Source organism: Ambystoma mexicanum, chromosome 1q (genome assembly GCF_040938575.1).
Source record: "Ambystoma mexicanum isolate Mex_15411 chromosome 1q, UKY_AmexF1_1, whole genome shotgun sequence".
NCBI lineage: Eukaryota > Metazoa > Chordata > Amphibia > Caudata > Ambystomatidae > Ambystoma > Ambystoma mexicanum.
This window is the reverse complement of record NC_090922.1, coordinates 1,047,743,346-1,047,815,434: the sequence shown is the minus strand read 5'-3', so window position 1 is coordinate 1,047,815,434 and position 72,089 is coordinate 1,047,743,346.

Here is a 72,089-nt window from a genome sequence, read left to right as displayed (position 1 = left end):
GGCACAGATTTCCTCCCATGGCTGCAATTTTATAGGGGACTCCGATCCTCCCCCAGTTGCCATTGCCAGGTTCATGTTGGCTGATAGTATGCTCCTGACTCTGAGCCGGAGATCGTCCCACCGCTTGCGGCACTGTTTGACATTGCGGGGTGTTGTTCCCACGGCACTGACCCGCTGAGCTACCAGTGCCCATATGGCCTTCTTCTTGGATATGGCCGGTCTTGTCAGTTGGTTGGAGAATACCACTGCAGCGTTCTCCTGGAGGGTCTCCGCTAGAATGGTAAGCTCCTCTCTGGAGAAGCGGTCTTGCCGCTGGCGGTCACAGGCTTTTTTCAAAACTTTAGGCATCTTCCTGCAGGTAGAAGGTTGAAGACGGTATTGGCGGGGTCTCAGGCTCGGATGTCCAGTGGTTTCGGAGGATGGCAATGGATTGTGTTTTTAAAGATGGCCGCCGTGCTCTTTCCCGTTCCGCCGCGGTGACGCTACTTCCGGTTCCGCTTATCTACGGTCACCGCTAATTGCGGTGACCGCTAACTACGGTCACCGCTATGTACGGCGGTGGCGGTGGTGCACCTTGCGCCGCATACGATGCCGGTAGGTGCCGTTTTGGGGGCATTACCGCCATGGCGCTGTTTACATTACCGCCATGGCGTAATGCTCGTGCGCGATGGGTCCTAATGTGGCGCACTTTACGCCATCGTCCCACGGCGTTAACGTTCATTACGCCATGGCGGTAATGACGGCGGATTACCGCAAGGGTCGTAATGAGGCCCAATGGCAGTAGGCACTACACGAATATCAAATAACATAACATGACATAAAATATGGACAGCCTAGTGCTCCTATTAGCTTAGAGGTTTCATAGGAAGCTAGAAGGAAGAGAACTAGCTTCACATGTCCATGTAGTCTGTCGTGCAAGATGTTAAGTGAAACCTCAAGCCCTATCGTTGTGAATGCTGCAAAATGTCTGAAATAACAAAGAGACACAAACACACTGTCTAGTAGGGGTTGGCAAACTTAATCTGGAAAAACTCAAATCCCTCTAATTTTAGGCCTGGAAGGTCCCTGCATGGCATTGGGGCATGTGAAACCTTGTTTTATATTTCCAGTACTCTTATGTTGCAAATGGAACAGAAAGTTGAACTACTATTGATGTACGTCGGGGGTGCCATAGGGGCCATTGAGCCAGCTGAGGGATGCACAATGTGCATTAAGGAGATATTGTGGGACTGATATAGCACATGTGACCCACTAAACTTTGCAGGAAATTTGACTTTGACTACTCTGTGCACTGTAAACGTTTAAGGAACAAATATGGGGGAGTTTGCACATGCTTAGTGCACAACAGAAAAAAACACAATCCATTTCTAGGAGTCTAGCTGTCTCAGTGCTGCGATCAAATAAGGCACTGGGCCTCATTACGAATGTGGCGGTAAGGCAACAATGGTGGCGGTAGTGCTATTGGTGCCGTTGTTACCATACGGCCACATTACGAGTACTGCTTGCGGGTACCGCTCTGCACGCCTGGTCAGACCAGGTTAGTTATGTTGATGTAAAACTATATAGAGGATGGTAGGTGATGTGACATACTGGATTTGGAGACTGTCAACCATGGACCCCTTGTCTGAAATGCTGGCTTCTCCACTTAAAAATTATGTCCGATGCTGGGCAGATCATGTTTCTTCATAGTTAATTTTTCCCTCAACTGCTCAAATTGAGATCCCCTGAAAGTGATTCAGTTCAGTTTGCCAGCGATCAGATTTAACCCATCATAACAGCCAAACTCTGTACAGCCAAACCCCACCTCCCTCAACTGTCCATCATCATGACCATCTTGCCCCTTTTTGACATTGTTGACTATGGTAGCCTTTTTCTTAAATCTGCCACAGAAGGCAGTGCTGGGAAAATGCAACTACATTTGTCATATGATGGAAACACCTGGACATGAGAGGCTGTACCTCACGCATGCTGAGTATTCCTCACATATAAAGCTTTTCCTAACATAAAATTGTGGCTGCAGTTGGTATATGATAACATCACTTGATATTGTGCGGCTCTACCTTGCATATGGTGACTCTAAATGATATATGATCGATATAATGCAGCACCATTGGGCAGTGATGGGACACATGAATCTACATTTAGTACATTATAACTCTGGCACATGAGCTTTGGACTGGCATGAGGTGTCCGTTATAGGCCACATGAGACTACACTGGCATAATAAGGAAGTGATATTGTCCTATAGTGGTTCTACTGATTGTGTCCCTGCCCTTGCATCAAAAGTTAATATATGGTGTGAAACTAATATAGCCTTTTGTCCACTTTAGTAGTATTGCTTTTTTTTTCACTCTTACGCGTATTACCAGTTTGCACAATTGCCATGTCACTAAGGCCTGAAGTCATATGATATATCTTGCTGTGATACAAGGGTCAAAGGTCAAGTGATTACATTTTACTGTGATGTCCTGCTACACCTGGCATTTTGCTGAATTGCTGTCACTGGTTGGTGGTTGGGTATCATTGGGGTAGCCCAGATAAAACAGTAATACAGTAATAATCACACAAGTAAAACTGCTACATACTGCGTGTATGTCAAGAATTAGTGACCATCAAGAAATAAGCAAGTCTACAACAAAAAATGGCATTAACATTATGGGACATACTGTATTAGGTGTGTGGGACAACATAGAACTGAGGCCGCCCTCATCGATCTAAAAACCCAAGTCAACGAGCTTAGAGACAGTGGCAAATCAGCTCTACTGTTACTCCTGTACCTCTCAGCTGCTTTCGATTTGGTAGATCCTACAATCCTATGCAACCATCTCGACATAGCAGCACACTTCTCCAAAGATGCCATAACCTGGTTTAGATCTTTCCTAAGCGGCAGAACAATGAGGGACTTCTCGCCCTCAGCAGTGGCAAATCCCTTTCCTTTCACCTGCGTGCTGCCACAGGGGTCCTGCGTCTCGCCAACACTGTACAATATCTTTACCAAGCCCCTCTTTGATGATCTGGACCATCTTGGTATCAACCACACTAACTATGCAGATGATACTCAGATCCTCCTCCCACTTACAGGGGATTACGACAAGGATTTGGCCTTGGTAACTAGAGTGTACATCATCATCCAGACATGGATGGCCATGCATGGTCTATGCCTGAATGATGATAAAACAGAACTCATCAACTTCGGTACCCCCACTAACCTAAAAAAATTAGGACCCGACTACACCTCCTTCTTAATTGACGGTAACCTCATTAAGGTAGCACAAGAGGTAAAAACATTAGGTTTTTACCTCGACTCCACCTTATCCTTCTCTAAACAGGTCAACACGCTAGCGTCCTCCACGGCGTACACGTGCAAACTCATTAGAACCAGCAAGTCATTTCTCTCGAATAATAGCTGTACCATCCGGGCCAGAGCCCTCATCCTAACAATAATCCAAATCCTACAAAACAATGTCCTTAGAGCAGCCTTAGGTATCTCCAGAAGAGAGCACATCTTAGAGAGCAGACAACAGAACAACTGGCTCCAGACCAATGACAAAATCATATTAAAAGCAGCGTCGCTCACTCACAAATCCCTTAACAACGCTGCACCCATCTACCTCTCTGAGAGATTCCACAAACCGATATCCTCAAGATCAACTAGATCAATAAACCTGGACTGCTTGTCCATCCCCAAATTCAAATGATCAAAGATTGGTGGCAACAGCTTCCCTGTTAAAGCGGCTAAACTATGGAACTCCATGCCCCCCTCCCTATGAGTAGACCAGCCTTATCAGAATTTCAGAAGCAACACCATCTTATGGCTAAAAATCCACTGACACTAACCGCACGACTGTGTAACCGAAATGCAACTCACAACACCTGCCTGATAATCCGTTGGCGCTAACCTCACTTCTATGTACAATACATGTAATATTCTGTAAATATCTGTATATCCTGGAGAAAGTGTGGCTTTTTAGTACAGCTGGTCTACTCGGCGACTCTTAAGGCATCAGTTGGACTTAATGGCCCTCATTACAACACTGACAGTAACCCATGGCGCTATTAGCACCATGGTTGCTGCCGGTGTTGTAACGAGTCTGACAATGTTCAATGGAGAATCACCACCCCATTCCAAGGTTGGCGGGGCGGTAATTCCCCATTGAACATTGGCCCTTCCCCATTCCCATATTTGCCCCATAGGGCTCTATGGGACTGGGGAAGGCGGTAATTATGGTACCGCAAATTGCGGTACCGTAATTACCTCGAAGGTCCCTTTGCGGGTCCCTACTTTAACGGCTGGTGCAGACCAGCCGTTCAGGTCGGGTCCCGCAAAGGGACTTCGTAATTAGGCGCTAAGGGGTTAACGGCGCCGTAGCCTTTTACGGCGCCGTTAACCCCTTAGCGCCAGGGTCGTAATGACCCCCAATGACTGTTATGTTCCCGTTATGAGGAAAGAACTTGAATACAATTGTTGTGCATCCAAATACAAGCTATCGTCGTAGTTCTCTGGAGGGACGGTATAAAGCCTAACCCGTTAATTCGAAGTGAAAAGAGAAAATATAACTCCAGGAATTTGTGCCAATTAATAACATACAAAGGAATTTTGACTGCTTTATTCCATCAAGGTGCCCTTTAAGTGATAACACTTGTTCTCGGCAGAGCCTTTCTCAAATCTGGGCTAATAATCACGATCAATAATACCAATTTCAAGTTACATTTTTTCATTTCCATAATAGTATTCTTAATCCCTGGGATTGATCCCACAATACATCCTGCTTGTATAATAATGTATAGTAATGTATTGCTTTGTATGACTGCCTGTAACCTTGTAACTCACCGTAACTAAGCTTTGCATATAATCTTGTATCTGGTGTGCCCTGATACCCTTGTGTCTGGTGCGCATTACAAATAATAAAACAAACAAACATTATTTCAGCATGTTTGATAAAGACTTTGGAATACTGTGTTAGTCAAAGAAGCAGTGAAGGTTGTGGTTTTGAGGAAAATGGTAAAACACAAACCTGTCTGTAACCCTCAATATCCCTAATTGTCTATCCTTCTAATTCCATCCATATTATTGTATTCCATTATCTTACTGTATCTCTTCATTGTATAGCATGCCATGCTCCTGAGCTAGGATTTTACGCTTTAAACCCCAATACTTACAAGCATATAAATACTTTGGGAGAAAACCCATACAGAATAAAACATGTGCGTGTTGTTGTTGTTATTGTTGTTGCTGTTGTTGTTGTTGTTGTTGTTGTCGTTGTTTTTCTTCTTCTTCTTCTTCTTCTTCTTCTTCTTCTTCTTCTTCTTCTTCTTCTTCTTCTCCTTCTTCTCCTTCTTCTTCCTCTGCAAAAGGGATGGACACGGGTGATGTGATGCACTGCCAGTTGCAGATGCGATGGTGTGACTAAAGAGCAGGACTACAATTACCTGAATTTTGGGTGATTTGTCAAGAAAGAACCTGGTCAAACATATGAAAATGTTTGTAGGAAATTCAGCTGTAGGATTTAAAGCGGGACACATAGCTGGGGCTTGCATTCAGTCGCAGGCACCTTTCACAGAAGCTGCTGGTTGTTGTTGGTGTAAGGCTTATGAAACTTAGGGATATTTAGAGTGGTTTTAGGAGGAAGGGTACAGGGAAGTAGTGAGTGATTGAGGCATAGTTTGAGATTTAGGGTTCTGTTGCTTGTGCATTACTCTGTGCATGTTTCAGTGATTTTAAATGGGTGAGCAACACAGGTACCATTACCAGAGATGTAGGGGTTGGGTGTGACACACCATTCAGTGTCCGTCTCTTGGAGTGAGTGAATGAGGCAAATATCATCATGTAACACCTGGGAGGAGTAGACTATAATTTCTGATGGAAGCTTGTGGGAAGGCATGCTCACCTGATTTTCCTGGAGGGTACAGTACAGATTTGAGAAGGTGGCAGGTGGCACACCTGTCAGTCCTAATCTCTTGAAGCAAATGGGCGAGACATGTGCAAATGTGTGACATTCAGAAGGAATGAGAGGAACCAGGAATTCCTAATGCTTGTGGGAGAGGCATGCTTGTCTGACGTTGCTCTGGGAGTGCCGCTGAGCTAACAGGGAGTGAATAGCTCACCAGTCACTGTCCCTCTCATGAAGTGAGTGGATGAGACAAATGAATAGGATGACACCTGGAAGGAGCCATGGATAGATATGGGAATCCATGTAGGCAGCTTGTGAGAGAGCTACACTCACCTGATATTTCTGGAGAGAGCAGCAGAGCAGAGATTAGGGGAAGTGGCAGGTAACAAACCAGTCAGTGTCCGTATCTTGAAGTAATTGTGCAAGACATCGGATCCCATCTAGTCTCATTGGGTCACAACTGGGAGGTGAAGTGGGATGAGCTAGGAATTCCTGAGGGCTGCTTGTGGAGGCACGTTCATTTGAATTTTCTGGGAGGGAGTTGCTAACATTTTGGGAGGCATGTGACAAACAAGTGCCAGTCTCTAGAAGCTATTGGACAAGACATCGGCCATTTGATGACAACTATGAGAATAATCAGGAGGACATGGGAATCCCTGAGGACAGCTCATGGGAGAGGTATGCTTGCCTGATTTTGCAGGCAGCGAGCAGTAGCAATGCAGGGATGTGGCAGGTCGCACCAGTTAGTGTCTGTCTCTTGAAGTGAGTCAATGAGACATGCTGCATCAGGTGAAATCTGGGTGGAGGAGCAGGGAACCCCTGAGGGTAGCTTGTGGGAGAGGCATGCTCACCTAAGCTTGCTGGGAGGATACACCACAAATTGGGGAGCGAGGTGGGGGACACACATTTGGGCAGATTTGGAGCAAGATGTCAGCACCCTAACTAGCTATAGGCACAGGAGACGTGCTGATCATGGTCGATTTACTCCTACAGCTGTACTGTGCTGTGTACACTTTGAAGGCAAGAAGTGCACATGGCCAATTTAAGGACATCAGACAACTCATGCTAAACACTCCTGTCACAAGTTACTCAGGGTTACATGTGCCAGCAAAACAACATGTGCAGGTATTGCACATGGAATGCACATCCAGCAAGACCAACAAAGCGGCTTGCATGGTTAGTTCATCTTTGAATCTCAAGAGAGGAAGTGATGTGTGCAGATCTTATATAATAAAGATTTGAAGACAAGACAGAGACCTTGCACAGAGAGCAGAGACTGAAAATCTGAGGTCACTACATATTCCACCCGTATTCACTGGGTCGGACAGGAATGAAGATGAGATGGGAGATATTCAAAACAAATATTATGCTCCATCCGACTCCAGATGGGAACACGCACTGCTGTTGCAAAGAAATGATACTGAGTTGGAAGATGACATAACAACACAGATGTAGATGCTAAAGTATTAATAGAAGATCACCCTCCAACTTTATACAATATCTTTGAGAAACAGACCTCCCATCATAGATAAGAAAGCACATCACATGATTATGTTGCTTTCAGAAACCCACCTGCACCTCCAGCAATATAATGGTCAAAATAACACAGTCATTCTGCTGCTAGCTCACTAGCACAAAAGTAAAAAACTGTGTGGCAGTAATTCACAGAGAATAAACAGCAACCAAATGTTGTCACTTCCACACTTTGCTTGAAAAAGGTTTGTCAAGGGAAGGCAGGGATCAACCTCAGTACCACATCAATGCAGCCCCATATACAGTGGCACCATGCATAGACGGCAACAGATCATACGATCTTAAGTGCATCCCTTCCCCTACCATTAGACAAGCATCATACCTCCTCAAATCTGCAAATTCACCTCTGAATATATTTCAGATGTGTCACTGCTTTGGAATAAGAGTAGGATACCAAGCGATGCCCCCATACCCCCGCATTGCATAGACTTGACGGAGGTATAGCTGTGTGCTGTCGGCATATTGGTGTATGCCCCCACACCCCCGCATTGCATAGACTTGACGGAGGTATAGCTGTGTGCTGTCGGCATATTGGTGTATGTAGATGTAGATGTTGTGTGTGGCTAGGAGGGCTCCCAGTGCTTCCATGTATAGGTTTAAGATCACTGGATAGACGATGGAGCCCTGCGGGACTCCACAGGTGACGGGTAGCTTTGGTGATCTAGAGGAGTTCATCTGCACAAACTGATTGCGGTTGGTGAGGTAGGACTTAAATCAGCATAGGACAAGGTCACTGATCCCCATGCACCAATGTAGGGTGCCTGTGAACACCTGGTGGTCTACTGTGTCAAAAGCAGCTGAGAGGTTGAGTGAACCCAGGAGGCATGGGTGGCATTATCAAGGATTTTGAGGGCTTTGTCGATCACCTGTATGGTTGCCGTCTCTGTGCTGCATCTGGGCCTAAACCCAGATTGGTAGGTTTGGAGGAGATTGCTAGTGTTGATGTGCTGCTACAGTTGTGCGACTACCACTTTCTCCGTGATCATACCTAGGAAGAGATGATGAGTGATGGGGTGATAGTTACCTACATTGTCGAGATCCAGAGTGGTTTCTTTAGTAGAGGGAGGATTTGTCCAGTCTTAAGGTTCAATGGTGAGTTAGGGAGATGTTGACAATCTCCAGGTAGGAAAGGAGAGCTTCTGCAGGGAGTGTCCTGAAGATGGATGATGGGAGGATTTTGTCTGTATACAATGTGGCTTTGAGGGCTGCCAGGGTTTCAACCATGTCCTCTGTAGGGAGTTTGCAACAGGGCCCTGATGCCTCTGGGTTTAGGAGCTTTACAAATGATACAAATATAATAAAGAAATAAATGTTGTCCAGGGTGTGAAGATTTCATGGGAAGGAACATGAGGTAAGCTTGTGGATGCATAGCTGGTGTCTATGTGCTGGTGATTCTTGCTGATGTTTTCAATGAAGAAAGTGTTGATGGCAGTGGATTTTTGATGGAGTGTGGTATGGCAGGGTTGTGTAGTGGGTTGATGCAGGTCTTCACTGCTTTAAAGAGGGCTATGTTTTTGTTGTCTGCTTCTGCTATGGTGTTCTGATAGTAGGAGGCCTTGTCTTTGCTGATTATTTGATGCCGGGTTGCTCAGAGTTCCTTGAGGAGCGCCAGGTTGGATGTGGTCCTGGAGGGTGCCAGGTTTTCTCTTGTTTCCTGATGACTCTTTTGCTGAGGTGGATTTGTTATGTTTACCCAGGTGCTGATGGTTTTGGTTTGCAGGTGTATTGTTTCCGAGGAGGGTGTCAGTTGATGGAGGCTGAGAGGGTGGTGTTGAGTGCTTCCAATAGAGATTCGTAGTTCGGTTGGGGGTATACGGTCCATGTGAGGTGGAGGTTGGTTAGGTCTTCCGTGAGGGCTTCCACTGGGAAGTTCTTGAATGAACTGAAGATTTTTCTGATGGGTTTCTGCTGGGAGTGCTTGACTGGGGTGGACGTGCAGGATGTTTCACGGCATGGCAAGACCAGTCAAGTGGGAGAGGAAGGAGCGCTGTAGTCGATTGAAGGCAGTGTAATGATGATTAGGTCGAGAATGTTACAATTCTCATGCATTCAGTCTTTGATGTGCTGTGTGAGGCTGAGGTTGTCGAGAAGGCCAAGGAGAGCTTGTTGACGTGCGTGAGGGTCATGGTGGTGACCAGTTGGCTGAAGGCTCTGATGAAGATGGTGTTTGGTTTGGGTGGTCTGTTGATGAGATGTAAGGTGACAGTGTCCAACGGGGAGAGTGGGAAGTGGCCAGAGAGGACTTGAAAGGAGCCAATGCTCTCAACGTCAAGTCTGGTGCAGGGACATGAGGTCTTGGGGATGGCTGCGAGGCCTCTGCCTTTCTTGTTCTGCCGGTCTCTCTGGTTGATGCTGTAGCTATCGGAGACAAGGACGTCTAGGATATGGGTGTAGGTGGGTGTAAACTAGGTTTCAGTGGTGAAGATCGTGTCAAGGTTGTGTGCACTGATGGAGGTTGGTGATGTCTGCTGCACAGGTGATAGCTGAGCAGACTTTGGCAAGCACCAACCTCTGTGTTGTGGATGGTGAAGGGGTGTTAATGGACTTGGGTTGGATTGGGTGAAGTTGCTGCATTGCAGAGCCCATGCCTTAGAGGTGGGGCAATGTCGTTGATGTTGGCGGTTCCTGGGGATGGTGGGGGATGGACTGTGCGCCTGGTGGGAGAAAACACATGTTAACCCATGCTTACCTGTTGTCTAGGCAGGGGTTTCTGGTCCTGGGTCCTCTAATAACCAAGAGGACTTGCAGAACAATTCATGGGTTGCGGGTTTATGCAATTCAGCACCGAGAAATGTTGTGCATGAAAGGGCTTCAAGGCAGAAACCTTAACATCACGCTCAAAGTCTTTACTATTAACAAGCATACGCTTTGTGGGGGTAAGCTTCAACCAAATCTGATGAAACGCAGTGATACGTGTTTGCAGCCATATCCTTAGCCCACTATTCTTTCTACATTCATATCTTGACAACGCAGCCTGAACAGGCTGATCTGTTTATTTTCGTAAATCGGTTGCTTGTCGGCCTCCATTGTGCTCCATGAGGCAAGAAACTGCTTAAGATGGCCGCCGAATGAATGTGTTGAGGCACCACCCTCTATCTGGGCCCCACTCTCCCGCCCCTGGCACCGGATTGGTGTTCTCCTGCAACATCACCCCCAATCATAAGCCAGCAGACGTGAGCCGGCTCATCGAACGAAGGTGCAGGACAAAGTTGCCTGTCTCAAGCCAGCCAGGAGCCCCATATGACTCAGAGAGCCGGAGCGCTCTGGCACACTGCAGGAGCCCTGCCTGCCTGAAGAGCACAGCGTGCCCCGGTAAGCCTATGGGACTCGCATACGCTTTGTGGGGGTAAGCTTCAACCAAATCTGATGCAATATGCTGATACGTGTTTACAGCCATATCCTTAGCCCACTATTCTTTCTACATTCATATCTTGACAACGCAGCCTGAACAGGCTGATCTGTTTATTTTTCGTAAATCGTTTGCTTGTCGGCCTCCATTGTTGTCCATGAGGCAAGAAACTGCTTAAGATGGCTGCCGCATTAATGTGCTGAGGCACCACCCTCTAACTGGGCCCCACTCCCCCGCCCCAGGCACCGGATTGGTGTCATCCTGCAACATCACCCCCAATCACAAGCCGGCAGGCGTGAGCCGGCGCATCGAACAATGGCGCAGGACAAAGGTGCTTGTCTCAAGACAGCCAGGAGCCCCAGATGAAGCAGAGAGCCGCAGCTCTCTTGCACACTACCGGAACAGTGCCTGCCTCAAGCGCACATCGTGCCCCGGTAAGCCTATGGGGCTCGCATACGCTTCGTGGGGGTAAGTTTCAACCAAATCTGATGAAACACAGCGATACACGTTTGCAGCCGTATCCTTAGCCCACTATTCTTTCTACATTCATATCTTGACAGTGCAGCCTGAACAGGCTGGTCTGTTAATTTTCATAAATCTTTTGCTTGTCGGCCTCTATTGTGCTCCATGAGGCAAAAAAAATTGCTTAAGATGGCCACCGCATTAATGTGCAGAGGCACCACCCTTTATCTGGACCCCACTCTCCCGCCCCTGCACCGGATTGGTGTCCTCCTGCAACATCACCCCCAATCACAAAATAGCAGGCGTGAGACGGCGCATCGAACGAAGGCGCAGGACAAAGGCACCTGCCTCAAGCCTGTCTAGAGCTGGGCTGGAGAGGCGAGCACACTACGTCCCAGAAACTATGATCTACACCCAATCTGCTACCGTCTATGTGTAAGTACGCTGTGCTCTGTACCCGAAAGTCAAAAAACTATATCATCACTGCAACTACCCACCTAAACTACACAGACATATCCTGTTAGGTGCACCCTACCGATCTAACCATTGAATGAGCCACCTCTTCTTACGACACCTGTTATATTGGCATAATTATTTTGTCACCGCCCCAATATTGCCACGGCACTATATGCCTCCTCACTACAAATGTCAACTGAGACTTTCGCCCATTGCCATAGGGCGCCAAACATTTTCGATCAAGCGAATGCTTAGCATCTATGACCTATTGTTCAACGAGCTGTGATGCAATTAAACACTAACTTGGCAAACATGTGCAGCTCCCAATTGTGACCCTCATTATCTTAATCGAATAACTATGCTTACTGCGACGTGGATCGGCACTCTCCCAGACGTGAAATGCGATTTCTTGCCACAAAATTAGGAGTGGAATGTGATTTATTGCCACTGCACTATGAGTGAAATGTGATTTCTTGCCACAGTATTAGGAGTGGAATCAGATTTATTGCCACCGTACTATGATTGAAATGTGATTTCTCGCCACAGTATTAGGAGTGGAATGTGATTCATTGTTATAGTGTTAGGCTCGGAATTCAACTTATTGACATAGTATTATGACTTCAAACGCGATTTATTGACATGCCGGCCAACATGATTTTAGCCCTAGTAGCTATGTTATCTCTACAGCTAATGCTCAGATGTGTTAGCTATATTACTATCCTTTGCACTCAACCTGATTGCACACCTGTTACATGTTACTCTCTCAATATACTCATGGATTCTGACTTGTGTCACAGAGGTTCCACCACAGGCCTCACTATGACTTTGACTCTTCCTCTTTCAAATGACATTAGACCCACTCTATTCTTGCCACCATGGTGCAGCATTGGTCACCCCCACCCGCAAAAATTACCACTATTGACTCCCATCACTGAGAGTATCAATTATTATTCTGAGTTAATCTGCTCAAAAGCAGTAGCATCCACAACATTACCTCTATGTCACCTACGAATCGCACATACCACTCAGACTATCCTCAGGGATCTAGCTTCCCTGCAATGAGCACTTTAGCATGCCCATTAGCCATGACAAATTACAAATTGAGTTCAAGATCCACAGACACACATCCCTTAGAAGGTATTACTATTATCTATCCATGCTCCATCACAAACTCTAGACTGGGATCTAGATTTTCCTGCAGTTACTTATTTCAACTACGTAACAAAACTATGCCTACAACGGGCACCAAACCTAACTCTAGGGCAAACAAATGACGAGCTAAGAACCAGAAGCTAAAAACACCTATACCTATCACAACCACCATTAAAGCTGGATTTATTAATGCTAGGTCACTCCAAGAACATGGATAGGACATAGCAGACATTATAACACTGCATGATTTAGACTTCATTGCCATCATAGAAACTTGGCTCAATACAGCCTCAGGTCCCACACTATCCCTAGCCATTCCAGATAATTACTCCATCATTTGTTCAGATAGGGAAGGCAACACCTCTAAAGGAGGAGGAACTGCCATCATTCACAAAACTGCACTTGATATAAGGATGGTTAATAAATGCAACTTAGCTTCCGTGGGACTACTATCTATGAAGCTAGCCACATCCACCACATCAACTATCACCTTACACCAAATCTACCGGCCCCCAGGACCCACCTCCACATTTGAAAATGGCATATCACACCGACTTTCTAAAAATACAAAAAGCATCTCCCAAGTCATCATCTTAGGGGACTTCAATCTAGGCCTTCACGACCCGAAAGATACCAAAGCCACCTCCCTTAAAGACAACATATCTGCGCTAGGTTTCTTACATTGTATAAATGATCCTACACACAACAAAGACGGAGTACTAGATTGGCTAGCAGACCACAACTGCAACATCAACATACTCTTTAACTCTCTGACCATCACCTAATCACTTTTATTATGAACAAATCAGCACCGTCTTCACTTCAATCACAAGCGCCTGCTACGCTGGCAAGAAGTAAACACAACCTCACATTAGAGAACCTACTGCCGTTGCTTAAAACTATCACCCATCTTGATAGACAGCAGTCTGACCCATCTATCCTAGTGGACATCCACAATGACACCATACTTAATGCCATCAATGCCCTAGCGCCTCTTAAATTCCAGAAATCTAAACCACGAGCGCATATTAATAAATGGTATACCCCTCAACTCAAGTCCCTAAGGAAAGAACAGCAGAATCCTCCTGGAGAATTCACCCAACTATCTGGAACAAGGCTAACTTTATAGCCACCTCACTCACCTACAAAACAGCTATCGTCCAGGCCAAAAAAGATAACATCAATACTTGCATAGCTAAAGCCACATTGAGCGCTAAAAAGTTATTTAATATCCTCAAAAAACTTGAAACTCCATCCCCTGAACAGGACACCTGCACCAAAGATACTTCTTGGTGTACGAGCATCCAGACGGCGCTCCAAGACAAAATTAGCTGACTCTTAAATAAAATCCAATTAAAGAAAGTCAAATTGATACTGACACCTACCAAATCACACCTCAACCGGTATTGAACACACCACAATTTAACTTCAAGCCTTTATCCATCAAAGAAGTTGAATCTATTATACTGAAACTTAAACCGTCGAACTGTCAGGGTGACATCTGCCCTGCCCCGCTCATCAAAGAAGCAGTCACGGAACTTGCACCCTTCATTACTTCGTTCATTAATGTGTCCTTTAACACAAAAACTGTACCAAACAATTTTAAAGATGCCTGGGTACTCCCCTTACTAAAAAAACCTCCCTTGACCCAAATAACCCATCCAACTACAGACCTATTATCACAGTCCCCTTCCTGCTGAAAATTCTAGACCTAGCAGTATATCTCCAGATACAACATCTGGAATCAAACTATCTGCTAGGTCTAAGACAATCAGGCTTCAGACCTGGGACTGAGATAGCACTTATTGATTTGAAATCCCAAATTCAGATCCTAAAAGACAAAGGTAAATCTGCCCTACTTCTACTACACAACCTTTCTGCAGCGTTTGATCTGGTGAACCACAATATCTTGTGTAAACACCTGTCAACTGCTGCACACTTCTAGGACCAAAGTAATGCATGGATTGAATCCTTCCTTAGTAATAGGTCAATGAGACTCTTCTCTCCTGCCACCGCCTCACCAACTTCTCTGGTAACCTGTGCAGTAGCACAGGGATCCTGTGTCTCCCCTACTCTCAACAATGTGTTCACCAAACCCCTATTTGATATACTGGACCATCTGATAATCATCTACACTAATTATGCGGATTATACCCAAATACTCATACCTATCACTGGCAACCACATTGTAGACAGTAAGACACTCAATGACATCTACAGCACTATTCAAATCTGGATGGCTAAGCACAGTCTGTGCTTAAACGACGAAAAGACTGAGCTACTTCTCCTAGGTTCTTCCACTAAACTAAACAAATTAGGGCCTGTGTTCTCATCATTTAGTATTGATGGAAACATCATAAAAGTAGCAAAGGTCGTAAAAACATTAGGAATTTACATTGACTCTACCTCACCTTTACAAGACAAACTAATGCCTTAGCTTCATTCACAGCTCTGACTTGCAACTCATCACAGCCTGCTGACATTACATGTCGCAGACAACTGCACCTCAATAGCAAGAGCATTAGTCTTATCTAAACTCGACTATTGCAATGCACTGTATCTGGGCACATCTCAACAGAATATTAACACAATGCAAATAATGCAAAATAATACTATCAGAGCAGCCTGTAACATTCCCAGAAAGCATCACATTACACCTACTACACAAGCCATAAAGTGGCTCAACATCAAACAAAGGATAGATCTGAAGTCCCTATCACTTACACATAAATGCCTCCACAACCAGGCCCCTACCTACCTAGTGGACACCTTTTCACGACACAACCCCATGCGTCCCACTAGAACAGCCCAAGCACTTTGTGTCACTATTCCACGCTTCAAACAACAACGGGCAGGCGGATTCAGTTTCCCAGTCCTTGCGGCTAAGAAATGGAACAATCTACCTATCCACATTAGAGAAGAACCTTCATTCGCACAATTTCGCCTAAAGATAAAAAAATTGGTTCAATCTTCAGGACAACACCCGTCTAACTAATCTACCTATTTCACCCTTAGCCCACCACTCTTCTAACCATCATGTATATATGATGCCCCCTCTCTAAATCTATTCCTCCTATACACTGTCCATACTACTCTCATCTACAATTAACAATTTCCAATGCACTGATTGCTGATCACATATTTTATTTATGTACATCTATCCTAATCGCTAAGACATTGAGGTTACCTGCAATCACTACCTTTGTAGAATGAACAGCTGTGTATATATGTTAGACCTGTTACTTGTATCTTGTAACTCGTTTATGTCAGTTGTATAACCTATCCATATGTATAACCTATCTGTGTGTATCTTGTAAGATTAGTGCCCAGTTGCCTCTGAGCTTGGCTGTGCTTTATAAATAAATAAATACAAATATAAATACAAATAGAAGGGTGAGCCTGTGAAAGAAATGGTTGGTGTGGCTCAAAAGATCAGCTCCATTTTCAGCCAGGCTTATCATGCTGAAAATATACTCTGACAAATGAAAGTGTACACATGGTTTTAACCCTGCACAACCTGAAGACCACAGTGGCCACCCATTGGAAATCTAATGTTCACATGCTATACATTCATGATGGAAAATGTGTGGGTGCACTATATGGAAGCCACACGCTAGTTCAATCCAAGTCAGCTCAGCTTGGTTACTTGGAAGTTACAAAGCTGTTGAGGTGTATCTTTTTTATGAAAGCAGTCGAAGATGCAAAGGGTATATAAAAGCATTGAATATGAGGGGGAAAATAAAATATCAGTGTTTGCCAAATTATACTATGAATGATATGTATCTATATGCAATCCATTATTTACTCACTCTATCTATGTTTCTCAATGTTTGTTGAAAACATTGAGAAACATAATTGAACGGTGGGAAGTTGATGAAGCACCTGAGAAATTGGCAATTCAGATTGGGCCAGGTGTAGATAGCATTTGATCAGCATTCTAAAAACACTGCAGATCTATTCTTTACCTCTACTGATCATACTGCATAATTTCCTATTCAATTTCGCAGAAAGGTGATTAAAACAAAATGTATTCTATTCGTAGTTTAATAGTAAGAATGTAATCCATTCTATTCCAGAGTGGCAAAAACCCAGAGGAATTTTCCTCCTATGCGCCAATAGTACTTTAGAACTGTGAAGCAGAGATCTTTTCTAAGGTTTTGACCTTTAGGACATAACTAAACTTGCTGTATTTGATGGACCCTGACCAGTCGCTTTCATATGCAATAGGCAAATCAGGGATAAATATCAGACTGGTGAAAAATGCAGTGGAGAATAATTTGCATAGTTCCTGCTGCCACTGGATGAAGTTAAAGAATGTGAGGATGCACAAAGGTTCGACTTAAACACACAATGTAAATCCAACTAAAAAGTTCCAAGTGGTTAATATGCACAGTTGCAGGGAATGGCTGCCTTCCTTTGCCAATATGAAAAGTTAAAACAAATAATAACCAAGCTCTTTAGAATCCCAAGAGGATAGTTCCTTCTCTTGGCGCATTCACAGTACTTGGGGAAATAGCTCCTTTCCTTAAGGTTCTCTTTACCACTATGAAAAGTTCAAACAAAGAATAACCAGGTTCTTTAGAACCCCAAGAGGATAGCTCCCTTTCTTGGCATATTCAGAGTTCCTAGGGAAAGAGCTACTTTCCCCAGGTTTCTCTTCCCATTTCAAATAATTCTGAATCTTAAGAGAATGGAACTCCCTTGGGATTCTCCTTCTTTTTTTTGTCTTCACTTTTATCACAATGTCAAGGGCATGGGTCTTCCTTGAGATACTTCTGCTCCTGTAACTTATTACACACTCTTGACTTTGCCGGGTGTACTCTCATGTCAGGACTTCTTTACAGCCTTTCAAGTACTTATCTTGAACTGGTATACTCTCATGCCAGTACTTTCATACAGTTTTTAAACACTTATCTTCACCTGGTACTCCCCTACTAGGACTTTCACACAACTAATTTTATGACACCTCCTTCAAATACTCTTTCTTCTGCAACTTGAATTAACACACTTAATTTTGCCTGGTATACTCTCCTCCAAGGGCTTTCACACAATTTGTTTTCCTTTTATCCATAAAACAATATGTGCCCACTGTTCCTTGTTTAACAAAGTTCATGCCAGTAATACATCTTTCTTTCATATAATGTGTATCTGCCCCTTTTCCAAGTGCTTTCACAATTACTTGACTATCTTTTACAATTGCTTTTCTTTCTCTTTTTAAAGTGCGGGTTCAACAACCCCTTTGTGACAGAGCTTACAGGTATGTTAGCTTCTTTACATATTTTACTTTGCTTGATTGTTGCTTTTATGAAGTGGTGTATCCGGTAACCCTCCTGCTTTCCCTGGGTTAACCTGGTGCTTGTAGTGTTCCTTGTGCTTCTCTGCTTGGGTTCCCTTTGGGTTGCTGGCTCGGCATGCGTTCCGTTAGCCAATGCTCCCACGCTGGGTCGGTGTATGGTTCCTGCTGCCTTACGCTCATGGTTAGTGAGCCGTCTGCTCTCGGGTTTCCTCTTCTGCTGTCTGGATCAGCCATGACACTGTTTCTCATGGTGTTATCTCCCTCAGCATACTGGTCGGTCTCTGTGCAGGCCGCTATGCTGCTCCCCGTCTGCAGCTCTCTCCCATTGCAATCCGCTGCACTGGTTTTAAATTTCCTGGCATTATTGAATAGTCTCCAATGTGGCTTACTGGAATTAGTAATCTCCATTGTTCTATCCCTCTTCCTCATCTCTTCCTCATCTCAGTTGTTATCACATTGTTCTTTATGTGATGTTGAGAAGACTGGTATGGGAACTTTTTTGGAGTGATCATTACTGTTCCCCACCTCTTCCTCCTCTCAGTGGTTGATTTATTGTTCTTTGTGCCATGTTGGGGATTACTTAGAGTAGATCTGGTACATGGTTGGGGGAGTGTGTTGCAATATGACATTAAGGCATGAGGCATGGAGGGGATTGCCACCCCATGTGGTCTACCCTTCTATAGCTGCCCCCAGGGTCAGAATCAGGTAGTGGCTGCAGTCCCCTGGCCACATACGGAGAGGTTACCCCAGGGAAATAAATGATGATGTTATCAGATTCATCACGCATGTAACACATTATTTAAGGACGTGCCTGTTTGATATAATGTACATTTATAAGTAAGAATGATTGGTGGGACGGGGGTGCTGTTGAGCAGCCTTAGAAATGGTTGACTAGCTGATCAGCTCTGCACCATGCCGACAACAACTCAATAAAGGTGGCGGTGTTAAAGATCCTCTGACTTCAGAAATATAGCTACGAAAGGACTAAAGGTGGGGTGCACCACCGGTCCACATCCAGAGGGGATTGAGCACCCCAAAGTGAAGATCTGACCTCTTACGTCCTGAAGAGAAGAGCGCTGCGTCGCCTCGCCCCACGTGCCTGCAGCGGTGATACACGACTGCTTTAGAAATCACTAGAACTTCCGGAGCGGGGCTGGTTTACACGCCCGGCTGCCCACTCTGTCAAGGAGCAGACCAGCAGCCCGAGGAATACTTATCAGCTTATACTTCCCCTGCCGAGGGGTCCGGATTGGAAACCGCTGCGAGCTACGCTATGGTTGGAGAGCCTGCTGGGTAGGTGAGAGGCTGCTGCCTTGCTGAACCGGTGCTGACGGCCCGCTTGTCTCTCCCACCAATAGGCCTTCACACAGCACTGGGAGGCATGAACCTCGCCATCCGCCCTGCCCCCCTGAGGCACCACCGGCAAGATCCACACATCGGACTCCAGAGGCCCCAGCAACTGACATACGCGCCTGGTGGCGGGGGGAGCTGACAGCAGCTGCTCCTCTGCTCTGACCCTGCAAGCGGGCGCTACCTGGAGCTCCCAAACATAACGGGAGGAGCGCTGACATCCTGGCTTGGTGAGGGACTGCAGTCTCTTGCCCTGTGACATGAGGGGGAAGGCGTGCCTGCTGACGGTCCGGCCCTAGGCACCCGGACTGGAGACAGCTGCGGCCCGTTGGCTGCCCCCTCTTAAATACCTCTAAGCCCTCCTGGACCAAAGAGGCACAGCTAAGTACAGACCTGTGGGTCACCGTGCATCGCAGGTGGCGTGGCCTGTACCCAGGGCCGCCCCTTACATCACCGCTGCGTGTGTGGGTGGATGGTGCGGTCGGACTCCTTCCCACTGCCTGATGCTCTGAATCAAATCCCAAATCTACATGGTGGATTCACTGCTGATTCTACACCTGCAGTTTGATTCACCCATACCAAGTAAGTGTGCTGAAGGTGGGGCACCAGCCCGGGACACCCTAGGGTTCAACTTGAGAACTGGGGGTATACCCTTGCACACTGCCATAACCCCTCTTGGGCCATTATCTACTTCTCCCCCATCGGCTTTTGGAACCACACCCATCCCGTAACACACCTTGCAACTGTCACACGCCACTAGCGAACCAATGCCTGAGACCTCGCTGCCCAGATCAGATCACTCCACTGCGGCCGGGGGCCTGGGCATGCTAGACCACTGCCAGGGGTGGACTGGCCTTTAGGGAACTCTGGAGATTTCCCGGTGGGCCTCTGCACCCTGGGCCTCTTTTCTGTGGTATTTCCAAATTTTCTCATAGGAAAAGCATTGGGTTTTCTGAAAATGTGTCATATAGGGCCACTTTGAACTTTATTTCCAGGGCCTCTTTTGGTCCCCAGTAATTATTTCCAGGGCCTCTTTTAGTTCCCAGTCCAGCCCTGACCACTGCCCTGACCACCTCAATGGGACTGGCCGCTGTTGTATAAAAAGAGTAGCGAAACCCAACTACCGTTTCGACCGGCCCGCCGCTTCCCATCACCCTCTGGGCCTCAAACTGACATAGACTCCATCATCCAACTACGGCTCCCTGGGGAATTCTACGAACCTGGCCTCATCTGCGGCACACTTAGAGGACCCCTGGCACACTTGGAGATTACCCGAAGAGACCGTCCTGCCCTCTTGCCCTATAGTCCTCACATTGCCTGACTTGAACCATCTTTCAGGCCCACTGCATGACATTGACTCCCTACCTGATTGCGGAATATAGAATTAGACCCTACACTGTGGGGCAGAGGAGACGGTTATCTGCCTAAAACGACCAGGGGGGCCCCGGGGAGCTAAAAAAAATGGTGCCATTGACAAATTCACAAGGGCGGTGCCCAGAAGCGAGCACCGGCAATCCACATCTAGCCAGGACGACGCCTCTGTGCCTAGATCTGCACCTGCCCCTGACCTCACCAGCATGATGGAGTCCATGGGCAAAAACTTCACGTCCTTTCATGAAAAGTTAGACGATATCAATGCAAATGTTGCATCACTCAATTCACAATTGGTTCACGAAGGTGCCAGAATCACCTAGGCTGGGACCAGAATCGGACTACATGCACTTCAGGATACAGTAGCTTCCCTTACCCGTGATATGAAATTTGTCAAAACTAAGTGTGATGATCTCGAATCTCGGTCACGCAGAAATAACATGAAAATAGTCAGGGTGCCCAAGGACACACTCACTGGAAAGATGGAGCTAGTCACTGAAAACGTGCTTAAGGACCTCCTGGGTAATCCCGATCTATCACCTTTCTATACCGTTGAGCAAGCTCATCATGCACTGGCCTCATGCCCCAAATCGGGGGACTTCCCTAGGCCCATAATTGCAAAAATTCTAAGCTACCGAGACATAGATCATATACTTTGCCTGGCACTGGAAAACAAAGAACTAAGGCTGGGCTCCCATATCATCAGAATTTTACCTGACTTCTCCCCTGATCTACAACGTGAGAGACGCCAATTCCTTGAGGTGAAGAAAATGCTTAGGGAACGGAACATTCAATACGCCATTCTATTCCCAGCACACCTCAAATTTATATTTAAGGATAAACTCTACTTTTTTTCTGTCCCGCATGAGGCGGTAAAATTTATCAAGGCACAAATACCACTGAACAACCCCAACGATGATATGAGGGAAAATGACTGAGCGGATAAGAACGACCTATGCAAAATGTTTTCTTAGAGGTTCCTATAATCCTTCTGGTCATGAGCTGATAGTGGCACATGCTAATTGCAACCACCCACTGCATGTTGCAATATTCAGTGCTACACACCAGATCCTAAGTTGTTGGTTGTGTGGCAACAGCATGCCCCTTTGCAGCTGCAATACTTGTTTTGAAGGTTCTGACATGTACTGGTCCCTGTTGGGCCTCATGTGAGGGTGGGCCAAGTTGGGGTAGACCTACAAGAAACAGAACCACAGGGGGAGGAATTTACACTGCTTGGCGGGAAGGGGCAGTGAGGGAGGGCCCTCACTGCCCTCCCGCACTGCTTACTTTGTAATGACAAAAATGGCAGCGGTAGCATGGCAATGCACACATTAGAAAAGCAACATGAGTATACGATAGGCAAGATATCCTGTGAAAAGATGGCAACTAAATTAATGTCATGGAATGTACGTGGGATTAGTAATTTTACAAAAGCGCGCAGAATCATCACATATGCACAAAGACATGGTGTGAAGATACTCCTTATACAGGAAACCCATGCTATGAAACACAAAACATAGCGACTGGCCTAGCACCTTCCTTGGATCGAATCGATTTTACAATACTTTTTTGACACATGCAAGGGGAGCATTGAAACTAATACACAAGTCGATTAAATTCACACTGAAAAAGAGTTATATAGACCCCGAAGTCAGATATATCATCCTGCACTTTATGATTTCTAGTGGGGAATGCCTGCTGGTGAACACCTACGGGCCCAATATTGATACCCAAGAGTTCTTTGACAAAGTGGTCTCTATTCTTATGGGATACATAGGGGTTCAGATCATTTGGGGAGGGGATATGAATTTAATATTAGATACTGACCTAGATAGAATGGGATCTGCACCAAGAGCCCTATCACGGACATCTAGAAGATTTCCCCTGCACATGGTATCACTGGGCTTACATGACACCTGGAGAATTGTACATGCCCAAGAGAGGCGATACTCATATTATTCATCAGTACACGATAGTTTGTCCTGAATTGATTGGTTTTTCTCATCAGGTGATCTACTAGGCAAAGTTGACAATGCTGACACACTCACTCGCATATTATCAGAGCATGCCCCAGTGACACTGTCTGTAGTACTAGGAACATAACCACCTACCCACATTGCCTGGCGCTTTAAATCGGAGGCACTAATGGATATAGTATTCAAAGCTGAGATCTGATCTGATATTGAGAATTGTTTGAAGGCAACACCCGATAGGACACAACAGTGGGTGTGCGATGGGAGGCCTTCAAGCTGTACACACAGGGCATGTCTATATCTAGGGAGGCGGGCATATTAAAAGTGATTAAAAATGATCTCAACTGCTCTGAAGCAAAACTAAAGGAACTGGAACAGGAATGCACGACAGCGGCTATCCCAGCTAAACTAGCACAGATATGGGGGGAAATGGAAATATTTGAGTCACATGCCCTGTGTGGAAAAAACCATTTTTCACGTCCACAGGCAGCAAAGGAATATGGTGAAGGTGAAAGGCCTGGTAGAATGCTGGCTAGGCTGATAAGAATGGGTGGAGGATGGTCCCAGATAGTATGTATCACTGACAAACAAGGCACCCTGCAATGGGCAGATCAGCAAATATTGGAGGTTTTCTTCAAGTTCTATAGTGATTTGTACACATCAGACCAACCAGACGAGGTACATGATATATGGGCTCTACTCAACCTTATACCTATGACCTCCATTAGCTCTGCACCTAGAGACAGCCTCGATAGCCCAATCAGTCTAGATGAAATAATGAAGGCCATAACTGAGCTTACAAAAGGCAAGGCCTCCGGCCAGCACAGCTCACCACAGAATTTTACCAATTACATGCAGCACTTCTCGTACCGCAGCTGCTGGAAGTATGGACCAAATCTCTCCGTGAGTCCATACTCTCTCCTTCCCTACATGAAGCAACCATAACCGTCCTCTTGAAACCTGGCAAACCTAGTACCGAATGTGTTTCATATAGACCTCTATCACTCATAGACATAGATACAAAAATATTTGCAAAAACAATAGCGAACAGGTTTCTTCCATTCATGCCCCACCTAATACACAAGGACAAGGGAGGATTTGTCCCTGGAAGGTCGACGTCTCTTAATATTAGAAGACTCTTCAATGTACTGTCCAGAATTGACCAAACTACAGAAGCAGAGGCTGTCACACTAGATGCTCAAAAGACCTTAAACATGGTATCCTGGCAATTCATGTGGGAAGTCCTGCAAAAGGTGGGTGTGGGAGTAGCCATGATTAAATACATTAAATTACTATACAGTTGCCCCACAGCGAAAGTACTGGTCAATTCACAGACCTCATCACCCTTCGCACTCAGTAGTGGCACCCGGCATCGAACCAATGGCAGACTACATCAGAGCACAGCATGCCCGTAGGGGAATACGACTACAAGATAGCCCTGAGAAAATATCCCTGTACACGGACAACGTATTGTTATATGTTAGGAACCCGTCCACAAATTTAGATCCTATATTGAGGGACGTGATCAGATAGGCACCTTTTCTGGGTTTACAATCAACTACGGCAAGTCTGAGATATTCCTGCTCACTATGGCAACCCAACGACCCACATGTGAATATCCTCTCCAATGGTCAATAGAGGACATTTGGTATCTTGGGGTCCAAGTGTCTAGATCTGAATCAACACTACTGAAAGATAACTATACTGCTGCACAACTGTATGTTGAGTCCAACATAGCCAGATGGCGCTCCTTCCGCTTACACTGGCAGGGAAGCTATCACTAGTGAAAATGATCCTGGTCCCAAAGCTCCTGTACATTTTTGCTAATGTCCCTGTTTGGCCTGGAAAACAATATTTTGATAAACTACACACTGCATGCGCTCAGTTTCTATGGCACGCAAGGGCGGTTTGCAAAAAATGGGTACATATGACCCTACCCTACGTGAAAGGTGGTTTCATCGCCCCCAACCTAACACTTTATTGGACAGCAGCGCAAGCCCAATATGCTACGTACTGGTATTCAGACCCTGCTGGCTCCCCTCAAATTAAACTTGAAAGGCTGGCGGCGGGTGAAATTATTCTTAAGACACAAATAATGCATCGAACCTACAAGGATGACTCACAACTAGATCCCACTGCTGCCACACTACTAGCATGGGAACGTATAATACATTCACTATCAGAATCACCCCCTTTCTATAAATGGCTCCCTATCTGGAGGTATCCCGGGCTCGAACCCACACATGATATAATGCTATCCCAACACTGGCAGACTCTGGGATACCTAGCGATGAACAACCTCTTCCAAGAGGGGAAATGTATTACCCCGCAAACATGGCGGGCTGGTCATTCGGGGTCGGCACTGGAAATGCTACAATATTACAGACTCCGAGCCTCTGTGCGTGCTATGTGGTCATGCTACCCAGATGAACCCCCTGACACACCTGAATTACATTACATTGTCAATTCTGGGGGCGCTTGAAGTGTGGTCTCTTCACTATACAAGTTTTTATTAGCAAAAACCTAGCAAAAACCCGGACCAACCCCTTAAAGTGCGACACACGTGGGCGAACGAACTAGACCTCGAAATCTCAGATGACATGTGGATAAAAATGTGCTCCCACACACTTAAAGTCTCCCTTAACTTCAGGTTCCGCTGCATGCAGCATAAACCCCTAAATAGATTATACTGCCCCCCCATAGACTTAACAAGCTGGACCAGCACACAATACACACTTGCCCGAGGTGCCACTCCGAGGTGGCCAACCACACACATATGTTTTAGACATGCAGAAAGCTCCACGACTTCTGGGGTGGGATCCTTCTGAGATCGTGGGTGCCACTGTTGGTCCAGACCTGACCGGCGTGCTGTTTGGCATATGGGGTACTGTCAGTGTTAAGAAAATGGCTACATTTTTTAATGTAAACTGTATGGTGGCAAAGAAATGTATTCTCCGGTGCTGGAAACATCCTTCGCCTCCAACTTTTGCAATGTGGCTAAACGCACTTACCTGTACTGAAACATGCAAGGAGGAATATATCACCTGCCTATCTGCACATGCTCGTCCAAAAAATATATGGACTGAATTCTACACATACCTGCTCAATCAGACCGAAAGTAACACAGGATTGCTTGCACCCGACACTAATGTAACGCCGAACCAATCTACACTGTAAACATTGAAACCTATATCATAAGGCTATAAATCATTGTACTTTCTGCCAATGTAAAATGTGAAATGTGTCTAAGTCGTAAAGCAATGCTTGCCTAAGTGTGCATGCTGAAACTTCTGCCAATAATAAAGGTTTTAACAAAGAAAGAATGATTGGTGGGAACATTAATTTGCAATTATGATAAAGGTAAACAAAATGCAGCGAAAGCAAAGCTTATCTATTCAAATTCATTTTAGCCAATAGACACTCTAGTTTGCTAAGTAGCATGTTTTTCAAAAGTGAAAAAAGGTTTCTGCGCCCATCTATTACTACGCAACAGTGAAGTTCAGGTATCAACCAAAACCAGTTTTTCTTAATTCATCTTATATTTATTGATAGCCCATAAAGATGAAACGTGTTTCGGCACCCTAAGTGTGCCATTTTCAAATCTGGGCATTAAGGTTTGCTTGATATATTATATACAAGATAGCAGAATTTAAATAAAATTAAAATTAAAAGGCAATTTTTGTGATGTATAGATAAAACAGATGTACATTTTCCTGCATATCAGAACAAGGAGGAACTGTTATGATCAAAGGAGTTTCAAGAAGGAATGTGAAACTTTGTCTACAAGATTTGAAGCCAGAGGCTACTCCAGAACAAGCAGGAAACCAGATTGTTAAGGTAAGCGCTGAAGGGCAGCGGAAGCTCACCCAAATAGCCTCCCAATCACAAACAGGTCCGCAATTAAACAGGTGGGTTTACACATGCCGCTTTGTTTTGTGGACGATACGATTTGCATGCGCACGGAACACTCTTTAAAAGTCCTGGTGTTCATTTACTTCACGAACGCTCATCCATCTGAATGAGGAATACAGGACATGCATGCTTTTCGAATATACGTTTCATTTAATGACCAAGTTTAATCTTTATGCTGGAGTTTCTGCTCCTATTAGAAACCTGGAGAAAATGTAACCTAGTTAAGATTTAAATGCAACATCTCCAAGTCGGGTGCTTTAGTATGAATAATTAATTAATCATTTTATAATAAACAGTTAGATTGTCAGATACCCGAATCCTGATAGAAATAAAACTCTAACACAAAAATAAAACTTCGACATGGTATCAAGCAGGGGAAATTAACATATTCTCCCACTGTGCTCTTTTTTCTTGTTGAAGTGCTCGCAGTGCTTATGAGTCTGATGGGACTCTCTCTGACAACATGAGATCAGTGCACGCATTCCGACGATAGGTAAGCCCTATCTGGAGACAGATCTATTTTAAATTTAACTAGCAAGTGAAATATAAACTAATCTCTAGTTCTTTTCTGTTATATTTTTCCTGCTCTACCAATGATGTTTCCCTCCCTCCTCTTCCTCTCCCATGGTAATCGCTCATGCCACAACTTTTTCTCATGTCCCGTCACCACATTTGGGCGCCATGATGGTATGTTCTATGTTTTTATGTTTTGATGGATTTACACATGTTTTCTTGGAATCATAATGGTGTGGAAACAAACTGGTGATATATTTTGTTTTGTGTTTTTAACAAAAATGCTGATCTGTTAGGGTCATATACTGGATAATATGATTGATATGCATTTTGTTTTTTGGGAACCCCTGGGAATCTGTTTCTTCTATACATCACAAAAATTGGCTTTTAATTTTAATTTTATTTAAATTCTGCTATCTTGTATATGACTCAAAAAAAGTGGTTGCTGAAATAATAAACCTTCATGGTTTGAGTCACAGTAACAATTAAAGGTCTAAGAATAACTGATTTCAGAGGAGACCACCATATAGAGGATACCAAGCTTGATTCAAATCTTTACTTTCTGACTTGGCCTCAGAAAAAAGATATTTCAGAAGAAATCTGGCAAAATAAATGGGCAAAGACAGCATCTTTATCAACCTTCATCAAATCAAAGAAACATGTCTGCAATATTCAATATAACGGTAGTGCAAACTGGTTATGTTAGAGGAGACGTACCTGGGAATGGACAGAAGAATTTGCAGGGAGGGCATTTTCACAAGATGGGGAAATGTTCCACGTTTGTTGTTCATGTGGTAAAGTCAATGTATTCGAGAAAGCTACCCTAACAATTATTAAAGTTATGATAACAGTCCAAATGTCTTTAAATCCATCATTTAAGCATGACAATAAGGACTAAGCATATCCTAATAGATGACATACACAGGAATTGATAAAACATTAATTGGTGAGAGTGAGGATAACCATGGATTTCTTAAAAAATAAATGTTCTTGCTCAATATAAAGTGGAACACAATGTAGACATTACTGATAATGGGAGAAGAAATGGCATCAACTAAAAGTATGATACAGAAATGTACTAAAGATTTTTCCACCTTTATTGAACAGGTACATAATGTTGAGAGTCATTTTAATTACCCTTTGAGGTTGGCAGATTTTCACTCTTGTGAGTGCATAAAGAAAGAAAGTAATTACTACCATTCTGGTGTCCTCGGGGGACATGGAATGCTCGAAAGCAAATATGGAAATAATCGAAATAGGGGGATGTTGTTTTCATTTCTGATAGTTCCATGTTCAGCATTTGGGTGGCTTCACCTTAATGAGTGGAAGTACATAGATGCAGTTCAATGCCCAGTCAAGGTTGCCATTTTAATTAGGGATTTATTTTAGCCTTTTTTCAAAATCATTTCCAGTGAGAAAATCAAGCAAATATTTCTTTCAAATATAGTGAAAGAAGTGATTTTGCTTAAACAATTGCACACTGATCTCCTTAAATTCACTTCACCTGCAGATGCATGTCACATATAAACTAGAAAAATAGTGACTACATAGCTACAGATAAGCAATACATATTGTTATACTACACAGAGATCTCAAGCATTTATTTTTCCTCTGAAGGGCCTCAAATAAGGCAAGTGAGATTGTTGATTTACCATGGAGAATTTTAAACTTTGTGAGCTTTTGTAGGCCACCAGGTTGTGTCTAGATCAAAACTATCAAGGATGTTGCTACATAAGATGAAGAAAATAAATGCATTCAAAGATCTAAATCGTTACCCTAATGTCAACCTGGAACTTAGAATGTGAGCTATCAGGAAAGGTAAAGATATATAACATAAATCCATGCAATTAACAAATGTTGGACATGTTTATCTTGCTTTTTCTAAATATTTTTTTTACAGCAATGTAAATCTGTTTTAGTTTTATAGTCCCAAGTGACCAGATATTGGGAAGCAAAACAGTTTCTAAAAGGCTTATGTATACAATATGGTCCAGTATAATTAACTTTAATTCTTGCATGTGCTGTGAATAGTTCAGTAAAGGTGGCTGTGGACTACTGCTGAATGACATATGACTCCATTGCCTGTTTTTTTCTCAGGCCTTTCCATGTTATACAATTGACTCCTTGCCAAAACACATAGAAAATGACATTTGAATTCCAGGCAGTATTTAGGTATCTTGCTTGTAGAATGGGGTACAGCATCTTCTGTAGGCAAGCTATTTAGAAATGGTATAAAGGATTTGTGGACAATTCATTTGTGGGGTGGAAAGCTATAAAAGACGCTGGTGATAGATTTTGCAGAAAGATATCCAAGAGAGATTGGCAGAAGCAATGAGAAAACCCTTGGAAGAGACATGCCAGAGGAACTTCAAATTAGACCTTGCTCTAAAAGAGAACATGGCAAGAGAAAAAAAGGGAGACAGGATTGTACCAAGGGCAGAAAGATTTAGCCCAAGATTCTCTTCTGTCAAGTTTGAACAAATGATCAGGAAATAACTTGAAGAGATTTTTTTCCATTAAGATGCAACGTGACAAAAAATTAAACATAATGTCCTATTGTGCAGAATGTAGTACAGAAATGAGAAACACTTGTCAAATTCTCCTTTTTTGCATTAAATAGAAAAATATTATTTAACATCACTGAAAAGAAGACATTTGAACATCATAATTTTAATATGACAATTAACTAATATTAAATGATGCAAACATAGAACACCAAAAATTCCATTTTGGTTACAGTATCCGCATTGAACAAAATGATGGGCAATTACCAATGATTTGTATGCAAGGTAATTATGGTTGGTGTATTTCATTTTACTAAAATATATGGAGTGTTTCTTGTAAAAAAAGAGCACTGTTAAAAAATATGCAACTATGGTAGTTGAGATGTTTTTTTTTTTAAAACATGTTTCTGAAATGGTACAGGAACAATTGGTCTTTTTTAAGCACATTAGCTTAGAAGGTCTCTCCATTTTTCCATTTGTCTTATCCAAATCCAAGCCAAGATGACATGGCAGATTTACATGGTTAAATGTGTTATATGTTTGCTTTAACTTATTATTGGGAAAGGGTCAACAATGGTCAACAATGTGCCACTTTACCAAATTAAGTATAGATTTATGTAGTTATTGAGTTTATATTCTATGGAAATGTTTGCATTGGAACATTAATTGTGACCAAAGTAGGGTTGTTTGATATTGCACATACATTGCAAAGATACAAAATATGTTTTTCCTTGTCTTGATTCTGGTGTTTTATTTGAAAAAGTCACATTCAGTGCAAGCCAAATTGCTCACTTGCAATTTGCTCGATTGACCTCCTTTCTCTCCAATAGGTCATAAATAGTGCACATGCCATCGTACACCTCCAATCCTGCAGTCGTCTATAAGCCTCCAGGGGCCTCACTCTGCCCTGTGCTCTTTAAAATCGACCTCATCCTTCTCCCCATCATAATATGTTCCTCAGCGCTCTGCAGTTATAACTATGTCGATGTCACTCTGATCATCCTCAACATCTCTAAACACCCTTCCTCCATCATGCCTCATACCACAACCTGCATGTCAAAGATTGACTATTGTTTGACAACCAACTCTCCTTCCTGATCATGCTAAAAGAGAGATCATTGTATGTGAAAACACATCTATTTTATGGATACCAAACTGTCCCTTTCCCCCAATGTCAACTCCATGGATAAAAGCTCTGTTTATCATGTTTGTATGTTTGCTCACATATTCATTTCCTTAACTTTTCTGTACAGATTACAACAAGTATTTCAATTATCTTCTCATGTCTAGATTGCACTAACATGTTTTACCTCAGGACTGTGATTTACATTTGTGAAAACGTGCAATGAGTTCAAACCTCAGCAGCAAGACTCCTCTTTAAATTGGGACTGAAAGAACACATTTCCCCAACCTTAGAGGTTCTTCACTGCCATTCAGGCATTACACACATTCAGAGCAGGGTGCATTAACTCACCAAACCCTAAACAAAACTGCATGTTTCCAGTAGCTATTCTCATGCTACAAACCAAAGCGAAACCTCAGATCTGTCTCTGCACACCTACTTGAAATGACTGTGACCAGAACTTCTCACATTGGTAGCTCCACATTCTCAGTGCAATCCCCTAAAATCTGGAACACCATTCCCCTCAAAATCATTTTCTTTTCGGATTGGCTCTTCCTGGCTCAAGTGTTTGCTTAAACACTTTCCCAAACTCTACCATATATCCATAATGATAAAACCTTTCATGTAAGGATCACTCCAACTAATCCACTAAATAATTGATTCACAGCTGACTACTAAATACATCAATCAATGTACCAATTGGCTGAAGCATGTGTTTGGGGAGGGGTTGTGTTTGGGTGCACTGATATTATCATTGCAGGAAGACTGGAAGAGAACCCATGGCAGATGAGATCAGATGCTGTGGTTCTGCTCTTTCCTTAGAAGACCATGGGATGAGTGGACAATGATAAAGAATGGAGAGCAGTAGTGAAGAGTCTAAGAAAAAGGAGCAGGAGCACCTCACCTTTGACAAGGATGGGTAGGATTTTTAGGTACTTCAAGTGGTCCATGTTCTCCCTTTCTACATTGAACCAAAATTCAGTCTCAAATTCATCTCAATACAGGTAGACAACAATTTAGATACCCTTTGCCGAATAAGTTGTTTAACCCTTGAAATTATGAGGCTCTGACTGCTAAATAGATTGCATAATATTTCTCCATAGCCTCACATGCAGCCGAGGCACTCAATTTATGGACATAGTTAATAACCTTATTGTATAAAGTTCTATGTACCTACCCCGGAAATGCATCATTTATATTTAATCTAATTGTCATGAAACAGTGGAGCTACTAATGTTACCTTGGTCAGGGAGTTTACTCTGATAGTCACTAAGCTTTGAGTGCATGCTGGGAAGGGTGTGTGGAGCTGCAAACCTTTTATTGTGGAAGATTCACAAAAAGGTTGTCATCCCCAGTTGGGCGGTATGGTGTCCCCACGTGAGTGGGGGGGCAACATGCCGAAACCCAGTGAGGAATTTATAGGCCAGTCTAATCTCCCTTGCTACCCTTTTTACAAAGATATTCTTTCATTTTTCTCTTTGGCAATAAAGGCCAGCTTTTGCTTTTAATCACTGTTCGCCATAGATGCTGCTGGCTATGTAATGACAAATGAAGCACAATGTTCCCTCCCTGAGTCAACTCTTTTCCCTCGTTTCCTTGCACAGTGTCAGGGGTGGGAGCTACCTGACCAAGTCATGCTCAGCAAATTCCATGTGAGAGTCCATAAAATGGGGCTTTGCATTAAGTGAACTAACTTTTTTGAATATGCACATAGGCTATCATTCCATTTCTCACGTGCAGTTGATGCGTGTGCTGGTGCAAAGTGTTATACGTTTCTAGGACCTATAAATCTCCTAGGAACAACCGCAAGTTTAGACTTAGGTAGGTTTCCATTGTCAGCCATGTTAATTACTTACTGTTACTGTTCCTGGTGGTCAACAAAGGCTGCTGCAGGTAAGCATTGCACTTGCCAAGTATGCGGATGCGGGAAGCTAACATTTATGTATGCTGTGGTTGTTCTGCACACCAGTGTTATGGTGTTAACTGTGCCTAATGTGCCGCAAATGTTGTGTAATTGTGCCAACTGGTCATAATGTGCTGGAGATGTTGCTGGAGGGACATCATTTGGGGTCGCCAGGGGTCGCAGCTGCCATCCCTGCTGTTTCAGCTGCGACCCCTGGTGGCTGCCTTGCTACCGCTGACCAAAAATCATCTTTTTTTTTTAACTTGCTGCATGCCACTTTGCTCGTTCCACCTATTATCACAGTTGTCTCGTAATAGTTGGCAAAATTCTACATCCTAATTATGACCATGGTGCCAGCAATTAATTATTTACTGACACGGTCAAACTAAACATATGAAACACATGAAAACTGTTAAATATAATTTTACAGTGCTTGTTATTTTTGTAAAATCAAATATTACTTGTAATATAATATACAGTGTGTTGTACTTTGGTTCTGGACAAAATCCACTCGGGTTAGGGAGAACTTTGCCCAGGCTATATTGTTGCACACTTTTTCTCTTACTCACAGTTCATATGTTGGGTTACAGTTCATATGTTGGGTTAACAAATCTCATACAAAGGTACTTCCCTGTACAAGATACTGGGCAGATGAGGGACTCCAGTAAATAATTTTCCTGTAGGTGCAGACCAGAAAGTCCACTTATCTTGTAGGTCCTTGGTTCTAAGGGACTATTCACTCATGGTTTCAATCCTTATCCACTGCAAGCAAGCTCAGATCTCAGGACAGACATCTCTAAACAAGGGAAGGTATCTACATGGCCAGAGACCACTTGACTTGGTCCACAATTGTATTCTGTGTTCGAGGGCATCCCAGATTTTAGGTAGGCGCTACTACGTGCGGGCCCAAACAGCAGACAAGACAGCATGCAAGTCAAGTCAAGCAAAGAAAACATCTTACTGGTCTTGGTGGCAGAAAGTGGTCGATGCCAGTGGCAAATGAAGAGCAAGGTATTCTCTGGTTTCTTGGTAGTGTGGGCATAGGTACCTTACAAGATACCATAATGTCTTAGTGGTACCAGCTTGGGAATTTCATGGAGAAAATCAATATTCTGATGATGAGAATTTGAAGCCTAAAATGCACCAACCTAAATGTTTTTTTAGCTGGTCTACAACTCTTTTACTACAGTGTGCCATCACTAAAAGTTGAGATCTTTGGTTTGGCTCAGCCTATAAACAGAACTATACTTCTCTCAATTTCAAGATAGGAAAAGAGCTCTTTCTTGGGTGGATCCACATGCTTGCTTAGTTGCATCTAACTTAGACCCCATCTGGACATAGGCTGCATGCTAGGCCTAATTAATACCCAGATGGCACTCCAGCCTTGGCCGTTTTCTGCAATCATTCTTTGGCCCCTGGTGCATTCCCCTCTCTCCTCAAGCACTCCCATGTGCACCCCATCCTTAAAAAGCCTTCTGCTGATCCTACAGCTGCTGTTCGAACATTGCAACCTGCAATAACGAGAAAAGGAAAAACAATATTAGAACGCATGCTTCCAAAACATCAAATTCCATCAGTCTTACCTGAATTCCATCGCGCTACACCACATTTCCATCCGGAGCACCACAGCAACATCTGCAAAGGAAAATATTCAGGTTTGCTTTCAATATTAAACAACCGCACAGCGCTGTACTTGCCTTAACGGATTCCGGGGGTCTGTTTTTCCTCGTGCTCTCATACACTCGCAGCACCACAGCGGCCTGCGAGGAAACGAAGAAGAAAACACAGGTTAGCTTTAAAAGCCAATAAAGGCACTGCGCTTCACACTTTCTCTTACCTAGAAAACGTGCCTCGCCATCCGGCACGCCAGCATCAACACCTTTGCACCTGAAAAGAAGGCGATAAAGACATTAACGAATTCCCACCATAAACAGAACAAAGACTTACAATTAACAAACCTACCTGCCTACCAGAAGAATCGGGGTCACAGCAGGCCGAGGCCCAAGGACGGCATACTGCACCAGTGAAGCAACTCGGGCAGCTCACCAACAAACATCAAGCACCCCTGCACAAGAAACGCAGGACGGATAGCTCACCCTACAAATAACTAAGATTCATTATTCAGCACTTGGCAACTACGCATCCACGGTTCCAGATCTCAGAGCCTCCCAGACGCCCCCGGGGATATCAGGTGAGCGTAACACTCCTTTCCTGGTTAAACCTCTGAAAACTCTGGCCATCTCCCAGCTTACCAACCACACTGAAACTGTTAGCTGTCTCCACGATCACCAGTCTGGCTTCAGAGCAGCCAGAGGCACGGAAACTGCTCTCCTGAAGAACCTGTTAATATCTACTCTCCCATCTCGACACTAGCACCCCTTCTGTCCTCATCCTCCTTGACCTTTCCTCTGCTTTCGACACAGTCATTCACACCATTCTGATCAACCAACTCCGTGCGAACCTGGGCATCACAGATCAGGCCCTGGAGTGGCTGACCTCTTCCCTCCTGGACCGACCCTCCCAGGTCCCACTTGGGTGCTTCCCCTCCACCACCTCTCTCTCCACGCGTGATGTTCCCTGGGGCCCTAACCTCTCACCCTGGCTCTTCAATCTCTATGTGGCTCTCTGGGCCCACCTAATCTCCAATTTCTCCTCTAACTTTCAATGTTATGCAGATGACACGCAGCTCTCTTACCAGCTCCCTACAGCCTCCTCTCCTCCCTTGCACATTCCAGATTGTCTCTCCACGATTCAGGATTGGTGCACTTCCAATTATCTTTACCTTAATGCCAGTAAGAGAGAGATCCTTCTCATCGGGACCCCTGCTCCCGCTTTCCCTCTCTCACTCTGGCCGCCCTCCATGTGCCTTCTTCCTTCGCCTTCCTGTGAGGTAAAAAACCTTGGTGTCATCTTCGACTTCACTCTCTCCTTCTCTCCTCACATCATGGACTTTTCCAAGAAGGCCCATTACCAGCTGCACCGCCTCAGAGGTACTCTTCCTTTTCTCACTTTCCCCCAGAAATTCATTTTCTCCACAGCCCTGGTTCTCTCTAGGTTGGATTACTGTAACAAGCAGGTTCCCACCAGAACCCTGAGAGCCTTAAAACCACTGCAAAAGGGCTCCTGAAGCCAGTCCAGGAGCCTTTGGCACCAGGCTCATGTGTAGGAAGGAAGGGCTGTTAAAACTAGGTCCAAGCTAGATATTCCAAGAAGTGGACCCAAGGAAGCACAATGGCACAAACAAGACACCATTCAGTTCAGCCCCAGAAGCAGTATTTAACCAAGATGGCTGAATATAAAAAATGTCTGCAAAAGTATTATTTAGCAACGCAATCTCACCAGACTAATTTCACATTGAGAATTGTATAACAAACTACAATTTGCTTCAAATTATGGGTCTGTCACCAGGGAGTACAGGGGGGGAAATGAGCATGTCTTCCTATTTGTGCTTTTAAATGTAGCACAGTGCTTGTGCAGCCTGCATGTGCAAAAACGTGATCTTCTTTTATAAAAAATGATATTGCTATGTGAAAAACAAGAGGCCAACCTACAGCCAGGCCCCACTCATGCTACCAATGGAGCTACACCACAGTGGGTGAATAGTCTGGACTTTGTGACAGAAATGTATTGGGACGAAGCAAGTACTGGCCTTAGTTGGCACTGAAGCTGTACATGCAGTGTTGAGAAAGCAAAATGGTAGCTATCCTCACAGATAGGAAGACAGGCAAATGTACAGATAACAACGTCAAACAACGATACAGATAAACACAGAGACAGCTTGAAAACTGAGTTATAGACAGGTATGGAGATCTGAAACAGGATGGCCTAAAAGACAGAGTGCAGCCTACAGATGTAGATAAATAGACAAACAACTAAATGCATGGCACAGCAGAGTGAGATAGGACTACAAATCTGGACGGACACATACATACACACACAAACACACCAACAGACAGATAGACAAATAGACAGCTAAATGCATGGATTGGCAGAGATAAATAGTGACATAAAGATGGAGGCTTGGGAACAAGAGGATGCAGTGCAGCATGGGTTTGTTTCCTGTTCCAGTGCTTGGATGCTAGGGTAGGCTGGCATTAAGCAACATTTAAAGGGCCAAAGAAAATAATGTATTGGGCCTTTTCTAGGGGTGATGTCATGGAGCTGCTGATGCTGTTTACATTTTAAAATTTCAAAAAACCTACAATTACTGTGATCTGCAACACATCCTTCCCCTCTATCTCACATCTACCAAAATGAAACTGTGGGGTACTTGCCAAATAAACAAAACAGAAAGGTGGTGGCAGGAAGGTTTCAAATCCTTCATAACCACTGGCAGATCTGTGGGTTTGTGGTGTGTGCTTGAGCTCCATGTTAAGGGGGCTGGTACTGGAGACTTAAGAAGTTGTTCTAGTGAATTACAGATGTTGGCAGAGAGTGTTTGAGATGAAATGTGTTGTAAGAGATTTGAAATGCATTGAATGCAGATATAAGATGTATGAGGAGGGTAATTTAGACTCATGCTGTTGGAGTGTTGAAGGAAGGTACTGGAGACTTAATGTTGATGGTGTTGGAGAATGCTGGAGACAAGTTGCTTGAGGGTGGCACTGTGTTAACTTGAAGGTGTTGGAGCAAGGCATTGGAGGTGTAAGGTGTTGGAGGAGAGGAGTGGGTGCCAGACATTCAAAGCTGTAGATGGAGGGCCCTTAACAACTTTCAGTGGATGGTGGGGTGCCCGTGGTGAAAATGGCTGGGGGATGTTCAGGCTCTGGGTGCCTGGTGGGAGTGGGTATATAATTTGGAAATGCCAAGCCCACTGTCAAAAGAGAGGGAGCCAAGGCTGCATAAAAAGGGGAATGTGTGGAACGACAATGGGAGAAATGGTTTGGTGAAGCAGGATATTAGAAATCCCCCTACAAAAACTGTACATACGCAGCTGTACTCTTTCAACTATGTGATGCTCTCTCTCCCACATGATACCTCACCTGTACTCCAATGTAATCACTCCACAGACTCTTCAATTGTCTGCTCCACCTTCTACTATCCTTCTGGTCACTTGGGCCTCCTCTGCACCTCCTGACCTCACTTGAACGCCGACACATTCTTTAGCCCTCACAGGTTTTTTATACCTGTGGGATCCTGTGGTTTTGTTTGGTCCCCTTTCCCTCTAAAACCCCCAACCAACCGAATCGGCTATGCTGCCCATCTGACTCTGGCGTGCAATGTGTGGCTGTTCGATTCCACTGAGTTTCATCAGTGCATTGTAGTGGTACAAAAGCCCCTGGTCCTGGCCCCCTTTGGTCCATGGCACACTTAACAGCCTTTTGTGTGTTCCCTGCTGGATGGTGGGTTGGTGTTCTGCTTGTTTCATACTGCAGCCAGTACTGTTTTGTTTCCTTCACAGGTCCCCGGTTGTTAGACTACTTGGAAGTTGTAATTTCTTCTGCAGCTCACTGGACTTACTCAATCTGGCAGTGAAGTGTGGTCCTGGTAGACCTCAAGTCAGAAAGTGACCTGTGTTTGACCTCATGGTCACAGGTTCAAATCCCAGCAGGTTACTTAGCCCTTCATCCTTCTGAAGTCGATATAATGAGTACCATAAAGTTGGGTAACAGCAAATAGCTGTTATTAGCACCAAGATGCCTTTTATGTTACATGTGTCATTTGCATGCTGTATCGTAGAATAAAATACCAATGAAGACTGCATGAATCTTAAGTCATCAGGTGCAGGAATAATGCCTCACTTGATTCAGAACTTGTGTTTCTCATCAACTACCATGGAAAGGGTGCACCTGTGGGCTGCAAGCAGTTACCTGCTCACCTGAGGGATATCCCCGACAAATGGTCTGGATTTTCCACACACTATGAACATTCCTTTGAACTAAATTAAGCAAAAATATATTTACAAATACCAATGACTGGATTTGATTCGACTTCTTATTACACTAGAAAAAAAGAATATGCATAACAGAACATCAACACTTTAATTACGAAAATAGATATGTGAGAAGGTTGAAAAGAACCGAAGAAAACTAAGTTGCCAATATTGAAGGAGACGACAAATGTAACTGCAAATGTAACTGCAGTGAAAACACTCTTGTCATTTTAATGGCTGACATATAATGTGATTCAGATGGAGCACCTCTGTTTTTAAATAGCAGGAAATGGAAAATTGACATTGTTTAAATTTCAGTGTGATCTTATTGAGGGTACAGTGAACACAAAATAGAGAAATCACTGGAAAGCATTCATGAAGATTTGTGTATGCCCCACTAACAGAATGCTTAGTAAACAAGCCTTTCATGCATATTAAATCATATGATGTTTTGAGTTGGCTTGGCCAATGCTGTTTTAATGCTGACATGACAACAAGTTAATTAAGTGAAAACTGAGCATAATGTTGACAGGGGAAGTCTTTAAATTCCCTGGCTTGGGTCAGTAACAGGCTTATGTATCTTTGATCCCACAAACCTATGCGGTTGCACATAACAAAGACCCATCTGTGAAAAGTCTTTGGGTAATGGAATGTTTGCACCCGATTCTAAATAAATACATTCAAATTCAGTTAAAAAAAAAGGGTCAGGTGTGTCATCTGAGGTGATAGAAATCAGGACTGACCACATTGTCATTGTCCCTTTTTTCCAAAATCTCCACCTTCCAAGAAACATTATTGCATTTGAGGAATTATCTTTTCACATTAGCCAAATAATGAAGTCCATCAGACGCCCAGAAATGGGTGCTCAGAGAAAGGGACATTTGAGAACTGTTTACTGTTGACTCATGATGCTAGCACACGTTTACATAATTTAAGAACATGCTACGTTCAATGTAACACGCCTCAGAAATGTATTTAAACACGGTTTTGACCATTAAACCAGTCTCACTCTCTTTCTCTATCTGGCCACAGCAGTTACCATGAACATTCTGAAGGAAAGGGTGCAGTTGTGTTTTACCTAAAGCCCTGCATGTCCCCAGGGGGATGCTATGCCTGCAGGACTGTTGTTTTGCCATGCCCCCTCTGCCTCATAGCCCTGGGACACAGCCCACAGGGTGAAAACACAAGAAAGGGTGCAGGTGTTTTGCCTGGAGCCCTGCATGTGCCCAGGGGACCGCCGTACCTGCTGGACTGCTGTCTTGTCACACACCCTCCGACTATTAGCACCCCCTCCTTTGCTCGTGTCTAAAATATATAAATAATTATCATCCAATGAAGACTGGATGTATATTGAATAGGAGTGCCTTATTATGAAGCATGGCAATGAAAATGTCAAACCAATCCGATAGTGTGACATAATTATGACATATGCATGGACATTTTTGTCACTTAAAAACAGTGAGAGTGCAGAGACTCTGACTCTGGAAAAGCTATCAATAAGAAAATTACCTGTCCCCATTTGACGTGTGCTGAATCTCAATATCATCTGGGGAATTGGGACTTGTTCATGAGGGGTTCTGAACACACTTAACCTGAAGGCATACATTATTTCCTGAAAAAGGGAACAAGGAACCAGGACGGGCCTGCTGACTGGCAGATTTCCAAATGTGGGTTTTTTATCTCCCATGCCCCATTATTTTCCTCTGTCACACCTTTTTATTTTTTGTTTTTATGTTATTTTTCCATTGATGTATATTGTGATTGCTATTGTCCGCATGAACACAGTTGGATTATACATGGTTAAATTCACAGCCTTGAGAAAGACCCGAAGGGTCGAACCATGTTTTGTCTGTTACTTACTGTTTCTTTCGGTCGCACACCAATAACGATTATTACATGATTTGTTTGAAACCAAATGGGAAAACATTGTGTACTTTTAGATTTCTGTTACTCTTACAGTAGATTATCATCCAATAGGGTTTCTAGCAATGCTGGATGTTGTTTGGGTAAATTGCGGTTTTGACATTACACTAAGATGTCTTGACTCCCCAACTCAAAAAGCCATGCAATTCATGATGTCCTCCAAAGGGTATCCGGGATTTCTGGAGAAAAGGATCTCAACATGTATCTCATGTTTTCCTTAGGTGGGTAACCTTTCATGGCCGGTTGGTGACAGTTTTTACCATTTTCAAAGAAAACAGCCGAGCGCTGCCGCAGGCGTAGGCCCACAAGACTCCCCTGTAGGAAGACTCTACAGGTGGACAATATTGTTGTTAGTGTGTGTTTTCAAAATGGATCTGGACATACACAGTGAAGGCTTGAATGCCTGGGATTTCCAGAGACCAACAAGCTAGGACCAGTTCCGCTAGTGTGACCATTGTGAGAAACCTGAGAGTCTCCCAAGTAGACCTCAGGAGTCCCTTATTCAGGTGGCCAGGGAAGGACTGTCACTTTCAGATCTCAACCCTGGAGATAAACGCACGAGGGAGGATCACCTGGGTAGGGAAGCCCAGGGTTATGTTCGGAGGAATGCCCCAGGTGAGACGTGGTACTACACTGCAGAAGAAGGAGAGTAGAATGAAGTCCCTCGGGTTTTTCTTGGCTAGTCCACTTCTACCTCCCTTCCTTCCAAAGAAACTCCCTTACTTAAACTCTGTCACCCCTAGAATTCTCACAAGGCCCTAGAAGCTCAAACTCTGTTATTCTCAAAAACCACAACTCCCAGGATCCCTGTTTCTCTGCTTCCTATCGGAACACTTTCAGTCCTTCTTCTCCACGTCCTTTTGATTATGATTTGTTACAATCCCAGTCTATTCAGACCAAATACTACCATTTCAGCAATCCCTCCTGTTTATTCTCTGACAATATCTCTAGTCATTTTCGTTTTTCTCATGAACTCTACCCATCTCACCTTTCTGAGTTGTCCACAACCCCTAGGACAAAGAATATCATTCGTCATGTCACTCCCCTCTTTTCCTACCTGAACCGTTTCTCCCGACACAAAAGACAACGGACTAACACTTTTGTGAACTTGATCAAAACCGAACTAATGTTAAACCTGTTTACCTGTCATGTCCCAACCCAAGGGTCAGACAGAGTCAGGCAATTAACCTGAATTGAATACACCTGACGGACCTTTACTTTCCCCACTGGGTAAAAAGGTGGCGCAAGAGAGCACAGTACAAGCAAGGCAGACCGCACAACGAGACAGCTATCCAGACCCGGCAGTTCAAGAGAAGGAAAAAGGCTGCAAATATCGAGAGGCTGACGAGGAGAGATACGGCCTTGCCCTTTATGACAAAAACTGCGAACCCTCCGCTGAGAGAAATGTAAGACCGAGAACAATAGTCCAAGTGTGCTGCAGCAGATGTCAATGGTACACAGAGCGTATCAACACTGATAAGCCGGAGTGAGGGAGACTCCTGCATACGTGGCACCAGCCTTGACTCCAGTGAAGAGGAAAGCCAAGCACTGCATCACGCAAGATGAGCCGAAGCGAAGAAAGAGCTGATAAGAACCAGGCTGTGGTAAATTAAAGTCGCACAGTGGCAAAGTGAGAAAGTTCAAAGAACTATAAAATTGTAAAGGGGAGACCAGCTGCAGAAGGGGAATGGCACCCCTGGGGGGCTGCTCTGAGAAACTCTGGTTGGTCCCCCATCGGAGTAAAACTAGAGAAACCAGAAGGCCATAGGAGAGCTGCCAAGATAGGTCAAAGTGGTAATACAGGAGGTCAAGCAAATTCCCTCTACAGTCAAAAGCCTTTGACCTATGAACTTTTAAGGAAGCAAGGGAAGAGAATCCTGTACACATTGAAAGTGAATGTGGAGGTGAAGTTGGCAAGTGTGAATCTGGAAGAGGGATGCTGACGAGAAGGGGGCAAATTCTAAAGTCCCAAGAAACAGTACGTTGACAAAAGTGAACCTGAACGAGGGGTGTCCACTGGAACTGTTTAAAAAGACACCATTAGCGAAGAATGGAAAAGCCATAGTGAACCCGGTGGAGTGAGGCTAACTGTTGTGAGGGCTCCGAGCCCGAACGAGGGAGATCCAGGGGTGAAGCGATCATCCAAAGTCTGAAAAGAGAGGAACTGTTATTTGATTTGTGGAGTACAATTTGTAAAGGGTCAACGTCCAGAAGAGTGGGGGCCAGAGGTGAATCCATCACCGGCGAAATACGTAGACCAAAACGTTGTGTTTGTTTGTTGTTTTTCTTGATAATCCTGTCAGGCACGTGGGACCAGGAAACTACAACCCCAAAGGCCTTGATATCGATAGGAACTGTTTTAGGATCCAAGCCCGGAAGAGGGAGATCAGAAGGGAGAAAACTGATCACCCAAGACACCAAGGAACAAGAGTCAACGCCCAGAAGAGGGGGACCCAGTGGTGGAAAATCCTCACCCTAAGTAAAACCAGGAGACAAACTTTCATTTTGTTGAATGAACTTTTGTTTTGTTGTTGGATACGTAAGGCCCTCGAAGGCAAGAGACTTTCAAGAGAAACGAGACTTGGCAATCGACGGTCCTGATAGCTGCAAATGGAACTGTCAACTCAGTGCCACAAGGACTGCCTTATTTTTATTTGATGGTTGACGCTTGCTCCCATCTTAGATTTAGGTTTAGATTAGGTGCTGCATACAGTTTAATAAACACTGTTGAACTGTGATCAGTATGTATCTGTCTTTACTGTTGCCACCATTATTTCCTTACACTGTGTCTGTCGATTACTACTTTTTTTAAATCCCAAGAACCTGAAACAAATCTTGAAATGTTCCACAACATTTACTGAATGATGGATGCGCTCCTGTAAGATATATTTAGATTAATATATGGCTACTTTCATTTGGCAGGCAACACCAATCTAATAACCCCACATTTTACAGTCCCACCCCTCTATTCTGTGCAAGAAACAGGTGGCTTGGTCAAAACTCAAATGTATTTAAATAGTGGAATTAAAGGTAAAATCACAGAAATGTGGTCACAATCTTTATGCTGGTGGAAGTCACCACAACATTACACAATCACAGACAGATGGCCTACAAAAAGAAAAATGGCCTGTCTTCATTTATCCCACTATTCCTCACACATAAGTACTCATTTTCATAATTTATTCTGTACACACATTAGGCTACGAATAACTAAAGAATTCTAATTGTAACGTTGCTGCTTGACCGCATCAGGTTTAAATACTCTCTTTTAGAATAAACTCATAATGAATCACATGAAACTCCTGCAGGTTTCAGATTAGGGAAGCAGTGCCACCAATTTAGAACACACACCATTTCAGCTCACCCACAACAACCTCGGAGAATGAAAGGTTGGATTTTATGATACAGATATTAGTTCCCTTCCCGTTCAGTTTGCAGGTTAAGTTCCATTGGCACAAGATTATTTTTCCGTATTATGTATTCAAGAAAGAGTGGATGCATTAAAATGACATCTGCATCATTTTGTAGGTGAATAGAAATGACACAAACGTTCTAATTTTCAAATTGAATTTAAATAGCTATGGCCTCTACAGAACACACATTACAAACCTCAACCTCATTAGATCATGGTACCGGGTCCTGGAACCATGTTCTAATGTCAACTATATCAGTGATAGCGCTTAGGGTACTTTTTAAATTTCACCTATTAAATACTACACTGTCAGCGCTAGGAAATGTTCTCTGTTATAGACAGCACTTACACCACAGAGAAAGAGTGTCCCTAGGCCAACAGCAAATGCAAACCCACTACCAAAAGAAGAAATTAAAAAATACTGTGACATACAAGACAGGATTTCAAACATTGGATGCAGAAACGGCTTGCATCCATGTGAAAAAGAAAAATGACTTTTAAAAGGCCACAGTGAAAAGATAGCACTGCTCGCATTGAAATGTCAGGGAAATATGCGGGGGGGGGGGTTGACTAAGCAATGTGCATTATGTTTCCACCCACAAGACTTCAATCACCTTTGAAGAGGCTCATAATACCAGAAAAGCTGGTTGAGCTAAGGAAGAAAACTTCACAAGTAAAAGCCCCGCTTTCCACTGGAAGTCGCACCTACAAGTTAACCATCCCACAGTAAAATGTGATGTTACTGAGGGCGTCATAATTCCCTGTTCTGCCAGACTTGAAGGCAGGGGCTCAGGGATTTCAAAGAAAGCAAGTATGGCAAAAGCTTGACTAGGAGGTGTGAGCTCCTTCCTGAACCCACTACCAAGAACAAACTGACAACTTCAAATGGGGTCATGAAAATCTCTGGTCACTGGCTGTGGGGGATGAGGCACACTTCCCACAGAGGGGGACAGATCCTCCCCATTGACATTAAATGACTGATTTCATTTTTAGGCATTTTTCGCAGTAATTAGAATAAGAAATAATTTTGTTTTCTACTATGTTTTATGTAATTTCCAGGCAGCTTTAAATAGAGAAAGTTCATTTTTATAGGATCATGGTGACTGAAATGGCCAGTTAGAACAGTTTTCTGGCTGCTCTAAAAATAGGACATATACAACAATTGGTGGAAAGATAGAGAATGAAAGTATGAACATGCTTGATCATTTCCAGAGTTGTAATTGTTATACATTTTGTGAAAAGGACAAAAATATGCCACTGGGCCATGCTACGTTGTACCGAGTTGGCGATTGGCTTACCTAATTCCCTATGACCAACTAAAACCACATATCTAATTCATATGTCAGGGGTTAGTAGAATTATGAAATTATGAGACATAACAGTTTTTTGTCAGAAAGCGGCCAAGAGAAGAAAGAAGGGTAATAAATGCAAACAGACAGATAGTGTTCTTGTCCCTTAAACCAATCATGCCAGGGGGCGAGAGAGGAATAGTAACCTGTCCTATCTGAGCGGTAGGGGTAATTACAGAGTACTGCCCTTAGATTGTAAAGGGAGTGATGTCATTTGTGCTATATAAGGGGGACTGTACTAGGTCAAGGACAAACACAAAATCCAGGCAGACAGGAGAAGGGGGACGGAGAGGAGGCGGCTGAACCATACCATATTTGAGATTGCAGAGACCTGACCCCTTGCCTAGCTCTCCAGAGTGTTCTGAGATCCAGCTGGCTGTCCGGAATCCCAAACAAAGGCAGAGTGCAGTGACCAGACCCATTGCATAGCTGTTCAGAGTTTCCTGAGATTCAGCTGATTTTCCAGAATCACAAACCAAGGCTTACTTTGTAAGTAGCAAATAACCCCAGCCCCAAATTGCATAAGCCCTTCCTTTTGTAGCATTGCACAATATAATTCCCACATTGAAGACCCCATTAAAAACCCCATGGAAAACCCCAAATTGCCAGTGTAATTCAGTCACGTTCCCATAGAAGAATCTGTGTTTACCCTGTGTATATTCGCATATTCCCTTTGGTAAACCTCTCAGTGTCTGAGTAAATCCTTTGCATATTTTAAGTAAATCAATTAATTCCCCCATTGAAATTCATGTACAAGTTGGTTGAAATTGGAAATTAACCACCTTGTCCCTGGTGTGTTCTTTAATTATTATAGTCATTAAAATGTTGCCCCAAAAGAATTAGTCTGCATGTAACTGAAAACCGAGCTTGTCCATGTATTGTGTGCACCACCCCACAAATTCCTATTTGCATCTGTCCTAGTAAAAACCCAAACCGTAGTCTCTGTCATGTCCCGGTTTTCCAACTGGCGGCGTCTAGGGGTACCTAGCAACAATTGGAGGCTGCCATGGTGTCTGTTTCAACGCTATTCGGCACATGGAGCTCCTTGATACTACAAATCCCATCATTCCCTCTACTGTAGTCACGTGATATGCACGTACTACGTTGCTGTGTCCTTTCCATGAATGGTGTATTTAAATGCTTTTGTTTCAAGTATCGGGTGCTCCTAAACTGTTGTTAGTTACGAGCATCTGTTTTCTGACTTATGTTCTTGTCTAAACCTGAAACCCGGTGCTACCTCTTTGGGTAAACTTTTGGGACGCTTTGCTGCTTCAACATTTGGATTGCTTTGGGCACTTTTTGGGACGATTTGCTGCTTCAACATTTGGATTGCTTCGGGCCCTTTTTGGGACGCTTTGCTGCTTCAACATTTGGATTGCTTTGTGCACTTTTTGGGAGGCTTTGCTGCTTCGACATTTGGATTGCTTTGGGCACTTTTTGGGATGCTTTGCTGCTTCAACATTTGGATTGGTTTCCTGTTATATATATATATTGATACACTCCTCCTTCATCACATCCCGTTCTCATCTCTTCATTTGAATACTAGTAGGTTGCTGGTATACTTCTCCACGGAGCAGGTAAGAGTGGGTAGTCATGGGTGATGTCTGCTGTTTTCCGGCACTTCATGGCTGCATATTCTGAACTATTGCTTTGTTCTTTGTTCCTCTAGCTCTGCTGTTTCTGTCCTGCCTTTTCACTCAAGCCCCCGGCCTGACATGCTTTGATCACAGGAAAAACGTGTTGCCATTAAAGATTGTGAGAATTGTAACAGGATATCTTAACCTAATTGTTTTGCAGCGATTAATGCAATTGTGTGCCACAACATTAGTGGCTGTAACATTGTTTGATTTTCCTTTTTCATTAAATAATAAATGAATAAATATATTATTGTTACACCGGCCTGATTCCTGGTGCATGGGGACAAGGGGTGTTTGTGGAGGTTGGGTGCAAGACAGGTTGAGGGCCTACTCAAACAGAAAAGAACCTGTGGTTTATTAAGAATAAAAAACACTTTATTGTACGTCACATTCATTGTCGGGGAAGGAGTCCCTGGCTGAGTGTGCCGTCAAATAAAACCGTGACATAATTAAATTTGGGGAGCTTTCATACTCACTTTTAAATGAGCTCCAATGGCACTTCATTGGCAGACTCATCATCAGATAGCAGACAAAAGCAAGTTAAAGTAGGTGCGTCTGGAATCAGCGGATTGGCGATCACCGACAATAGACTCAATGTAGAATTCTCCTGTAAAGGTAGATATAACTAGCAATTCAGTAGCAGTGGCACAGATTTTGTTTCTTAATAACCAGATAAATAACATTACTACAGATATATAAACTGGAAGGATCAAGTTACTGACAGACACCCTGTAATAAATGATGCAGTGTGATATAGGCAACAACGACTCGGGGGTCTGGAAGTGAATCAGGTACCAGGAATGTTTTCACTCTTATTATTGGAACACATCTTTACCTTTAGGTGCCCATGTCTAAATCTTGGTTTTAATTTTATGGCGGTGATCCCAAACAGAGAATGGATGTATTGATTTGGAACACGACAAAATAGGTTAGCTGTCTGGTGACACTTCAGATTGTACATCATATACTGAGCAAGGTCGATAGTCCTCATTCAGACTTGTGGCTGCCACTGACTGTTCAATGAACTTCGAATAATGCATGTATCGAAGCTTGATTAATCTAGGATATATAGTTGTTAATTTGGATCTAATCATTTGAATCAGGTGACTTTAGTCATATCATTTGTGGGGTGCGCAATTCTGGCTATGATTATTGCATGAAACATAGCTCATGTTTAGTAATCCTCTCCTCTTGTTTTCTCTCCTTTCCCCCATTATTATCCTCTATCAAACCTTTTTATTTTTGGTTTTTATGTTATTTTTGCATTAATGTATATTGTGATTGCTATTGTCCGCATGAACAAATTTGGATTATACATGGTTAAATTTACAGCCTTGAGAAAGACCTGAAGGGTCGAATCACGTGTGGCTGTTACTTAACGCTTCTTTTGGTCCTTTTGATTTCAGTTACTTTTACAATTGATTATCATCCAAAAGCTGCATGTTTTGGGTAAACTGTTTTGTTTTAGACTTGCCGGGTTTACGGAATTGATTAACAATAGACCTGGCGCCTTAGAGACATAGGACTCTTGTTTTTTAGATTGTTACTTACTAAGTGTTCTAGGGCATAGCCACCTTACATCCTCTGCCTAAAGCAGACAAGTCATTGATAAATACTGAGGAGTGGGCACCGTTTGAGAGCTTTTGCTTTGCCCTACATGCTTTGGTCACAGTAAAAACATGTTGGAGGGGAGAGTGAAAATACAATCAGGAAATCACAACCATCGCACAATGCTCCATCCGAAATTCACTCATAGAAACTCCCATTTCATGCTAATAAAAGTGAAAAGGAGTTAATCCTGACCCCTGTGTGCTTTGTAACCTAACTGTGGACTTGTGCATGTATGTTTGTCTTAGATAGGAGACAAACGTTTATATTTCCATGATGTCAGTGGTCAAGAGAAAGGACCTTTCCGTATGATTTAGACCAGGTTTCAGCAAACTTTGGCTCCTAAGAAGTTTTGGACTACAAATCCCATGATACCCAACCATTGACTATGCTGGTAAGAGCTGATGTGATCTGTAGTCCAAAATATGTGGAGAGACAAAGGTTACAGACCCCTGATTTAAGATATATAAATGTGGTTTTTGCCTATCTTTAGCAAGCCACCACACGTGTACAACATGGTAAAGCCAAATATATATGCATGAGCCTGGCTGTTTGGTTGCTGCTGGGATTTAGATACTCAATAGATGTCCAGACGAGTCATATCACAACTGAGCACTGAGAAATGAACAAACCCCTGTTATGAACAAGTGCTTGGGTTTATTAATGTGTTCAAGTTATGTGAAAAATAAGTTGTGTACCTTTGCACACAACCCTGTTAAGATTTGGGAGATTCTCCCTGGACCTCTTTGAAAATTGACCATTCCACTCACTGAGTTGATGAGAATGGCATTCTTGGTAAAAGGCGTCCTGGTCTCAAAATGTCACATACTGGCACCATAGAATGTGGGATGAGACATTCTACCCTGCGAGGGGGTGCTGGGAGTTCTGGGAAATGGCCATTGCATTCTTCAAGTGATAGTGGAACAGCAACATGATGGCGATGAACACATCAGCAGCACAGAAACTCGGACCAAGTTTCCCCTAGTCTCACCAGTTATCAAAATAGTGCCTTCCTTAAGTGCTGCCAACCCTTCAGCCTCACGTGCAGCAATAAAATAGCTAGGATGTGCTTGTTTGTTTGTTTTTTTATTCTTATTTTTATTGTGCTCCAAACCCAGTGTATCTGGGCTTGTTGTATGCCAATGAATGGCTGTCGTAAAAAAGTTATTTTTCTGTTTTTACACTGTACTGGTTTACTAAGAATGTAAAATGTATGTAAAACATTGTATGTATTTCAAATATATATTTATTATAAACATTGCATTGGGAAAGAAGCTGTATTTATTTAACTTGTGCAGGCTGTTCCCCGATAGTACGCTCATGCACCAAATACTTTCTCGCTATGGTGATTGTTTTTATAACACTGCCTCATTCACAGATATTAAGCAGATTCCAGGGAAGGGTTTGACCTGAACCGTGCATTGCATTACTATACTTCTTGGCAGAGCACTGCTATTTTAATTATATCCAATTAGAAGAGACGTTCCTCTTTAGTCCAGAAGTAGATTAAAAGATATCGCATTCCAAGGGTGGACATACACTCAATTAATTACTGTTGTCCAGCTGAAGCACTACCATTAACCATTGCCATGACAACCTTTGGTAGGCCGCGGCCCACCTGTTGCAAAATAGAAACTGCATTAGGCAGTTGGTTCCCGCAATTGGCCTCCCCGGGGCCTGTGGGGAATTCGTGCTAATTAGAATTAGTTGTCCTTCTCTAGTCCAGTTTCTGACACAAATTGCATTCTGTAGCTTTTTGTTCCACTCGAGTTCACATACAAAACAGCCGGGGCCTTGTCTGAAATGAAGCAAGGCAATATGAAAAGAGTTCACGTAATTGGTTAATATATGTTAACATTTTTACATTTTCAATGCTGCTGCTCTGGAAATGGAATTGTTTGCTTTCTTCGTCTGGTATCAAGCGATTATTTATCATCACAAAAAGCCTGATGTGCGGGTTCGTGTTTGGGTGCCATTTAATCACTGTCAGGCGCAACTGCTTATAAAATGAAACATGTGACCTTTACAATTGATACTACGGAATATACCCTCTGGCGAACGGGGGAAGTGCACGAGGCAGGGATGACGTATGGAAAGAAACAGTTGTACACTTGCAGAGAAATATTTCTGAAAGCCTTTATGGCAATCAAAAAACCTACACGAGAGTAATGTGTATTTCTTACACATCAAACGTATGCACGAATTACCCGATTAAATGCAGAGACTGCATACGATTGTGATTTCATTATCTGCACTCCAGCGTGCAAAAGGGCGGCGTAAAGTGGAGTCGATGAAATCTACTTCATGCCTCCCTTTTGCACTCCACTGTGCAAATTGTGTTAACACCAGCCTCCATTTACACCTGGGACTCAGCCTCTATATTATGGAAACTACCTGCTTTTTGCTGGCTTAAAAAAGCGGTCTGACTCCATATGAATACGCAGCATTTACGCCAGCATGAACAAGCTGTCACAATTGTACGGTAGAGAGGAAGGTGAGGTGGAATCTCAAAGTAATTTCCGTGTCTCCTCTGCGCCATCCAAATGAACGAAAATTAGGGGTAATGTAAAATTCCTGCGTCAGCGTTTTACACATGATTTGTATGCATTTTTTTGGGGTACTCTCCTATAAAAAATAAGTTGCAAATGTGTTGGTGGGAACATTGCACGCTTGGATGTTTGTGGGTTCTTGGTCTGAAAGTCAGGTAAAAAAAAAAAGGTCTGTTGCCTCAGCACCTTTTGCAAGTATCGCCTGTATTGTGTGCTTAAGGCCCATATTAGATTCTAACATACACCAGACATCGCTTCGCTGATTGGGCAGCAACGAGCAAAAGGAAGGGAGATAATATTTATTTCACACAAATAATACAGGCCTCAGTTATCTGTGGTTGACTTTTCTTCAGTCAGTCTGCGCGTTTGACTCGTAGTTGTGGCTGCACCCTTTAATTACTATTACTATTGCTGCCCCTTCTGCAGCACTCAGCACTAGCCTAGAGGCATAGCAGGTACTCTGGCAGAAAACACTTCATGCTCTCAGTTTAACCACATTCCCTGTGCTCTGCAGGACTAGCAACAGCATATATAAATACAATGGGCCTCATTACGAGGAAGGCGGTAGAGGGATAACGGCGCCGGTAGAGCTGCCGGCCCGTTATCCCTCTACCACCTTATTACTAGTTCTGCTTGCGGGTCCCGCAAAGGACGTCCGGTAAAACCAGGCGTCATTAGCTGGACCCGCTAGCAGACCAGGATGCTAACAACGGGCCCGTCATTAACGGGCCTGTTGTTAGCATCCTCCCCATTCCCATTGAGCCCTATGGGTGCTGTGAATGGGGATGTACCGGGTCCGGGTTCCAGGAAAGGGAATTACCGGGCCGTCCAAGGTCGGAATGGCCCGGTAATTCCTCATTCCTGGAACCCGGACCCGGTACTCGGTACTCGGTATGGGGGTAGCCATGCCGCTAAAAGCGCCGCTAAAAGAGGCATGGCTACCTCCATACTCGTAATGAGGCCCAATGTTACTAAAGTAGTGCTGTGGATAAGCAGCACTGCAGAAAGATTCCCACAGTACTCGGAACCTGACCCATGACACTCGGGCCCAATGCATTGCAATGGTGCAACGTTGGACGTTTATATGGCTAGGGTTCCTTAGCCTGAGACAGAGCTTAAATATAGGAAAGTTTGGGAAAGCCTTACAGTCTGGTCGGTCATACATATATTGCAGTCTAGGACACTGTGTCAAGATGTGCAAGGCAGTCCTATAGCGCCACAGAGCCTACAGATTCTAGATTCTTGAGGTATTCCCATCCAGGCCCCAGTATAGGCCAGGACCGGTAGCATATAAACGTTAAATAAAGTACAAAATGTTCCAATCCAGGTGAGCGATATTTAATCAGATAGCTATGTGGGCTATCCCCGGGCAAACCATGATGGGTAAATTGTACGTATCTGGGGCGTAATACCAATTGGTCAGTAATCAAAGCCTGGTCATAGGCTTGCGTCTTCTCCTCAATTTTGTTTTGCATATACCCTTTCCCTTAAGCGAAATTTTGAGGTTTGCAAGAGGGATATAGGTGATCCAATGTTAGTTCATAGGACTATACATTTATTCACACTGGGAGAGAGGTTGATGATTTCAAACTTCTCCAAGATCACCCGTGTCATTTAGCTATGTGGGAATTAATTAAATTATTAATAAAACCCAATTTGAAGGGTTCTTTTTCTTTCTGATGTGGGGTGAAAATAGCCCCGAATGCCATAAATAAAGAGGCCAGAGTCAGTTATGATGGCTCACTAAAATAAAAGGGCAGCGCGGAAATGATGTCTGACATAACCCCTAATCAAAAGAAAAGAAAGTGGGCCTAAAAACTTCAAGATGCTAAAATGTGCACAGTGCATTTCATGAAGGGAAAGAAAGACATGTGGAAATGATTTTTGACAAATCCATGGAAAGCTGCACTGATATTTCCATAAACAGCAGTGCACCATATCTTAAATGAAATGCCAGAATTGTGTTTCAAGCAGCCATAGTGAAAACAAAGCATTTTACATGTAAAATAAATAAAAACATGTCATTTCATTTTTACCTCATCTAGATTAATGATATGCACAGAAAAATGCTTGCCACACTTAAAAAATGTGAACATGGTTTCTGCCTATCACAAGCTTATCCACATGCACAATTTCAAAACAACACACGTGGATTTTTGAAACTGTGTGCATTATCAGAGCTCCTTTAATATGCATTTATGTACGAGTTTACAGGTTGTTTGCTGCAAGGGACAGGGACAGTGATTTCTTCAGATGTGAAACCAAACTCCAGGGCCTCCCTGTTGCCCTGGAGATTCAGGCCTGGCTGCCTTCATTGTCATGGCCTTTCCTTAAATATACAAGAAAAGAACATTTTTGGGATCAGAACTGCAGGGAAGACCAGATAAGGTTATGTCTGTTCTCCAGCACTGGTGACCTCCAGGTCACAAGTCCCATAAAAGGTGCATTAGAGTGGCCATTAGTGGCCATAAGACCTTGAAGTGGGAGGTGAAATCTAAACACATATCCCTTTGTTGAATTCATGTGCCTACAGAGGAGAAGTGAAACTTAAGAAAAGGTGGGTTTCTAGCCATTGAGGAGTGACACTGCACATTCCTTTAAGATGGGAGAAACACATTTTATTGCATAAAATGGACAATGTACATTGCACAACAGTCAATTTAGGCTTTTATTAAAGGTGACAGTTAACCCCTTTTAACCATGCTAAAACAATTTTGTGGCATAAACAAAACTAAAGTTATTAATGAAAATGCGATTTTGGACTTACCGTGAATACCAGAGATGTGTACATTTGATAAAAGCTTGGCAATTATAATTCATAAGAGGCATGTAAAGTGCCATATTTTACAATATAAAAAATATACAGGCCGATTCATGGAATTAATGTGCGCTTAAATTTTTGGCGCAAGCGTGCGAAAGCGTGTGAATCGCAGCGCAAGTGTGAAAATCGCAGCGAAACCCGCGCACAGTGATTCATGGAAGTCTGTGCGTGTGTAAATCCCTGGATGTGCGCTAAAATTCTGCGTGGCGCACGCTGGCCAAAAAAGACGTGCTAATCCAGAAACACGTATGCCAGCAGGAAGCAGGCGTACGTGGACCCAAACAGCATAAAAGTGCACGCAAACAACAAACAAGCTCAGACGCCAAGATGAATATACCATTCCTAGCAGCAGTGGTCGTGGGATACCGCAGGAGGAGGAGGAGGATAGTCAGGCCCAGAATTTTTACACCCAGAACCAGCCTTTTTGGGATGCCTGATGACCAGGTGTATGGGAGGTACAGGTTTCCACCTCACATAATACTCGACCTGGTGAGTGAGTGGGAGGATGACCTCACATCACCCACCCTGTGCTCCCAAGCACTCAGCCCCCCGGAGAAGGTCCTCAATGTACTGCACTTCTTAGCCACTGGATCATTTCAGCGGACAAGTGCTATAGTGGGGGGTGTCACAGGCCACGCAGTCACACTGCCTACACCAGGTGTTGGCCATCATGACTGCACGCCCATCAGTCCACAGGCACATATACCTGCCCAGAACACCTGCAGAAAGGAAGGCTGCCATCCAGGATTTCTACTGGGTGGCACAATTCCCCAAAGTGCTAGGTGCCATTGATTGCACCCATATGGCTCTACACCCCCCCAGGGCAACTGAGCACATCTATAGAAACCGCAAGAACTGACATTCCATCAACGTGCATGTAGTATGTGATGCCAAGGGAATCATCACCTCAGTATATTCCAACTATCCAGGGTCCACCCACGACAGTTTCATTTACAGAATGTCAACCCTAAACCGGGACCTAGAAGCTGGGCGGCATGGCGATACATGGCTACTTGGTGAGTATAAATGCCACTGCACATGTATGTCAGATACTGAGTTATGTCATAACCCCACTAATGATACCCATCACCACCTCCCCAGGGGACAGTGCCTACCCTCTGAGCACCCACATGATGACGCCAATTCGGAACCCCACCACGCCACGCAAGGTAAGATACAACACAGCCCATATTGCAACCCGGGGCATAGTGGAACGCACATTCAGAGTGCTCAAGTCACGCTTTCGCTCCCTTGACCATTCTGGTGGGCAGCTGTTATATGCTCCCCCAGTAGTGTGCAGGATCATAGTGGCAGTATGTTTCCTGCACAACGTTGCAACACGCCAGGGCCTGCCGGTGGACATGGTGGTGCTCTCACATCCCCAACCAGATACACGCCCACTGTGCCTGGGAGGGGAAAGGGCACGTGGTGAGGCAGCCTGTACGCAGCTGGTGGCTAATTACTTCACATAAAATCACACCCCTGTGGAGTGCACACAGCCCTGGCACATACCAGCTGACAATCAATGATGATGACATAAGGGACAGTCAACTGTCACAACCATACCAGCCTGAGATTGGTCACCTGGAAGTGTTACATTGTTTGCATCCCTATCTACCCAAACACCAGCAATGCTGTGTCATCAAAAGACATACAGCTATGCTGCTAAATTCATTACCCCCTTGCTAAATACAACATGAGAACAGCGCCATGTCACCCAACCCCACCCCAGCTCCACCACCAAACACACCATGGCATGTCATGCAATGTGAAAGCAAACAAAGCAATGCACAAGACCTGACACAAGTGTCACACAGTACACTGTCCCTAATGGAAACTGCCCACACACAATATGCTCCCCGTAATGTATAACTAACAGCACACATTACCAAATACTTACCACCAACACAATGCTGCAATACACCATGGAAAAATGCAAAAGCATGACAGTACTAAGTTCAAGTAGTGGTAGTCTAACAACCTGAATACGCCAGCACATCGACCCCTTCCAACTGTAGAGTGTTGCTGCCATGCAAATGTCTCAGTGTACTGCATACAACATGAACTGCATCTGCAAAGTAGACAGCCTTGTGAAGACATGAGGAAGGAACCTGCAAATTAGGAGGAAGACATGGATGCACAAGCACATATCAATACACCATGCAGTGTACAATACAACAACAATATCCACTAGGGATGTCTACACAGTATTGAATACAGACTGCCCACACAGCTCATGGGAGCCCAACGTCACTGTGCAATTCACTATCACTTGGTCACACCCTTTGCAAGCCCATGGAAACGGGAAGCAGGAGGGGTGTGTGTCTCACGAACCCAAGCATCTAACCCAAACTCAGGACAACCCTGCATGTGCCCAGCCGGAATACAGTGGATGCCCACGGGAGCCACACAAGGCAACACACTGTAAAAAAGAAAATCAAAAATCAAAAATGGCCACGTGGGGGCCAGGGGGGGTGGGGAGGCCACCCAGGAGGTTCGAGGACAGGGTGCACACCAACACCCACATACGTGGATGTTGCAGAAAAAAATACCTCCTCGGGCTCATGGCCTGCACGGCTATGCCATTGTGGGAGAACTGCTGTCGCTCTGCTCATCCTCTGCTGCTGCATCAGGAGGTGGTGGCACTATGGGAGGCAGCCCACGCAAAGCTCTGGGATGGTCCTCCATGGCAGCAAGCAGGCGGGTCTGGAAGGTCTGATTCTGGAGGATTAAAGGGCAGAGATCCCCATGCAGCACATCATGGGTTGCCTGCATTTCTGTACGCATGGCCTCGCGTGATGCCCGGATCTACTCACATGTTGCATGCAGCTCAGCTGAGAGCGAACGTGTGATCTGCTCCAGCTGCTGTTCTGCCCTTAAATTACTGGAAGCCTCAAGTTCAACCAGAGTCTGCCTGAGGTTATGTAGTTCTACCCTCAGGGCTTCCCTGTGGCCCTGGGACTCTATTGATATGGATTCACGCAGAGTCTGCAGTGCCGCCCGTCGGTCCCTGTTGGACGCCAACATGTCTTCCCTGTGCGATTGGCAAATGGAGTCTGTTGCCTGCTGTTGTTGCTCCATCTGCCTTTCAGGGGGGATAAAGGAAGTAACCACCCTCTCCATTGCCTGAGCCATCATTTCTACTGATGCTGCCCGTTGGGTTGCCATACCGTACATGGAGTTTTCCCATAGAGTATTGCCTGGTGGCGCATGGCCACCGCGTTGACGTGCACTACACCTGTTTGAGGCAAGGCGATCTGCACCTTGCTGTGCTGGCACTGCCTGGGGCTGCAGGACTGCATTCCCCCTCTGATCTGCTGGCCCAGGAACAGGATCAGATGCTGTGGAGTGTGACCCTGCATCCGTAACCGCCAAAGGCGGACCTACCAACACTGACATCTCCATAGAGGGTTCTACCCCTGGTGCAGGTGGTTTGGACAGAACAGAATCCCTGCCAGAAACACTTACCTGCGACGAGACATAAGTCTCATCATCCGATTCTGCACCTGAATAGAGATCTGGGGAGGTGCACCCAGAGACACCCCTGGGTAGTATGGTCTGCAGTAACATTGGGTTTTCACCCACTATCACACCACGTCCCCCACTGGTGCCCGGTCGTGCCTGAGATTCCTCCTGGGTCTGCACCATCTCCTCAACCTCAACAGCATCAAGTGCGTCATCACCTGCAAAAACATGAAAGACAACAAATGGAAACAGGCATGAGCACCATAGCACACAGATAGGCCGTGACAAACAAGAGATCCAGTACTTCATTTACACATGTCCCGCATGACTATAACCCTGCCATGCATGCACTGTCAAAGAGTTGGAAGTGGAGTCAAAAAGGCAGTCAAAAAGGCAGACACTGGGGAGAGCAAGATGGAAAAGCAACACATTTGCAGCATGTTGGGTAGCACTGGCATCACACATCAGGCTGTGAGTGGCATGTCCAATACACATACATGACACATGCCACCACACAGATGTCATGTAGCATAGACACGGTAAATTACAAAACTACAGCAATATGTCAGTGAATGAGTACTGTCACACATCCATGTCACATCGACATGATGCAAATATTAATGCTGAATAGTGTTGCTAAATATGCATGTGCCACACACTGAAACACATCCAGTGTCCAATAATACAGTCATTGTGGGCTGATCAGTGGTTGGTCACTTTAACATTACAGGAAACATCTGTCATGTTCCACATGCAAACAGGCCCTAATAAAAAACAATCTGCAGCCCAATACTCCTTCGGCCTGAATGGTATAATCATTAACATAACCAGGTAAAAATAGTGGCCCAGTGTGGGCTGTAAACAATGACTGAAGCATATCACATATGTTGCAATAGGGCAGAAAAATGCATAGTAAAAATGGGAGAGTGGAAACAATCAGCATGAAGGAACACTTACAAAATCTGAACAATGTAGTTGCAAGATGACAGTTCAAGGTAAAGTGCACTAATGTGGGCCTAATTGGCAACTGTGGGCAGAAGGGATACAGTCATACCCAAATCCAAGGCATGTGACTGTATGGGAGGAAGCAAATGGGTGACCCATAACACTCAGGAGTACACATCCTCACCTGGCACTAAATCAGAACCCGTCACCCAAACAACATACACATGGATTACACACACACGCATGGGCACTCACCGGACAATGCGTCATAATCAGGTAGATCTCCCACACCTTGGATCTGTTCCTCTGTGACGAAGGTCCCTGCATGTTCAGTGAGTTTGTTGTCCTCTTGTGGAGCGCCCGCTACCGTTGTAAAACTATTTTTAAGGAACCTGGGATTGGTAACCCTAGGTCTCCTGGGGGCAACCAGACGTGGTCTCCCTCTCACTGTGCTTAGAGAGGCATCAGCTTCACCTCACTGATGATCCCCAACAAGGGTGAAACACGTGTATGGGGTTGCTGGTGGTACTCTCGTTCAGATTGGAGTTGCCATTGTATTTCGGTGCTGGACTGCCCCTGGGCAGGACAAAGACTGATATGCAAATGGATATTTCCCATCTGTGAAAGGCACAGTGAGTAAAAGCAGTGGCTGCGAACTCTCAAGTGGTTAATAACCACTGAACAGGTTATCATGTCTGTTCTTGCGAGAGAGGGGCGCCCGCTACCGTTGTAAAACTATTTTTAAGGAACCTGGGATTGGTAACCCTAGGTCTCCTGGGGGCAACCAGACGTGGTCTCCCTCTCACTGTGCTTAGAGAGGCATCAGCTTCACCTCACTGATGATCCCCAACAAGGGTGAAACACGTGTATGGGGTTGCTGGTGGTACTCTCGTTCAGATTGGAGTTGCCATTGTATTTCGGTGCTGGACTGCCCCTGGGCAGGACAAAGACTGATATGCAAATGGATATTTCCCATCTGTGAAAGGCACAGTGAGTAAAAGCAGTGGCTGCGAACTCTCAAGTGGTTAATAACCACTGAACAGGTTATCATGTCTGTTCTTGCGAGAGAGGGGCGCCCGCTACCGTTGTAAAACTATTTTTAAGGAACCTGGGATTGGTAACCCTAGGTCTCCTGGGGGCAACCAGACGTGGTCTCCCTCTCACTGTGCTTAGAGAGGCATCAGCTTCACCTCACTGATGATCCCCAACAAGGGTGAAACACGTGTATGGGGTTGCTGGTGGTACTCTCGTTCAGATTGGAGTTGCCATTGTATTTCGGTGCTGGACTGCCCCTGGGCAGGACAAAGACTGATATGCAAATGGATATTTCCCATCTGTGAAAGGCACAGTGAGTAAAAGCAGTGGCTGCGAACTCTCAAGTGGTTAATAACCACTGAACAGGTTATCATGTCTGTTCTTGCGAGAGAGGGGCGCCCGCTACCGTTGTAAAACTATTTTTAAGGAACCTGGGATTGGTAACCCTAGGTCTCCTGGGGGCAACCAGACGTGGTCTCCCTCTCACTGTGCTTAGAGAGGCATCAGCTTCACCTCACTGATGATCCCCAACAAGGGTGAAACACGTGTATGGGGTTGCTGGTGGTACTCTCGTTCAGATTGGAGTTGCCATTGTATTTCGGTGCTGGACTGCCCCTGGGCAGGACAAAGACTGATATGCAAATGGATATTTCCCATCTGTGAAAGGCACAGTGAGTAAAAGCAGTGGCTGCGAACTCTCAAGTGGTTAATAACCACTGAACAGGTTATCATGTCTGTTCTTGCGAGAGAGGGGCGCCCGCTACCGTTGTAAAACTATTTTTAAGGAACCTGGGATTGGTAACCCTAGGTCTCCTGGGGGCAACCAGACGTGGTCTCCCTCTCACTGTGCTTAGAGAGGCATCAGCTTCACCTCACTGATGATCCCCAACAAGGGTGAAACACGTGTATGGGGTTGCTGGTGGTACTCTCGTTCAGATTGGAGTTGCCATTGTATTTCGGTGCTGGACTGCCCCTGGGCAGGACAAAGACTGATATGCAAATGGATATTTCCCATCTGTGAAAGGCACAGTGAGTAAAAGCAGTGGCTGCGAACTCTCAAGTGGTTAATAACCACTGAACAGGTTATCATGTCTGTTCTTGCGAGAGAGGGGCGCCCGCTACCGTTGTAAAACTATTTTTAAGGAACCTGGGATTGGTAACCCTAGGTCTCCTGGGGGCAACCAGACGTGGTCTCCCTCTCACTGTGCTTAGAGAGGCATCAGCTTCACCTCACTGATGATCCCCAACAAGGGTGAAACACGTGTATGGGGTTGCTGGTGGTACTCTCGTTCAGATTGGAGTTGCCATTGTATTTCGGTGCTGGACTGCCCCTGGGCAGGACAAAGACTGATATGCAAATGGATATTTCCCATCTGTGAAAGGCACAGTGAGTAAAAGCAGTGGCTGCGAACTCTCAAGTGGTTAATAACCACTGAACAGGTTATCATGTCTGTTCTTGCGAGAGAGGGGCGCCCGCTACCGTTGTAAAACTATTTTTAAGGAACCTGGGATTGGTAACCCTAGGTCTCCTGGGGGCAACCAGACGTGGTCTCCCTCTCACTGTGCTTAGAGAGGCATCAGCTTCACCTCACTGATGATCCCCAACAAGGGTGAAACACGTGTATGGGGTTGCTGGTGGTACTCTCGTTCAGATTGGAGTTGCCATTGTATTTCGGTGCTGGACTGCCCCTGGGCAGGACAAAGACTGATATGCAAATGGATATTTCCCATCTGTGAAAGGCACAGTGAGTAAAAGCAGTGGCTGCGAACTCTCAAGTGGTTAATAACCACTGAACAGGTTATCATGTCTGTTCTTGCGAGAGAGGGGCGCCCGCTACCGTTGTAAAACTATTTTTAAGGAACCTGGGATTGGTAACCCTAGGTCTCCTGGGGGCAACCAGACGTGGTCTCCCTCTCACTGTGCTTAGAGAGGCATCAGCTTCACCTCACTGATGATCCCCAACAAGGGTGAAACACGTGTATGGGGTTGCTGGTGGTACTCTCGTTCAGATTGGAGTTGCCATTGTATTTCGGTGCTGGACTGCCCCTGGGCAGGACAAAGACTGATATGCAAATGGATATTTCCCATCTGTGAAAGGCACAGTGAGTAAAAGCAGTGGCTGCGAACTCTCAAGTGGTTAATAACCACTGAACAGGTTATCATGTCTGTTCTTGCGAGAGAGGGGCGCCCGCTACCGTTGTAAAACTATTTTTAAGGAACCTGGGATTGGTAACCCTAGGTCTCCTGGGGGCAACCAGACGTGGTCTCCCTCTCACTGTGCTTAGAGAGGCATCAGCTTCACCTCACTGATGATCCCCAACAAGGGTGAAACACGTGTATGGGGTTGCTGGTGGTACTCTCGTTCAGATTGGAGTTGCCATTGTATTTCGGTGCTGGACTGCCCCTGGGCAGGACAAAGACTGATATGCAAATGGATATTTCCCATCTGTGAAAGGCACAGTGAGTAAAAGCAGTGGCTGCGAACTCTCAAGTGGTTAATAACCACTGAACAGGTTATCATGTCTGTTCTTGCGAGAGAGGGGCGCCCGCTACCGTTGTAAAACTATTTTTAAGGAACCTGGGATTGGTAACCCTAGGTCTCCTGGGGGCAACCAGACGTGGTCTCCCTCTCACTGTGCTTAGAGAGGCATCAGCTTCACCTCACTGATGATCCCCAACAAGGGTGAAACACGTGTATGGGGTTGCTGGTGGTACTCTCGTTCAGATTGGAGTTGCCATTGTATTTCGGTGCTGGACTGCCCCTGGGCAGGACAAAGACTGATATGCAAATGGATATTTCCCATCTGTGAAAGGCACAGTGAGTAAAAGCAGTGGCTGCGAACTCTCAAGTGGTTAATAACCACTGAACAGGTTATCATGTCTGTTCTTGCGAGAGAGGGGCGCCCGCTACCGTTGTAAAACTATTTTTAAGGAACCTGGGATTGGTAACCCTAGGTCTCCTGGGGGCAACCAGACGTGGTCTCCCTCTCACTGTGCTTAGAGAGGCATCAGCTTCACCTCACTGATGATCCCCAACAAGGGTGAAACACGTGTATGGGGTTGCTGGTGGTACTCTCGTTCAGATTGGAGTTGCCATTGTATTTCGGTGCTGGACTGCCCCTGGGCAGGACAAAGACTGATATGCAAATGGATATTTCCCATCTGTGAAAGGCACAGTGAGTAAAAGCAGTGGCTGCGAACTCTCAAGTGGTTAATAACCACTGAACAGGTTATCATGTCTGTTCTTGCGAGAGAGGGGCGCCCGCTACCGTTGTAAAACTATTTTTAAGGAACCTGGGATTGGTAACCCTAGGTCTCCTGGGGGCAACCAGACGTGGTCTCCCTCTCACTGTGCTTAGAGAGGCATCAGCTTCACCTCACTGATGATCCCCAACAAGGGTGAAACACGTGTATGGGGTTGCTGGTGGTACTCTCGTTCAGATTGGAGTTGCCATTGTATTTCGGTGCTGGACTGCCCCTGGGCAGGACAAAGACTGATATGCAAATGGATATTTCCCATCTGTGAAAGGCACAGTGAGTAAAAGCAGTGGCTGCGAACTCTCAAGTGGTTAATAACCACTGAACAGGTTATCATGTCTGTTCTTGCGAGAGAGGGGCGCCCGCTACCGTTGTAAAACTCTTGTGGAGACCCACTGCCAGTCACCAGAGTAGCGGCATGATTTGAGGCCAGCTTGTTCTTTGCTCTGCGTTTCAGGTCATTCCACCGCTTGTAGCAATCATCAGCTGCGCGCCTCACAAATCTAAGGGCACTTATGCGGTCCGCGATGGTCTGCCAGTGTGCCCTACGTTGACCAGGTGTGGTCTTGCACTCTGCAGTCACCAACATTTCGTGGCTATGTGCCGACACATAGGCCACAAGTGCATCAAGTTCGGGGTCATTAAAGCTAGGCTTCCTTGACGTGCCGGACTGTGTAGCCGTGTCTGGGGTCTCAGCCTGTAGTGTCAGAGCACCCTTCTTCCTCTTCTTCAAAGGTGGAGCAGAGCCTGAGTGGCTTGCGCCGCTCTGGTCAGTAGGGGCAGAAGCGCAGGTGGACTGGGTACTGGGAGTGTGCGAATGCACAATGACCATAGGTCTTGGTGCAGGCATTGGCTGAAGTGTGATGTTGGCAGGGGCAAGGACCGACACTGTCCTGGCTGGGAGACTCAGAGCTGGGGTGGATAGAGCTGCAGTTGCCCCTGCAGCCTCCCCACCCTGCCTACTTGGGGCAGCAGTTGACATTGCTGCCCCAGATCCACGTAGCCTGGTGACACCAACTTGCAACGGCAAATGTGGCTTAGACTTGCTGACCTGGAAGTCAGCCTGGGAGTCATCCTGTGCCGGGTCAGGTGCCACAATCGGCTGGTCCAACAAGGGCTGAGCTGGGATGGTGTCAGCCACGTTTCCCTCCACCATGGGGGGGCATGGGTGTCCCTGGTTGGTCCTCCACACATGGGGGTCTAGGGGCACCCTGCAAATCATGGCCACGTCCCCTACCACGCCCACCACGCCCACCTTTTGGAGGTCGGCCACCTTTGCCTCCATTACCGCTTGGTCTCCTCCCAACCATGGCACTGATGTTGTTGTGCGTATGGGAGTTGCAGTAAACAATTGTCCTGGGCAATTGGGGGTAAAAGGGGTAAGGTACTAGATGGAATTCGTGCCCTAGTGCTCTAGAAAGGCTGTCTGTGACCCCTGGGGGAAGATGACGGGTCACGCAACGTACAGGCACCCCAAAAACAAAAAGTAACGTGCACGCAACCCCTCGTAGACCATGTGCGTGGAAAAATGAACCCGCACTACGCTGTGGAACCCAGAAAACACAAAAACAAGGGCATGCGTGTTACACGCAGCCTACAATGACCTCTGAAGGGGTTTGCGACACACGGGGCAAGCACAGTTGGTAAATAGGTGCGCGACTCACCGTCTGCCTGGAAAAAGAACATGAAAAAAATGCGCGTGTGCGCGTAGGCAACACCCCCGCCAAAAGAAGAACTGTACGCTGTTTGAGGAAACAGGCCCAAAAAAAATAAAGAACGCTGTCAGAGGTAACAGGCAGTACCTTGAAACGCTGTGAAGTAATTGCGTGTGAACCGACAAGAAGTACAGAATTCACCCACTCGCTCTCCACGAAAAGCCCCTTTCCTCCAATTACACGAGCTGACACTCGGAAGTGCAGTTTTTGAATGTGTGCGATGAACATGCACCCGTGTTAATGGAAACGCCCGCGCGCGTCACGTCACTAACGTGCGTAGGCCCTTTCCTCGGATTACACGCATTCACACGTGGACGTGCAGTTTTTTCACATGTGCTAAACCACTATGCCCACGTCACGAGGGAAACGCCCACGCGAGTCACTTCACAGAAGCACTTACGCGCTAAGGGCCTTTGGTCCAATGAAACCGCGTACGTGTGCTGATGCGCTTACGCGCGAAGGGCCTTTCCTCGAACTACACGCTGACGTGCAAGATTTTCACATGCCAAATCACTCCGTATCAAGCAGGCCACGCAACAACACACGCAAGACCATGCTCCTTCCTAGAGGGCTGAATTACTGGCCCCCAGAGCCCCTAGCACGCTCCCACCTGCCATCTGCTGCTGCCTGACTGCCTGCTGCCCACTTGCCCTGCTATTTGCTGCCTGCACGTCAGCCAGGGGTGAAGTTGCTGTGACCACCCCTGCTGGAAATGAAGACTCCCGACTGGGATACCATCGCTCCACAGCCCAGCCACAGGACCCAGTTGCCCACCCACTCCTGCCTCTGGGGATGCCATGTCGGGCACAACACCATCTGGCACCAGTGGCAACCCCCAGCCAGAGAGGCAGAGGGCCACCAGGTTCAGTGCCAGGGACGTTGGTGTCATGATGGAGCAAGTCCTGGGGCAGTATGATGCCCTCTTTGGAAGTTTGCGCGCCGACAATGAAGGACGGACCAGTATCTGGGTGGACATTGTTACTGCCATCAACGCGGAGGGGGTGGCAGCCCGCGACTTACAACATGTCAAGAAGCGCTGGGAGGACTTCAGGTCCAGGACCCTCAACAAGGCCCGGCACCTCTTGAAGGCAGCGGATGCCAAGGGGCACCGGGGCCACCTGTCCTACCACAAAATGAGGGTCCTGGAACACATGCCCAGCGCTCCACATCCAGGTCCTTGAGAGGCAGACCATTCTGGAGTTGAGCGGTAAGTGTACATGCATACTGATTGGACGCTGTGCATGTGGTGGTGTGCCAGTAGTGTGCAGGTTGCACATGTGTTTTCATAGGGCCATGTAGGGATGTGTATGAACAGGGGTGTGGGGCTACCACATGTGAGTTCTCTTAGGTGTGAGACACATCGATGGTGTATGTGTTGGTAAGCATGCTGTGGAAATGCAGGTGTGGGAGCACACATGTTTGAATTTCTGTGCATGTACGTTGGCATGGTTGTGGTGTCACACATGGATGGTGGTTCCTGCTGCATGTATCTGCACTGTATCTGCATGCATGTGTGTGTATTTGACACGTGTGCAACTGTGATGCAACATGGATGAACGTGACACTGATATGTAGAAGGTTGAATGCCAGATGTGACATGTATGGCGATCGCATTACTGCGACAGTTGGAGGAGATGTAGACATGCATGTAAGTGTGGTGGCGTGTGTGCATGTCTAGTGCACTCCCTGTATTTCATGTGATGTCAGGCACACCTTCGGCTGTTCATGCTGTTGTATGTGTATGGATGTTGCTGCCTGGTGCAATATTGCTGTGGAAATGCTCATGTGTGTGAGTTGAAATGACATGTGTGCCATGGAGTGTGATGCCATGTCTGAAGTTTGACACTGCCACTCATGTGCAACTGTCATGTGTGTATCAGTCCATTGTATAGTGCCCTGATGTCTGCGTTTTATCTCTCCCTGTCTGCAGCATCAACTGATGAAGAGGCCGGAGAGGGTGCTGTGGAGCACAGCGGCAGGGATCGCACCACCAGCCGGAGACGCAAGGCCCGGCTCCCCTCCCAGATTGTCATCTCATCGGGGAGTGAGGAGTCTGGTGCAGCGTCCCAGGCCGCAGCTGCCGAGGGTAGGTCCAAGAGGTGGAGGTCGGAGGTGGACTCCTCGGCAGCAGAAGGAGCAGCTGAGACCCCACAGGGTCCAATGGAGGAAGATGGCACAGAGTCATCCAGATTGGTGGGGGGTTTGGTGGAGGAGGAGGCCGCCGAAGGGACACACACGGAGTCTGGAGGTGTGGATTCACTGGTGCTAGTGGTGCAGTGCAAGGGCAGGAACAGGAGGCAGCACAGGCTTCCACGGAGGTGTTTGTGCGCAATCCTGTCCCTGATCCTGTCACTGCATCATCTGGCACCAGCAGGGATGCCTATATCCAGACACGTTTTCAGGGAGGGGGTGAGCAAACAACAACTGGCCTTCCTCTCCTTGCGGACGTGGCTATCCACAACCGTGTTGAGCCTGTCCTGGCTGATAGCGTTGCGTCAACGGGGCATGTGAGGTGACCTGCAGTCTTTTCGTGAAGAGACTGCACGTCATCTCGGATGCCTCTTTGACCACGTTGACCTGCTGGGACGGGTCACTGGTGCTGGATTCCTCCGTGTGCTGGACCTTCTTCTGACCCCCTCCTCACCTGAACCCCCTACGCGCCAGTCGTCCTCCATGCCATCTTCCCACCCATGCATCACCTGGGTACCCTGTGGAGCTGCCTCTGACCCAGCGGCCAGGCTGGTGGAGGACACATCCCTGCCACAGTTGGGAGTCGGACATCCAGCAGGGGTGGCCACCATTACAACTGCACCCCAGCCGGAGGAGGACGTGCAGGCAGCAAGAGCCAGGGCTCAGACACAGGCACAGCAGCAGCAGCAACATGGTGGAAGCAATGATGGCTCGGGGCCTTCAACATCGGAGTGGCAGGCATTGGCCAGAGGGCAGGAGGACCCAGGATTCCAAGTGTCTTCCATGTGGCAGCGGTTGGGCCACGCCATAGATGCAGAGCGGCAGCGGGCAGAAGAGGCACGGCTCACAATACTCAGGGCGGAGAACTCCATGCGGAGGGCACTGAAGCGGGCTGAGTGCCTTGAGGCAATTCGCAGGGAGTTGGAGGTGAACATGTCATCGTCACTGCGAACCCTCGGGGCAATGGAAGAGGACCGCCTCCAGGACATTGAGCGGGATTTCGATGATGCCCTGGCCCAGGGCATCAAAAAGTGAGCCGTCGGACTAGCCCGCTGCCATTGTAAATAGTTAGTGTTAGGATTCCTTTCTGTTTTTGTTTATTTTGGGCCGCTTGGACAATGCACCACATTTTTGTATATAGTTCTTTATTAGGTGGTGTTTTTTGTAGGTTTCATTTCATTTGTTGGGCTCATGGACCCTGGATTGGTGATTTATTTGTATATAGTTGAAAAGTGAATGTTTCTCTTTTTTATTTTAATTTCACCATAGCGCAATGGATTTCAGATATTTTTTTTCGCTTGGATTTGCTTTGTTGGAATGAGACTTTGAACAAATTTTCATTTGGATTTCTTTGGATTCTGATTTCATATTTTTTATTATTTTCCGGACATGCTGCATTTTATTTCTTATTCCCATTATTTAGTGTTTTTTTTTCATTACATTCATGTTGTGTTCAATACATTTTTGTTTCATACTTCGATGTGTGGTATTCTCTCATTTGTTTGATGCATGTCATGATATGGGTTTTCACATTCACTTGCACCCATGTGTGTGTGTGACGGACATGTGTTCATGTACATACTTGCCATTCGGGTTGTATCATGTAATGGCCATTTCTCTGTGGGTGGATGCAATACTTGGTTGGGTCTTTGGGCTGGGGTGGCGTGGGGTGTGATGTGGGTGGCCATGAGGCCCATGATTGAGGATCGTCGTGACGTGGGTGCTGGGGGACATGAGTGGGGGCCTGCCGGCAGGTGCCCCTGACTGCTGTGGGGTGGGGGTGCTGGAGGACATGAGTTGGGGCCTGCTGGCAGGTGCCCCTGACTGCTGGGGGGTGGGGGTGCTGGGGGACATGAGTGGGGGCCTGCTGGCAGGTGCCCCTCACTGCTCGGGGGTGGGGGTGCTGGGGGACATGAGTGGGGGCCTGCTGGCAGGTGCCCCTGACTCCTAGGGATGGGGGTGCTGGGGGACATGTGTGGGACATGAGTGGGGGCCTGCTGGCAGGTGCCCCTTACTGCTGGGGCGTCGGGGTGCTGGGGGACATGAGTGGGGGCATGCTGGCAGGTGCCCCTGACTGCTAGAGGGTGGGGGTGCTGGGGGACATGTGTGGGGCATGAGTGGAGGCCTGCTGGCAGGTGCCGCTGACTGCTGGGGGGTGGGGGTGCTGGGGGACATGAGTGGGGGCCTGCTGGCAGGTGCCCCTGACTGCTGTGGGGTGGGGGTGCTGGAGGACATGAGTTGGGGCCTGCTGGCAGGTGCCCCTGACTGCTGGAGGGTGGGGGTGCTGGGGGACATGAGTGGGGGCCTGCTGGCAGGTGCCCCTCACTGCTGGGGGGTGGGGGTGCTGGGGGACATGAGTGGGGGCCTGCTGGCAGGTGCCCCTGACTCCTGGGGATGGGGGTGCTGGGGGACATGTGTGGGACATGAGTGGGGGCCTGCTGGCAGGTGCCCCTTACTGCTGGGGGGTCGGGGTGCTGGGGGACATGAGTGGGGGCATGCTGGCAGGTGCCCCTGACTGCTAGAGGGTGGGGGTGCTGGGGGACATGTGTGGGGCATGAGTGGAGGCCTGCTGGCAGGTGCCGCTGACTGCTGGGGGGTGGGGGTGCTGGGGGACATGAGTGGGGGCCTGCTGGCAGGTGCCCCTGACTGCTGGGGGGTGGGGGTGCTGGGGGACATGTGTGGGACATGAGTGGGGGCCTGCTGGCAGGTGCCCCTCACTGCCGGGGTGGTGCTGGGGGACATGAGTGGGGGCCTGCTGGCAGGTGACCCTGACTTCTGGGGGGTGGGGGTGCTGAGGGACATGTGTGGGACATGAGTGGGGGCCTGCTGGCAGGTGCACCTGACTGTTGGGGGGCGGGGGTGCTGGGGGACATGAGTGGGACATGAGTGGAGGCCTGCTGGCAGGTGCCCCTGACTGCTGGGGGGTGGCGGTCCCGGGGGACATGAGTGGGGGCCTGCTGGCAGGTGCCCCTGACTGCTGGGGGGTGGGGGTGCTGGGGGACATGAGTGGGGGCCTGCTGGCAGGTGCCTCTGACTGCTGGGGGGTGGGGGTGCTGGGGGACATGTGTGGGACATGACTGGGGACCTGCTGGCAGGTGCACCTGACTTCTGGGGGGCGGGGGTGCTGGGGGACATGTGTGGGACATGAGTAGGGGCCTGTTGGCAGGTGCACCTGACTGCTGTGGGGGTGGGGGTGCTGGGAGACATGAGTTGGACATGAGTGGGGCCTGGTGGAGGGTGCCCTGCACTGCTGGGCGGTGGGGATGCTCGGAGACATGAGTTGGACATGAGTGGGGGCCTGGTGGAGGGTGCCCTGCACTGCTGGGGGGTGGGGGTGCTGGGGGATATGAGTGGGACATGGGTGGGGGCCTGCTGGCAGGTGCCCCTGACTGGTGGGGGGTGGGGGTGCTGGGGGACATGAGTGGGGGCCTGCTGGTAAGTGCCCCTGACTGCTGGGGGGTGGGGGTGCTGGGGGACATGAGTGGGGGCCTGCTGGAAGGTGCCCCTGACTGCAGGGGAGTGGGGGTGCAAGGGGACATGAGTTGGTGATCGGTAGTGCAATCTGACATGTGGCTTGGCTGGGGGGCATGCCCATGGTGGATGGGCTGCCTGCGGGACATGACCAGGGGTGCAGGGTAGTCCCCTGTGGTGTGGGCTGCCTACAGGGGCCGTGGAGGGTGTAGAGGGAACACCTGGGAGGACCCACACTGCCAATTCACGTGTAGGATCCACGCGCACCCCCGTAATTCACGTACACCGCTCTGACAGCAAAATCGCATGTGAAACTTCCCGCAAAGCCCAGCTATTCACGTACCCCACTCGTACAAGGCCAATCGCGTGTGAAACTTCCCGCAAACCCCAGCTATTCACGTACCCCACTCGCACAGGGCATTTCGCGTGTGAAACTTCCCGCGAACACCAGTTATACACGTACCCCACTTGCACAGGGCCAATCACGTGTGAAACTTCCCACGCAACCCAGGAATACACGTACCCCACTCGCACAGGGCCTATCGCTTGTGAAACTTCCCGCACACCCCAGGAATACACGTACCCCACTCGCACATGGCATTTTGCGTGTGAAACTTCCCGCGCACCCCCAAAATACACGTTCCCTGCTCCAATCGCGTGTGAAACTTCCCGCATACCCCAGGAATACACGTACCCCACTCGCACAGGGCCTATCACGTGTGAAACTTCCCGCTGACCCCAGGAATACACGTACCCCACTCACACAGGACATTTTGTGTGTGAAACTTCCCGCAAACCCCTGTTATACACGTAACCCACTCCAATCACGTGTGACACTCCCCGTGCAGGGGGGTACGTGTATTCGGAGGGGTGCGCGGGGAGTTTTACAGGCGTTTCCGTGGTTGGGGCCTGTGCGCCATGTACAGAATTAGTGCGCTGTGCATGGCGCACGGGGAGGGGTTGGGGGCGTAACTGGTGCTGCTGCAGGGTTGCTGCACCACTCTGCGCCACGGCTGGTTTTGGAAGTTAAATCCATGAATACGCTGTGCGCGGAAATGGATTTTAGCGCACGCGGCTGGCGCAGAAATTCGCACGCGCACCCTGTGCGCTAGCCGCGCTTTGCGCTGAATTCTATGAATTACCCCCATAGTTGTCAAAAATGTATTCATACATGTAAAGATTTGGAAACTAACGGTACTTGCCATGTTGAGATACTTTGAGTCCAAAAACATGACTGAGCCCTTCTGTCAAAGTGGGATGATGAAGTTCTCTCCTCCCACTGCTAAGCCAAAGCAATCCCTGTCCCTCTGTCCTATCAGCACCCAGGTGGGAGAGGGTTAGGGAAGGCTAGCCAATCCCTTTCGCGAGAATCATGACACATTGGTAATGTAATTTGCCCTATAACTAAGCCAGTTTGCAAGAGAGCTGGGCGTCTTCCAATAATACAGATAGGCAACCTGCTGCTGAAACCTGGAGAAACATCCCAGTAGTGGGGCCTATATCTTGCAGTGGAGACATAGAAGCTGATTGGGCCCCTTAGGGGAAAGAGAGGAGGCCCTTGACTGAACCAAGCGTTGTGCCTTGATGCTCCCTGATGCTCTCTGATGCCCAGTCCAGACTTCTCCTGTAAATAGAACTATACCAAAAGGCCTAGATTATATAGGGCCTCATTACAACTCAGGCGGTAAGGTGTTTACGGCGCCGTAAACAGCGCCGACCCTTACCGCCTGAGTACGAGGTCCCTTAGCGCCATGGAGCTTTTAACACCTACTTTTAGCAGGTGTTAAAATCCATGGCGCTAAGGGACCATGGAGTTAATTACGCCACCGTAATTTACGGTGGCGTAATTAACGCCTTCCCCACTCCCATTATGCCCTATGGGGCAAAAATGGGAATGGGGAAGGGTAAATGGGGATTGGGGACTTACCGCCTCGCCAAACTCGGAATGGGGCGGTAAGTCCGCCAATCACCATGGCGTAAACGTAGTTTACGCCATGGTGGTAAAGTCACGGCCCAGGCGGTAACTTACCGCCTGGGTCGTAATGAGGCC